General features: G+C 34.2%; 5 protein-coding genes, 1 long non-coding RNA gene and 2 pseudogenes across 6 annotated transcripts in view; 2 read left to right on the top strand and 6 right to left on the bottom strand.

Moving 5' to 3' along the window:
• The window catches only part of LOC146168291 (fructose-1,6-bisphosphatase isozyme 2-like), a 10,382-nt gene extending 7,440 nt beyond the window's left edge, over positions 1-2,942 (bottom strand). The window contains exon 1 of the mRNA XM_083390842.1: positions 2,729-2,942. Within this exon, the coding sequence (XP_083246968.1) occupies positions 2,729-2,901 (173 nt within the window). The 5' untranslated portion in view covers positions 2,902-2,942. The remainder of the gene's footprint in view (positions 1-2,728) is intronic.
• A 4-nt stretch (positions 2,943-2,946) lies between these two features.
• On the bottom strand, positions 2,947-4,085 carry LOC146168290 (tRNA N(3)-cytidine methyltransferase METTL2-like). The gene has a single exon (XM_083390843.1). The coding sequence runs from the start codon at positions 3,987-3,989 to the stop codon at positions 3,006-3,008; it is 984 nt and encodes a 327-aa protein (XP_083246969.1). The 5' UTR covers positions 3,990-4,085; the 3' UTR covers positions 2,947-3,005.
• An 8,965-nt stretch (positions 4,086-13,050) lies between these two features.
• LOC146168289 (uncharacterized) lies at positions 13,051-14,304 on the bottom strand (annotated as a pseudogene).
• LOC146168288 (uncharacterized) lies at positions 14,304-16,013 on the bottom strand (annotated as a pseudogene).
• A 1,965-nt stretch (positions 16,014-17,978) lies between these two features.
• Positions 17,979-19,802, bottom strand: LOC146168287 (uncharacterized). The gene is made up of 4 exons (XR_014500433.1): positions 19,704-19,802; positions 19,512-19,587; positions 19,133-19,232; positions 17,979-18,476 (listed from the first exon to the last, which is right to left on the bottom strand). It is a non-coding gene; the product is annotated as an uncharacterized LOC146168287 (long non-coding RNA).
• Positions 19,803-41,944: 22,142 nt separating this feature from the next.
• Positions 41,945-44,914, top strand: LOC146168286 (RAC-beta serine/threonine-protein kinase-like). Its single transcript, XM_083391941.1, has 2 exons — positions 41,945-42,143; positions 44,449-44,914. Exons 1-2 carry the CDS (start codon positions 42,009-42,011, stop codon positions 44,665-44,667), a joined length of 354 nt encoding a protein of 117 aa, XP_083248067.1. The 5' UTR covers positions 41,945-42,008; the 3' UTR covers positions 44,668-44,914.
• LOC146168285 (UPF0669 protein v1g209471-like) lies at positions 44,699-46,340 on the top strand. Its single transcript, XM_083391930.1, has one exon. The coding sequence runs from the start codon at positions 45,182-45,184 to the stop codon at positions 45,794-45,796; it is 615 nt and encodes a 204-aa protein (XP_083248056.1). The 5' UTR covers positions 44,699-45,181; the 3' UTR covers positions 45,797-46,340.
• On the bottom strand, positions 45,792-68,281 carry LOC146168284 (tRNA (32-2'-O)-methyltransferase regulator THADA-like). The gene is made up of 18 exons (XM_083391919.1): positions 68,077-68,281; positions 67,824-67,908; positions 62,570-62,754; positions 62,266-62,379; positions 62,008-62,148; positions 61,720-61,918; positions 61,306-61,433; positions 60,382-61,212; positions 60,093-60,311; positions 58,250-60,032; positions 53,944-54,245; positions 53,141-53,740; positions 52,905-53,066; positions 52,721-52,827; positions 49,504-49,591; positions 48,250-48,355; positions 47,669-47,787; positions 45,792-47,611 (listed from the first exon to the last, which is right to left on the bottom strand). The coding sequence occupies exons 1-18, from the start codon at positions 68,149-68,151 to the stop codon at positions 47,552-47,554; spliced, it is 5,304 nt and encodes a 1,767-aa protein (XP_083248045.1). The 5' UTR covers positions 68,152-68,281; the 3' UTR covers positions 45,792-47,551.
• Positions 68,282-72,089: the final 3,808 nt, after the last annotated feature.

The following is a 72,089-nucleotide window of genomic DNA, read 5'->3' as shown; positions in this document are numbered from 1 at the left end:
CAAATCAAATCCGCATTGGCAATTGTGATGTAATACATGTTTTGCGGTAAATTACTTATCCATGCTGTGTATGTTTTTTTATCTCACGCAGAATCAAATGTCCACAGGAAATCCAAAACTTTTGACAGCGGTTCTTAACCAGGGGTACGCGTACCCTTAAAAGCCATTAGTAAATAATTGATTGATTGTTTGTTTGTTGTAAATATTGTTGAACTCAAGACTGTTTTTAATGCATGCATTCAACACGTAAGTAATAAATACCGTGAGTTAAATTCCTATTAATACAATTTTATTTACTTCCGTTGACTATAGTAGACAGGGGATACAAGAACAAATTCATGAAAGCTTAAAGGGTACGAAAGCTAAAAATGTTAAAAACACTGCTAAAGAGTTTAGAAAAGTGCTAAACACTGTAAGGATTGTTTGACAATAATTCATGAAACCAAAATGCATTTTAGGGATGCATATTTTTAACACAACCGCATTTTTTCCATGATTTCTGTGCAGGTACAACTGTGGGGTCAATGACCCTACAAATTGACAAATTCATCTTGATAATTGCAAATGTGCAAATAGTTCGCGATTCTTGATTGTATGGTAAAGGCATGACATATTCTAAATTGGTAAATTGACCGCTCTGTTGCCAAATCCTTGAACGTGTTCAAACTCGTTGCAGTTGAACATTTCAGACTTCAACCGGGAACAGAAAGTTGTGAGAATATTTGTTTCATGACGTCGCGCTTCGTAACGTCGTCTCTAAAATTTTCACCACTCACCGCTATACAAAAACACTAATCTGCCGCGGGCCCCTGCTAACCCAGCCTTAAAATATTCTTGCGCAATACAAAAAATATTTATGCAGTACAAAATTTTCTTAAAAGGGAATACTAGCTCCGCCTTTCCTCGCAATAATAAATCTATGAGTAAAGTACGGCATATATGTGTCTATGCATATAATTTCTGACATTATTTCTGCTTAAATTACAAAAAAATTAAAAAAAGTGTGTTTTTTCACAGCACACTAGGTTTGTTAAGATTTTAACATTTTTTAAAAATTTAGCTAATCAAACTTTTTACTGTGGTTTGGAGCTTATAAATCGGATTGACAAATAAAATTATTGAAATGGGGTCATGATTTCGTATCGCCAAACGCGCTCAAAGTTTAGCAGGCAAATGATCAGGATTTGGGAATTCCCCTTTTGTGAAAACTTAATGAAGTGACTCTATTGTAAACAAATGATGACAAACAGTAAAATGTTCTATAAAATGTAAACTTTTTCGTATTATATATTTGTCTGGATATAGTCGCCACTGTTCTTGTACGACTTGTCTAGTGCGCTGCTGTGATCATTACTGATGTATACCAAGTAAATAGCGTTTGTTTAACTTGACCATTCTCTTAGCTGCATAATTATTAACAACCTTGACAGTATTTACAAAGTTTGGTACAACTTCAAGCCTCAGCCAGTTACAATGAACGTCCAGAGAGGAAAAAACAAACCAGAACTCTTGGAAAAAAATCTTTAATTTTGGTGCTTTCTGTTACTTGCGAATGCATCACCGGCAACCCAAGCAAAATTTACTTTGGTTTGCCCGAAATTTTTCATGCCAATGCCGCTTTTCTTCTCTTCGTCCATAGTAGTGTATCTTACAAAAATATTACTGGCTGGTGGGTATACTGTTAGTTTGGCTTATTCCATTACAGAAGGTCGCTGAGTTAAAGAAAAGTAAGACAGATCAGAGGTGTCTGATGTGGCCTCAGAGAGAGACGGGGTGTCTCTCTTGAACAGAGAAAGTACAAAATGATATAAACAAAACAAGAAGAGGGCAACATATTGAATATACAAGAATATCGTTTGGCAGATAGAGTTACCTCAAAACATAGGTACAAAGTCACTACAGTAGGGTATGAACCAATACAAAACAATGAAAATAGAAAACACTACAGTTCTTCATTGGTGTACCAATGAATCAATAAAGCAACCTCTGCAACCTGGTTGTCCTATTTTGAATACTCTTTCAAGGTTTGTGAAAACTTCATGTCATTTATTGGAGCAAAACCAAATACTTGTTTTAATCAAGCTAGACATTTTTCGTATAATTTAATTAGAAACGAGAGTGTTAAATATCAAAAGCTATAGACAAAAAAATAAAATATATACACAGGCGTTGACCTGGGTGTGCAGAGTGTTTTAGATGCCCTTGATTTTTGGCAACGCTATCAAAACGCCCTGGAATAAGTGGTACTTGCATTTAGTGTACAAATCCACTTCTAAAAAATCTATATTACAATACCCCACCAGTTGCACAGTTTGGTATACTTAAATATTGTACGAAACGCTTTGCGTGAATCTTGTTAATGCATCTGGTAAGTACCATTTTGAAGGGAAAAAAGTTGGCCATCAATTAACTTTCAGATGTTTTTGTTTTGTACGAACTGTTAAGGTTAAAGAAATATTTTCCCTTATCAGTATGAACAAAAACGTGCCCAAATCATTTTTTAAGTTGTGTACGAAACAAAAGTGCCCCATATTTTTTTATAAGAATATGTAAAAAAAATGACAAAATCATTTTTTTGGAGAAACGTCTAAATTAAAGCATACAAGGAAGGGTCTTACTTTTTATTCGCATGTTTGTAACAACCATAAATTTACCAAGCTCCCCAACTACTTTACACTTGCAATCACATTTAATGTGACAACAGGATAATTAAAATATGTTGACTTACAAACGCATTATACCAGCCCTTCTAACATTTGTAGCAATGGTCTTGATTGCCGTACAGATGGCATTCAGCAGCTGTGTAAGTTCACCAGTTGCTGATCCACACTGCCTTCCCCTTTCTGTTATAAATCTAGTCAATGTGCAAAGGTCATCTTGATTCAACGTATCAACCGACATAGCAAAGGCAATTTGTAATAAATACAATTTTTTTTACCATTCGTCCTAAAAAACACAAAAATATTATTAAAAATACATATATATAATTAATTAAAATAAAGACACTATTTTGGTTTATAAAATTTGGCCTGAATCCAGACTCTATACATTTTAAGCTGCCTTGCCCTGTTGACTTGTAGTCTTCGATCTATAATATTTTGTTTTTCAATGAAACCATTTGAAGTGAAAATTTCCCTTACTTCTGACTGTGTAAAGAAATACACCAATGTACCATCACCTCTTGAATAAAAATTTTTTGATATTAATCGATTTTTTTTAAACCGTAATTGTGCCATGTCATACCGACCATAATCACGAAATAAAATAATTCCACCAGGCTTCAAAAGTCGAGAAATTCGTTTGATTGTAGCTTTCATTTTGTCGAACTCCAGTGCAGATAAAACAAAAATCATAACTATAACATCAAGGCTATTTTGAGGCAAAGGAAATTGTTGTTCTTTACTTATATCATGAACAAATACATGACAACGAAGGGGGTCATAGTCTCTGTAGTTTAACACAACATCAACAGCAGATTTTGAATAATCACAACCATAAACAAACAAGTCTTTCGATTGATTTACTTGAAGCAGTGGAAATATTGTGTTCCCAGCCCCACAGCCAACTTCTAGCACTTTAAATTGCTTACTTTCTCCAGGAAATGCCTTGACTAATGATTGATTCAAATCTGTATCTTCATCATTTTTTAATCCATCAAGTTGACTTGAGTTTCCACAGGAAGTCGCATTGGTAAATTCCAGTAATTCTGGAAATTCTGTAAATAGCCAATGACGGTCTTTGAAAAACTTATTATCATGTTTATCATAAAAAGTGTCCCAATTTGATGCGGCATTAATTAAAAGTTCATGTCTTCTTTCCTCTGAAACAGGATGCGCTGAATGACTTTCAGTAATCTGTTTTGCTTCATTTTCCTGTTCTGCAGTCCATTCTACACTGTCCCAAGCATTGTGAGAAAATACATTAGCTTCTTCTGTCAGAAAACGAGATCCAAATGCTGGTCGTTTGTCCTTGTCCATTTTTATCAACATAAATATATCAATTACCTTTAAAATAAAACAATGTATTGATATAAATGCATTATATTTGAATATTATATTTTATTAGACATAGGCGCCGAACAGGGGTGTGTGGAGCATTTTTAAATCCTGAAGGTTTTTGGTGGGCATATGCACGCCCTGGAATTTTATCAACTCCATATTCCATTCAACATAAAACTATGACCATGAATTTAGTGTTGTTTGGTTTTCTAAATTTTCGTACTCATTTTAAAACTGTAATTGGTTTAGCGACTGTTGCCAGATTCCCTGTAAGAAAAAGCTTTTTTTAATATTAAAGGCCTTTTTTCATTTTTCGGCTGATTGAGCATGCAGTATTTCAAAGATATGACACTAAAACGCTATGTTATAAAAAACTGAAAGTAATTCAACAAAAAAAATACAATTGTACACTAAAATATTCGCACTCACTACGCTCGCATGTCATGCCATGATGTAGAAATTAACAGCTTCTTTCACATTTTTAGAATATTTTCAGCAAAATTTAGTTAAATGCTATGGCAATAGTCATATATGTCATTTTATTGCAAGAACGAACATGCTCTTAATAATAAATTTCAAAGCCAAAAAGGTCGAGTAGATCGACAGCATCTTGATTGAGACGTTTCGATACGAACTTGTATCATCTTCAATTAGTGTGTCACATGTCTCTAACATGCTCTTGCTTTACCAAACAAAAATTTGTCTTGACAAAATTACAAATGATGCAACTATTACAAATGAACTTAACACTTTTTTTTTAATTAATTGGTCATTGGAATACTAGTAAAACTTCTATACCACTATTAGAGATGCATAATTCATAATTTTAATACACCGTTAAGTTTTTAGTTTTACGCGGTTAGCACTGCTATCTGTCAAGCAGTCAAATACTATGGTGCAAAGAATACTATATTTTCCGAAATTAGTTTGAATGCAGCTAAAAAGTGCCCTAATTTGTTTTATTAAAGTTACATACAAACACAAAAGTGATCAAATTAGTTCAATTCAGCTACATACACCTAAAAAAAGTGAATAAAATTAATATTTTCGGGCTTATGTAAAAAATAAAGAGTGTCAAAATTAATTTTATTCAAGCGACATGCAAAGAAAAGTGCACAAATTAGTTTTATTAGAACTACTAATGCATAAAAAGTGCCTAAATAAGTTTAATTTAATTAGCACACAAATAAAAAGAGTCATAATTTACATTTATTCCGCCTTTGTTTGAGCAAAAAAGAGATCACATAAGTTTTATTCAACTTCATGGAAATAAAAAGTGCCTAAATTAGTTTAATTTAATTAGCGCACAAATAAAAAGAGTCTCAATTTACATTTATTCCGCCTTTGTATGAGCAAAAAAGAGATCACATAAGTTTTATTCAACTTCATGGAAATAAAAAGTGACAGAATTTTATGTGAGCTATGTGCGAATAAAAAATACGGGAATGGCTTTCAAAAAAGACACAATAAAGATAATTATTGGCTTCCTACAACCTTGACAAATAGATTTTCACTTTTTTTTGTCTTATCCCTCATTGCAGTTTTTAAATGTTCTTCTGGGTTTACTTTTTAAATTTTTATTTTGCAATATTTCGGAATTCATTAACACAGAAGTACCTTACCTAACTATATTTTAATATTTGTTTGGCCGTTGGCAACGTTTTTATAATTTGCAAGTTAGGTAAATTTCCATAATTCTTATGACTTTAAAAAAGTAATAATTTGCAGCTCATTTTGATTGGGAGAACTTGTACACTCAAAAAAAAAATCACTGATACCAGTACCAATACGTATCTGTTGCGCAGCAATATTATATATGACTATGGACATTCTACTGGCAGCCTGCAAACATAGACTAACTGAATCGTGTTATCAAAGATTTTTTTCATGTAAGAAAGGCCAGGCTAGAACAACTAGCATGCAGCAAGGTTTGAACTCACAACCTCGGCCATCTCGTGGCTGTTGCCCTGCTCTAACAACTGAGCTACACAAGCTCAGCAAGCTGAGAAACAATCATGACACCAATGCTTTTGGCCTATTGTTAGCACAAAACCTGGATATTATTAGCCTAAAGCACTCTGAATATTAGCCCAAGTTGACCTTAAGGCAAACCAGGACATGGCATGCTAATGTCCTACCACATAACTAAATTAAAAGTAAGCACTATAAATGTTTTACCCTACCAATAGGCAGTTAGGCACTTATCCAAACTTGACACTTGAACATATATACAAATTATGGGAAACCAGTAGAATTATAATTATAACCCAGGAGATTTGAATTTAAATACTTTCGAATAAAAACCTAAGAATTCAATAAACTACTTAATACATTTCTAATAGTGTTATAGAAGTTTTACTTTAATTTTATTTGTAATATTTAGTACAATAAACCAATAATACCATTATGACATTATATCTGTAATTTAAATGCTCTTGGCCCTATTTTATACAACGTTAGGATGAAAAATATAAATAAATTAACACTACAATACATAATCAATCTTCCATATAAAAGAAAGAGATGAAAACCAAAGGGTAAAGTTTTACAATTGATACCAGAGTAGGATAGTGTTTGTAACTTTTAGTATGTTGTTAATACTGCAACTGATCATAAAAAATGTATTAGTCCTAAGACAAGCTAAACTGTTAAAGCATACCAAGTCTATAAAAGTGTGAGAATCATTCTGTACTGCTTGGTACCAATAAAAAACTTATTAGGTGACAAAGCTTAAATATAAAACAAAATCAATATTATTATTAATAATACTTGCCCTGATGCCACTCCATCCTAAATACTTAGACCAAACCATACTTTCAAAATTATGCATGGTCTTACGAATAAAACATGCGGTAAAGAGGATATGAATATAAAGTGATGCACTGAATTTAAAGTCTGGGTAAATCAATGGTAAACTGTCGCGAGGTGGTCTAATAAGAAGTGTGACAGGGTAGTCCAAAGGTATTTCTAAAACATAAAAAACTGTTATGAAAATTATTGCGAAGCATTGTTTTTAATTCAAACAATTATCCATTTAAACAAAATAAAGACACATTTTAATAGGCATGATTTTTAAGACTGAAAGTCTGCACATATGCATATTTTAGTTAATAACAGCAGTTATTAACAGAGTTCACTTACAAATCTAAAAGCAGTTTAGGTCCTTTTCGCACAAAAATAAGTGTACAGTCCCATCATACGACACAATGCACTCTTAAAATTAAACCAGTTTTGTTTTGTATGTGTCCCGGTGTTAAGCCAATCTATTCAGCCCAAAGGCGCTATACATACTATGGCATGTTGCGTTGTGTGGCTTGTAACCTCGATAAACAACTGGACTATATTTCGAGCAATATGCAAACCTCTGCTATGCTTTATACATCACATATTCTTTCAAATTGATAATTTCAGCCAATTTAACCAAATAAATGCTAGTTTTTGCGCGCTTCACGCATTTAAACTGGTTAAAAAAAATAGCTTAACAGTGCCAGAGTAAATAAAGCAGATATGTGCACCCGCAGGTTGTTCTTTCACACCACCCTTATGAATTTGCTACTGTCACCAAAACAAAATTGGGCTTTTGGCATAGCTCTTGGGTCAATATTTCTACTGTTAATTGGCTTGTTTATCGCCTAAACATGGTTTGGTATATGCATTTGTAAGGCGAAGACAACAACTTTAGGGATAAGACCATAAAAGGCCCTAAAATGCTAGTCATCTGAAGGCTAGCAAGATTCTGCCAGCCTGTACTAACATTTGCCCAATTTTCATATATAAGGGCGAAGTAGTCAATTTAGTGATTCCCAACTGTGGAAAGTATTGCAAGTGACCCGCGAGTTTTTTTTAACCTTTTATAAGTGCACCCCCCAAAAATCTAAACTGCACCCCAAATATGTGTGCGGCATACGTTTACAGTACAATGTATGAAATACAGAGTGCTTAGGAAAATCATAAAGTGCACCCGAGGTGCACTTTTATGACCTTTGTTGCACCTGGTCACCAAGATTTTTCGGCCGTGCACTAGGGTTCCTCTCCGGGAATGTTTCGACGGGAAATTTCCGGGATTTCCCGCGAATTAACAATCCCGAATCCCGGGAAATTTTTTTTATAATCCCGGGTATTCGGCAACCTAGCAAAACTTTAAAAACATTGCCGTTTTTGACTAATATAAAATATAAAATAGTACTGCTTGGTCAAGCATGTTAACGTCGTTGCCCGAGTTGTTTTATTTGCGCTTACCAGCGGAAAAAAAATTGAATTTATTCTAACAAAAAAAATGCGTCATGCATGCGCATGTATGCACAAATAAGGGTCCTGGACTCGTATTAGAGAAGGTCTGGCGTTCCTTCAGTTATCAACGTATAAATTAATAAAAAAAAACGGTCTTCAAATACCGCTTACCACAACGTTAGAATGCGGGTTAGCTTTGGGTGAGGGTGAGTCAAGCGTTATTATTAATAATAAACATAATAATACTTCCTCACCCAAACGCTAACCCGCACCTTAACCCAAACAATATGCGTTGTGGTATGCGGTATTTCTTTCTTTTGTTTTTTTTGCATAACTTTCCACGTACATAAGTGAAAGAACGCCCATAAATGAGCTTAATTAAATGTTTGGAGCTAAAATAAAAAAAATACAAACCTCAAAATGACGTAATTTTATGTATAATTTTTTTCGTCGGGATCCCGGGAAGTTTCATTTTTCAATCCCGTTTCCCGGGAGTGAAAAAATCCGGGCAAAAGAGGAACCCTACCGTGCACCCGCAAGATCTCGTTGAAATGTGCCATACTTTCCAGACTGGGTGATTCCCAGTGTGTGCATACCGCAATCATGTTGGCTTTAAAGAGTTACAAGGGGGCATTGCGAGTATGTTCTTGATTTAGGGCGGAAAGGGGAAAACCCCACTTCAGGGGACGTTTATAAAAAAATTCAGCTAACAAAGTAATTTAAATTGATTTCTAATAAACTCATTGAAATTATTCAAAACTCAAAAAATTAAATCTAATCCAGTCTGGAAAGTATGGCAGATCTCAAGGGTATAGACGGCCGAAAAAATTTGGCTAACTGGTGCAACAACGGTAAAAACTTTCCAGGCACACTTTACCATTTTGCTATGCATTCTGTATTGCAAAAAATTCACTGCTAACGTATTCCACACAAGCGTTATACATATTTGGGGTATAGTTCAAATTTGCACTTTTAAAAGGTTAAAAAAATGCACTAATACTGACTTAATCTCTAACTCTTTTTTTTCGTATGCCTTTTGTCTGTTGACTGTATCCTACTTTTAAGCTGGTATACACTTGGGTATATATACCCGGTTTAAGAGCACTGGACCATATCCCAACGTGGGCGGTACCAAACTCCATAGAAATAACAGGTTACGCAGCTAACTCGCTAGATTTGTTATAGCGACATGGACGCCATGTTGTTCCCAAGCAGACTTTGACAACTAGATGACTCTAGTTTTCTAATTCAATGAATTAGAGCAAAATGTGGCTAATTCTAATTCTAAACTAATACATGAATTGCTTGTGTGCTAGTTCTAATCTAATTTGGATTTTACCAAAAATCCTACTTTGTCCAACGACAGTTTTAGTCATTTAGTGAAAACAAAGAATTTGAACTCAAACTCTTTGGTTGAAACGTAATTTTTTAATTTTATTAATCATATGCTATACCAAAATGCTTAAAAATTAGCACACATATAATTGACACATTTCCTATTAAAATACTTCTCGATTTAAACGTTATTGATTGTGAATAATAAAATGTAATTTTAGTTTAAATTCTAGTTCAAATTCGTTTTTTTAAGAATTCGGTAATTCTAATTCTAATCTACTTTGGAAAAACTGAAATGCTCTAATTTTAATTCTAATCTAATTTTAAAAAGCTAAAATAAATCTAGTTGTCCAAGTCTGTTCCCAAGAGACAATAGACGCTTAGGGCAAAAAACAGGAAAAAACGGGTTTCTTCCCACAGCCACAACATTGTTTTTATCGCTTATTTTGTGTGTTGTTTTTATGATTTGTCACAGAATGGAATTATATTGGCCTAAAATTTATTTTCGGGACATATCTTGTTTTTGCCCAAATTCTTTTATAGTTGGGTTTTTTTGGTTTGTTTCAGACAGTTTTTTGTCCAGAGTTTTATAGTAAAACTATTATTCGGAGAGACTTCAAATATCCAGACACGATGGAGGATTATATGTAAATGACGTTTTAAGGGTTTTGAAGTCTATTTACCTAGGGGCCTTCAGCTGGGGGCACAAATTGTAAACAAAATATGACGTCATCGTAAAATTGCATTTTGGCTCTGTACTCCTATATAGCGGACGCAATATTTCCCAAAAAGGATATGGTTAAAACGACACCGGTTATACAGAATGTCTCGCGTTAACACGCGACAAAGGGGCACAGTTAAATCAGCGAAACAGATTCCGCCAAAGGAGTACATTTTGCTTTGGAAACAGACACAAGTATGTCAATACTTCTTCCCTGTCATCGGATGTTATATGCAATTATGAAAACTGTCCATTATGTTTTCATAAGTCTTTAGATTTGTGTATTTTTATTTTTATCATTAACTAGATGAAACACCTGGCGTTGCCCAGGTTAAATAGAATATTTACCGGTTATTCGTAAGACTTCGTAAATGACATAAATAATGCAAACATATTTTTTTAAATGTCATAACAAATTAGCTTATGCCTAAACGTTTGAACTGAGTGTCACTAAATATAAATTCCAAAACAAGTGATGTTAAGTCGGTAAACTATAGCGCACAACACTTTTTTTTCGCGAACTCTGCTAAGTATTGCGTGGGTAAACACATTGTAAGAAGTCATTAGGCTTTGGCCTCAATCACTAACAAACGGCTTAAAAATAAAAATAATAAAACTTTCTCTTTTATTATGTAGATTGAAAATTGCATTGTAACATTTTGTGAATCGCATCGAGTGTGACGTAACACTGTGACGCAACACATTGTAAACAGACAGTGAACATTTCAACAGTTTTCCACCAGTGAGGTTTGAACCAAGGCTGTCACTCGTAGGGATATTACCCTACGGTAGGGTATTTTCGCGTAAAGTAGGGAGTAGGGAATACCTACGGGATAAATTGTACTTTGTAGCGAAAAGTAGGGTATTTTGGTAAAAAAAAATTATGGCGATCAGACACTTGCAATGGAGTTAATTACCAAGTAGGCCTACTATTAAATTATACAACTTGTTATTTGTTTTAAATTTAAGATTTTCCCATTTTTTAGGACGACTTATTTAAAATTGCATCATACAGGTTAATGATATTATGCGTTTTTACCCTTTTTAAATAGCAACGGTGACGCCCGTCTGAAATCCTACCACTAGGAATATTATTTGGGTTAGGGTGCGGGTTAGCGTATTAAAATTTAACACATCCTCACCCAAACACTAAGCGCCATAACAGCAATTTGAGAATATAATCCAGCCCAACTGGAACCCCGTTTCAACTTGGGTGAACTTGGCGTGCTGAGATTGTTTTTGGGCTTCATGTTTTTTTGTATAAATTTACTCCTATCTAAATGTTGTAGCAAATATCCGTCATTCCGCATCATTTTTACTGTTTTTGTCTATTTCTTATTTGTTGAAACAGGCTATTTGCCCGGCTCGCCTGTTTACCGAACTTCGCACTACTGTAGCCGGATCTGCAAAATTGCCTCACGATTTATTGCTAAAGTCGTTTACAGTAGTGCAAATTTTAAAGTTCGTTTACGACGTACTGTACACGGCTTTAGCAATGAAACTTATGTAATTTTGCAGATCCAGTTACAGTCCGGTAGTGCGAATTTTGAAGTTCGATAAACGGATGGGAAAACTTCGGCACTGGTCTGAATCTTACCACAACGAGATAATATTGTGCAGAAGAAGGCACTAGCCGTTTACCGAACTTTAATTTCGAACTTTGGGGACCGGCTCATTTTTCTAAAAATAGAACATTAAAAAAATAACTTCAAATTTGAAGTACGGCAACAGGTTGCCAAGCAAATTGCCTCTTCCTATTTTGTTTTTTAGCCTACTTACGTCAATAGAGTCGTTATAGAGCCCCTAGATCAACCCGCCATAGCGTACCTGGGCGAAGTTGGCGCGCTGGATTGGTTTTGGGTAATATCTCCAAAAGTTGTGACGATACAAAGTTGAAATTTCTACACAATCCTTATATTGCTTACATCTTTCCAGCAATCACACTTTTAACGATATGAATATTAATATTCAGCTATATTAACACCTAATTTTCAAACTTTCTCGCTAATTTTTACACGAAATAAACTACAAGACATACTCTTCAAAATGAGCCATAGCTTGTAGTCAATATCAATCGGGCCTTGCTTTAATATGCGATCAAAAATTTCATAACTGCTCAAATTCGACACATGGCCTATCGATTTCAAATGCCCCAAATACCATCTAATATTCACGTTAGAGATCTAAAATTTTCACACACGCCTTATAATAGCTTCAGCAATCCAGCAATCACACTTTTAGAAAAAAATATTAAAAAAATATTAATATTCATTTTTATGAACATTAATATTCAGATATATTAACACCCAATTTTCAAACTTTCTCGCTAATTTTTTCACGAAATAAACTACAAGACATACTCTTCAAAATGAGCCATCGCTTGTAGTCAATATCAATCGGGCCTTGCTTTAATATGCGATCAAAAATTTCATAAATGCTTAAATTCGACATATGGCTTTTCGATTTCAAATGCCCCAAATACCATCTAATATTCATGTTAGAGATCTAAAATTCATAGGGTCTGTTTGTTTCCCTTCATTTACCAAAAGGTACTTACGACTCTTGCCGGAATCAGATCGATGATTACCTCTAGTTTCCTAGAGAACGACTGACTCAACTCGTGAAGGCCAGACCATGAGAGTCATTAAATAACATGATTTGTTTATTTACAATTTGAAATCCAAATTAAATTATTTCAAAAATTTGTTTTTATTAATATAAATTCGATAAAAACAAAAACAAAACAAAAACAAAATACAGAAGCGATTAGTTACCTTTTTTACATTTATCGCAAAACCAGATAACCTCGTCATTTGCTACATTTGCGGGAACGCTATCAACCACACAGGCTGGATGATACCACTCCTTACAAGAGCAGCATTCCACACTAAAATCTTTATTGGCTCTATGAGCTAAACGACAGTTACAATATACCGCGATTGTCAATTTCATTCTGTTGCGCTTTGTATGATTTTTGTTCCGTACAATGTCACTTGCTCATATAGTTTCGTTTTTAAGCCACTTTGCTACCATGCTGCGTAATCTTTTCTCAACAAAGCTAACTTCCTCCGGCCGAATTCCCAAACAAAGAGCTGCAGCGAATGCGATCGCGAATGGGCCACAGTTCCCAGACTCGGACTGTGTTTGAACCTTCGGAAAAATGACCTCGATTGTTTTGTCCGGCAGGAAATTAGTCTGGATAAATTAAACTTATCTTTATCAGTATACGCACGAGATAAAGCACTATCATAAATGAGCAATGTTTGTTCGTTCGTTGAAAACATGTTGGAGTCTGTAACCCAATGATTGCCGTGGACCTGGATAATTTGTACAAATGTACCTTTTGGTGTATGTACTGGAGAATTATCAGACGAAAACGCCAAACAACTTTGCAAACCAGATACCTGAGGAAATTGTTTAGACAATACGCACATTGACGCGTCTATATGCGAGTCCGATAACCATTTACCTTTTTCTGTTATTTCTGCGAAATCTGTTTTACTTAACATAAAGCTTGAAATAAATTTAGTTGCACAACAGCGTCGCGCTAAACAATTTTTAGTCATTTTACACAAACAATCATTCAGCGTGTTAAGTTCGCATTCCAATGTTTTTTTTTGATTTTTTGCAGCTACGGAGCTGGTTTGAAGGCGCCTGCATATATTTACCAATGCTAGTATCTGGGGTTGCCACTCGCGATCGCTTTCCCCATTTTTCTTCTGGGTCTGATGACTCAGTATTCGTTCTTTTGCGCTTTTCGCCTACCCTGACACCGTCCTTGTATTCACGAACAAGGCCAACATGACAATCGGCGTAAACCTGTGCAAACTCGTGTAAACCATTAAATTTCCTTCCCTGACACCTTGTTCTTTTCAACTCTTGCTGGCTTTTTTCCATGATGACCTGCGTGCGATTATCTTTGGTAAACGTTTGTTCCGGCCTCTTATGAATTTTAACATACGGTTCTGAATATTGTTTGTAAAAAACGTTTTTGCCGTGCCTTCCAAGATCCCCAATCATTATACCTGACCATAGCGCAATATTTGGTAGCGTATATTTAACAAACTTTTCTAGCAACTCGGGACTGAAAAAATCGTTGGTTATTTCACCACTTGACAGAATATTGTTTTTTGCATTTTTAATGACGCTTGTAAAAATATCTAAAAAAGGATTTAGTTCAAAATCAATAATTAGGTTGTCGTCTTTTTGCATCTCTTCCATATCGACATCCGATACAGTTTCATCAAAAGTGATTTGACGTCCAGTTTTTTGCCGTAAAAATCGCCAACTGCTTTCCGCGTTAATTGCATTTCGCGTCAAGAATAAAATAGCCATGTGGTGAATAATTTCGGTTATTTCTTCCGTGGTACCAGCGCAAGTAATTAAACCCATAATATACATTACTTCACGCCTGCGCTTGCTTACCATACCTGCAAACTTTTTCATATTTTTCATGGTATGACTTCCGCATAAAAGTAAAAAAGGTTTTAACAAAGTAATTTCGTTCGCTTTACCTGTCACTACTTGAAAACATCGAGATAAATACGTTTCCAAGCTCTCTTGAAAAATTTCAGCCAACACGGACTGAATTAATGCGACACTACCATCGCAAATTAAAAGGCGAGCGCGCGATTTTCCACAAATTAGATTTTCGTCACTTTTAAAAGAAGCAATAAAAGTTTTAATCGATGAAGAGTTGTGGGAGTTGGTAATATAAGTACCAACTGCTAATGGCGCTCTTCCCTTACACGGATGACGAACTACAATTTCATAAACATAAAACGGTTTCGAATTGTTTGTTTACAACATAATACTGCCAGTAGCGTCAATGTAGGCAGCATCGAAGCGAGTTCTATCGTGATAAATTCTTAAAGTGTCCTCAGACCACAACATAACTGAGCGCGGCTCACCTGACCATTTACGTAAAACGCCTGGGAGTTTTTCTCCGACTCCAATCTCTTGCTGATTTGAAAACATTTTTTGCAACGCCCCAATCTCGCTTTTATCTAAAACCTGGATTTTTCGCGCTTCTTGCCTTGCTTTTTTTAAAACCCCAACATTCGGTGCATCGTCCCCATTACCCGACTCGAAAACATCCTCGGCGAGAGTTTGGAGGTTCTCAAGATACTTGCGCCGGGGTTAACGTTTTCCAATTTCGCCTTAAGTTCGTTTCTGCGAGATCCTTTTAAGTAACACCCTGATGTGTCGTCTGCGTGATGCTTAATAATCCCGCTGTAATTAACGTGGAAACACTTGGTCGTTTTATCGTAAACTTTTATTTCAACAAGTCGACTGCAAGCATTAAATTTGCATTTACCGGAACAGGAAAAAACGATATTTGATCTATCCGATTTATTCCAACGATGACATTTAAAAACAAACGAGCAATATCCGTTAGATTGTTTTAAATATTTTCTGATTATATCGCTCCAGTTCTTGTTTTTAATATAACGTCCTTGGACAGAACTACAAATTAAATCCCAATCTTGGGGGGTTAAGACAAAATCTGCGGAATCGCTGAGCGGCTTCGTGGGCATCCAGTAATCGACCTCATCATTTACGCCGTCGACGCAGGTGGATAACTTTACGTCCGGTTTTTGCATGGTAAGCCTCGCGGGTTCGTTGGCAATTATATTGCCGCTGGGATTAGTAGAAACTGGCGAATCCTCAAGCGCAGTATCGTCAGTGTTTTGGAGCTCAGTAATATTTGGTTCTGCGTTAGACAACATTACACTTTTATCTTGGAAACATTGACTATAATCCTCGGGTGTTACATTAGTTTTCCACAAATACTTAATACGCGCAACTTGCTTTTTTATATCTTTTTTTGAAAATTTTGAACCGAATAAAAATGAAATTACGGCTTTCCAACAAGCTGTGGAACTTGGGTTAAACGAGTTAATTGAGCTAATGGCCCTGTGATAGCTTTTTCAGCATCTCCTAACAAACGAACACTACTAACCTTTTTCTTCAGTTGACTGGTAGTTGGATACTTAGCTTCTGTCGCCCGCCCAACGGTCTTTACAACTGCCGTCCTTCCGACGGTCTTCGCCTCGGGAGCCTTAGCTCCTGCCGCTCGCCCAACGGTCTTTACAACTGCCGTCCTTCCGACGGTCTTCGCCTCGGAAGCCTTAGCTCCTGCCGCTCGCCCAACGGTCTTTACAACTGCCGTCCTTCCGACGGTCTTCGCCTCGGGAGCTTTAGCTCCTGCCGTCCGCCCAACGGTCTTTACAACTGCCGTCCTTCCGACGGTCTTCGCCTCGGAAGCCTTAGCTCCTGCCGCAATTATAAAACGAGTTCAGTCTTTGATTGTAATGCCACAAATTTTGTGTGGTCTTGGAAATTTCGTTAAGCCCCAACAGGTGTAACGACGAAACCTGGTGGATATCAGACCCTGTAACACACAAGTCCTAATGAAACAGAACCTATCTAACGAGTTAAGCCTGTGTTCTTGTTTCAAAAGAACTAAATGAGTTTGCCGCAATCTTACAAGTGGAATATGCACTAAATGCTTTATAAATGTACAGAGCAAAATATTTTCACTTTTAGCAAAAACACACACTTCAAAGAAACATTACAATCTACATTACCAGGATTAACATTTAAAACGCAAAGGCCTGGCATAACTTATATCAAAAGTCGAATATTAGACAAGATTATTTATAAGTGTGTAGTAAAACTTTAACTTTGTGCACAACATTTTGGACTATAATTTCTATAGCCATAATAGGTTTAAAGGAAAAAGTTGTGGAGGCTGTCTCCCGCTAATAAGTGACAAAGGGGCATCTATTGCAGCGAAACAGATTACGTCAAAGCGTTGTATTTTGCTTTAAAACGCCAGAAGCCAGTATGCCAAACAAATAAAGACAACACTAAACGTCTCCCTGGCCATCGGATGTTATACGCATTTATGAAAACATCGGAATCTATAACGTCACCTTGAAATTGTGTGCGCAATCTAAATTTTTATCTGAATAAACAAAAACGGAATACGGTAAGAAACAGTCAGACTAAAATCTCACCGTTTTAAGAAGGAAATGTAATTATCGAAACTCCGTAAAATATTTCGACTTCAATGGTAAAAACAATCATCTATTTATACAATGAAGATGATAAAATAATTTTATATTTAAAAGTAAACAAAACAAAATCTGTCGTGGAATACCAGTTACTAGGGTAACCATATTTTGACATAATCTCTGATAAACCATATGAAGGTTTAAATGTGTATCTTTCATTCAATGCGTCGCGTATTCTTTTAAATTAATATTTTGTCTATTTAACGAAATATAGACACCTATTTCGCGCTTAGTGCGATCGCTTTGTGGGAGTGAGTAAAAAATGGAGTTATGGGCTATTCTTTTCTTTCCATGTGTTAGGTGTGGCTCTTTGCGGTTAACCAAGTAACAATTGCGCTTCTTGGTAACTGATTGTTTGGCCACACCTGGTTGGTAACTGATTTGTTTTGGCCACACCAGTACCATGTTCATTGTTCGTATTTAAAAAACGGATTTTGTTAATTGCGCCTCAAATAGTTTTGATGGACTACACTGTCATTCGATTAAACACCAAAATTAAACACCTGAAAGGGGCGAAATGTCAGCACGTTTAAAATTAAACATGTTTAAATTCCAGGTGTTTAGACTTTTGCCGTTTATTCTGCCAGGTGTTTAATGCTAGCATTCAGTGTTTCCAAACAAATTTCACAATATATTATGAGGTATACAATTTTATTATACCAAACAAAACGAGTAATAATATAAATATCGCATGTTTAATACAATGCAGGTGTTTATAAAAACAAAAATGCATGCGTATGTGATAAAAAGAAAAACACAGAAAAAGAAGATATTTTACAAATTTGAAAACCTTTTTTTAATATTTATAATTGCTATATTTGGCAAATTTTCAAGGTGGGGCCTTTCGTACATTGTTTAAAAACATATTAAAACACAGAGCAACAGGATGATGGATGACTTAAATCCCGTGTATATTATTAACAGCTTCGAATATCAATGAAATATAATTTAACAATTTTTTCAACAAGTGTTGTTCTTCCACAAATTTATAATGTCCATTCCATCCACTAATATACCAATGCAGAAAAGCTGCTGTGCCGTACACTCCAAAGGTTTTCCCAATAAAGGCCTCGAAGAGCTTTTCTTTTTAGAAGACGAGTTGAGCATGGCTGCCTAAGAAATAAAATTTAGATCAATATAATACACTGCAGTGATTAAATTATACACTATCACTGAACAACTCTTTATTCATTTGCTCATAGTAAATTTTGTCAAGTTATCCACAACCACTACATGTCATGTCATAAAAATATGTTTTAGTTTGTCACCAATCACTACAAAAGCATATTATTATGACATGTACTAGGTTTGGTGGCTATGTATACTCTTTGAGCATGGCGTTAGAAAATGTATTATTTGTGTTACACTGTAACCTAAAGACAGCGCAATGATTACAAAACAAGTTCATTTTTATTGTATTAATATCTTCATGACCCACTAAAATTCAAAAAAAAGGTTCACCCTACTATGAAAACCCAATTAAATCATTAAATAATTTGAGATAAAAAGTAAATATGTGAGCCAGAATATTGTATTGGCCATTATGTTTTATTTAAAATAATTGCTTAAACTAGTGATACACATATATTCTAGTGATACACAATCTGACCCGAAAAAGTCGCCCATTACTGGGACATGCAGACCAAACATTATACACAAGTTATGGAACACAACACATAAATTAAATATCTATTCAATTATATGTATTTACCACAAATTTTAAAGCTCTATAGATGAACTTGAGAATAAGAAAATTTGAGTTTGTTTACCGTGTGTATCAAGTTTAGTAGATTTATACTCTTTTGTTGTTTTCCACTTGAACTTTGTCACAGACTTTTATTTTACCATCTTACACTGCAGTTAAAATTCCTGTAAATAAATAAAAACATTAATTATGTAAACTATATATACCGTTTTATTAAAGCGTCAGTAGCACATCAAAAGTACTACAGATTAAATTTTAGATTTAAAGCTTCAATGTAAGATTTAAACAATGGAAATAATAAATTAAAACTAAAACACATATTAAAGTACTTCAGAAATTTTACAGAGATACAAAAAATTAATTTTCTGGCTGCTACTAACAAAATAAAAGCCAAATGGGAATAAACTATATTAATGTAAAACATGTAAGTAAAATTTACTTACATTTTTAACCTAATCTCCTGTGAACCAAGTTTTTTTGAAGTTGAAAAGAGCAAATGGTTTGCTGTCATTGATTGCCCTAAAACAAAGCAGTGTAATCTAAATACCTTTAATAATAATGATTTAATAACAGCATACTTGATTGTTTAACAGAAAAATTAAAGTTCTACTTCAGACAAGAAATAGCTTACAAACCTGTTTCGTTGAATATTTTCATGTCTACATGTGTATGGCACCAAACTAAAGTCTTTCACAACTTTCATTGCTTTTGGATTTATTAATGAAATACCTAAAATTCTGAAACAAAAATCCAATTTCAGACATTTCGTTTTCGCTTGGAAAACTTCTTTTTAACATAAATATCACACTCTAGACCTGCCCGTCTTCAAGCGTCTTGCACAGCTAATAAAACATTATCACTACACATTTATCAAAAAGCAAATTAATATAAATAATATATATATAAATCACCACTATACACATTAGTATTCGTTTAAAATCAATCTAAGTAACTCGAAAGCCAAAGTACGCAAAACCGTCTTTAATTGTAATGTATAACTTTATTGGTTAAAAGCCAAACTTCTTTTCAACATTTTGAATTCCCGCGTTGGTCAAAGTCACAGACCAGTGGATATGCTTTGTTGATGTTCATCGGACCGAATCAATTTCAAATAATTTCAATCCTGAGTTGATCTATTGAATGTACTATATATATACAATATGATAAAAACTTGTTTTATAACAAAACAAATTTTACTATAAATAGTTAAAATATATCGTCAAACATTTAATAAATAATTCTTACTATTCGTCATACGTTGAACAATATAAGCTTGAAAAATATATAAGCTTCACGGCGATACAGCTTTGCCCTAGAAAAAATCCTTTCCAAAGATTGCTTTCGTCACGCGTATGTTATTGCTGGCGCAATTTAAGTAGGTCATGGCGGCCCAAGATCGCACAGCTTCGCTTTTTTACTTTGGTGGTACAAAGTTATTCGCAAGCTACATAATGAAATCAAATATTGGATTTAATGGCACGTCAAGAACACAAACCCGTATTTTCATGATTGTCATTATATTTAAAAATAAAATGACGCCTAATAAGCCGTACAGATGTTAAGTGAAACCATGAATTAAGTCATTTCGTTTATTGTGATCTGTTAAGATTATACATGCAAACTTGTATAGTTAAATATTTGACGAAATCGTACATAAGACAACTGCACATTAGTGCTTAAAAATACCAATACCCTCATCAACATAAATGGCTTGAGCTCTTACTTTACAAGAATGTATCGAATTTAACATGTCTAATAATTGACGTGTTAAAATATGAAGTGTTTAATCGTAAACATGTTTAAATTCGTCAATTGTGCTTAAAATCACCCAATAATCGTTGTTAAACACGTCAAAATATCAGGTGTTTAACATAAAATCGTTCAGGTGTTTATAATTTAAACACCAAAACTAAAATTAAACACGAAGGTGTTTAAATTAGGTGTTTAAGTGTTTAGATTTTAAACGTGTATAGACCGTTTTGGTGTTCAAATTTAAACACCGTTCTGACAGTGTATAATCTGGTACTCATAAAGTTAAATTTAAACTTAACATATTCGGCCTTCATCTTTAAAATTTATGTTTATTATGTTAGTTGGGATAATAGGTTCAAAATTGTGGGCGGGTTCCATTTTTTCGCTATAAAATAGTGGGACGTTAAGTTATTTGAAGCTCTCTACGCCTACCTAGGGACAGTAATATCTAGCGATATATCTCCCTTTTTGAGGGTTCACCAATATGCTATTTATGTAAATCAAAAATGCTAGTAAACCCTCAAAATAATACTACGAATCCCCTGTTTGATTTTAGGGGTAAACATCACAACAATCGGGTGGTTTTATGGAAGATTAATACAAAAAGTTGATTAGCCTAATAAGAATGCTGTTGGTTGTAAAAATTATCAATAAGGTTGTAGATTTTGTGGTTTAGGCCCAAGGGTTGGGGATGCATTGTTGGAAGAGTGTTAGAAAAAATTGAATATTTTAAAAATATTGTCGTGTTAATGAATATTTACTTCCTGGTAGAGAATGTTTTTTGTTTCGTTTATCTATGGTTTCGGGGCATTAAACATATTTTTTAATTGATTGTAGGTTTTTTTATTAATAGGGGAAAATGAATTGTTTTTTTATTTGGTTTGAGGGGAAGGGGGAAGAGAGGATCAAAACAAAAAGCGTTTTTTTGTGGAAAAATATTTGCATCTACGTCAGAAGTAAAAGCAGAAAATTTTTTTTGCTTGCAGAAACAAGTCAAGGAAAAGTTTTGGGATGTGTATATGTCCATTTAAAGTTCTTTAGCATCTGTCAAGTCATAGGTGAAGGCAAGAATTTTTTCGGTTCATATCTATTTTTGCTTGCAGAAACAAGCCAAGAGAAAGTACAACTTAGTAAAACGAATAAACCAAAGTGTAATATATAGTATTACAAAAATTAACATGGGAAATAACCCTATTTATAATGACTCAATTATTGAACCACTCATAGTAATAAGGCCCTGAAAAATACCCCCTGACAAAATATACAACAACCGCAACCCCGTCTAGTTTATAATAAAATTAAAGTTTTTTGTCTAAGCACAAAATTACAACGCAATCTTTACAAAATAAAGTCCATTTTTCACAACACTTCCCAGTGTAACTCAGGGTGGCCCAAGGATGACAACATCGCGGGCCAGATAAATAAGTAGGCTATATGCATACCAGGAACAAATCAACGATTTTCGTTTGGTCAGGGAATGAAAAGATTAAAAATGACGTCACAGAGCATCGTCAAAGACATATAAGCTCTACTAGAAACTTTCTGCTATCGTCGAACTTGTGCGCAAATGAAATCGACCGTTAAGAGACTGGGAAAAAAGGTGTGTGCGAAGCGCGAAAAATTTGCCTATTTAGGGAAAGGCGGGGCAAAACGGACCCCTTAAGGAATAAATGCAATATTTCGAGTTTAACAAAATATGTTGGATGAGTAGGGTATCAACTGAAAGGTATTACTTAAAGTTACTCCTATGCTAAAAAAAACAACTAAAAGAAGCATAACTTCTGAATAAATTACCGGGGCAAAACGGACCCCACTAATAAATTATAATTTAATTGCTTTGTTGTGTGGATATGCCGAATCAAGGATTTGTGTTTAAGGGGAGCATAACATTTTTCAGAGATATTGTCACAAGGTACCGGTACGTCACAAAGTGACGTCATAATTTAAGTAATGGTATACATGGCGCCTTAGGTTAAAAATATTTTACAAAAGTAGGCCGAAACACACAAGAAAACCACTATAGCACTATACTAAGTAGCATTGCAACTATATATAAGTTACATGGTTGTAAATAGGCCGTACGTAAACTGCCTTATATTCTCTAAATGTATACCAACAAGTCTTAAAACAAATAGCAATCGAGTATAAAATAATGATATATTATTTATTTTTATTACAGCTCCAAAATGTCTTACTGGAAGACTATCACTAAATCAAACGGTGCAGTTTTAAGTTCAATTATGCGCTAGTAATAACGGATTAACTTGTGAGGGGTCCGTTTTGCCCCAACACTATCTATTTCATGAAAACATGTTTTATTTAAAATCTTTCAACTTAAAAAGCCAACTGTTTCGGATTAATAAACAGACCCCTATCTACAAATTATTTAGCAAAAAGTAACTTTTGTCTAAGTTTAGTAACAAATTTTCGTTAACGAGAAAACTGAGGGGTCCGTTTTGCCCCGCTTTCCCCCTAACAAAACTTTCAACTAAGAAGATTGCATTTTATAAGTGAGGGACTAGAATGTTCACAAAAAGGTTTCAACCATAGATTAATTTGGCTGAAATTTCATGTTGGAAAGGGCCAGGGCGTTAGCCTAAAAGCACAGTGAAACCTGTAAAACAACACTTTCTAGGAGCGCGATATATACTTTAAAGTGGCAAAAAGTATAAAAATACGGAAAAAAACGCAAATATAACTTAAGTTCGCAAAACAGACATTTTACAAAGTTCCATTTAGGCCACAGTGCGACTTCTCTCGAACAAACAAAAAATTAGGCGTTCTTTGCCACCCCCTGGATCCTAACTTGGTGAGAGATAGGAAACTGTTAATTATGTGTTGTTTTGTTGGATAATTTTCTTTTAAAAATCGATCTGATACAATCAGAAGACACCTTGAAAATCGTATAGCGGGCAGTCCGGTAACAGCATGATTTTAAATATTTTCATTATACTGTGGAAAACAGTGGTATATCAGATATTCGTGTAGCCATTGATCACACCTTGCTAACGATACCACACACGAGGCCATGCGTCAAGATTCTTTGCATCGTGTGTGGCATCGTTAGGAAGGTTTGATCAATGACTACACGAATTTTTTTCGATGTAAAATCGTCAATAACCGATATTAACATTTATAACCGACCGCGGTAACTTTTAAACGGCTGTAGTTGCACAATTCAAGAACATGACACTTCTAAAAAACGCATAGTGTCACACAAAGAAAAAATATAAAAAAATATTAGTGCTGCAAATAAATGATTTTTATCATTTAATATGCGCAATATCGCGAATTTTCATCCCAGCAACCTCTGACCATAATAGGCCGCAAATATTATTTACTTAACAAGAGACCGAAAATTCGTGTAGATCAAACCTCCAACGATTCCGCATATGATGCGAAGAATATTGCGTTTAAATCGTCGATAACAGAATATCCAACAAAGTTCGCGGTGATTTTAAAGGCCTAGCTGTAGCTTGACCAATTCAAATTGGAAACAAAAAGCTCGGTATTTTGTTTACCTTTGGCCAGGATCAGATTTTAAGACCCCAGAAAGTGGAGAAAAAAATTAAGTTACAAAACGTGGCGTATGTTTTGTATTAAAAAAAGACAGAAAACCCCAGTACTAGATGTCTATTATCACATATCACAAAATATTAAGAAATGCAACTTCTGGATAGTGAAGATTTTCAAAATGGCTGCCAAGATGGCCGCCAAACCCACTTCAAATATATAAAAATCGTTCAAGTCTGACGAAGGCTCAATCTAGTATTCCAGAACCTTGCCCCATCTGCAAAGAACACATAAATAATGGCAGTGAAATGTATACAATAGGTCTTAAAGGTGCTAATTGGGTCAATGTCGGAAGTACTCAAAGAGGTGATCGCATCTTGGTTGAGGCTGGAGTTAAGGTGCACACAGATTGCCGTAAACGCTACACAAACCCATAGCAAATTGATAGAAAATCCTCCAATCAGTCATACTAGAAATGCAGGTCTGTTTAATGACAAGACTGATAGCGTTTTCTATGGAGTTATACTATCCAGTCAGAAAGTTCAGACTACAACAATCGGTTGTTCACTTTACTTCAGACACCGATTTCACTGAAAAAAACGAGCAGCTTCAGACAAGGATGGATTAATTTCTCTTATTTGTGGTCAGCTGAGGATTAGAGGCTGCAATGTGAACAACGCACCAGTTGATGTAGATGTTGACAACGTCAAGACGGCAGTGGACAGCTCTCATCGACATAGTACGACTTTAATAATAGTAACCTGGGAACACTGCGCAACAATACATTGTTCAAGAACATTACAACAGCCAAGTCCCTTGTTTACTCTAAACGTTTGCCACTTTATCCTCTACCAAATTCCACTGCTTTAGAGTTTTCTACCAGATTAAGGTCTGGATTGAAACTGACGATGATATGGATGCTCTATACTTGGGATGGAAAGTAAACAATAATCAGATGGTTCCAATCATGACGGCCATGAAAGCTGCTCCAGATAACCTTGTGCCTGCTTAGATTACCCAAATATATATAGAAATTTACTGTTTTATTAATAACCAATTGTTATTGTTCATTTTTAAGTGTTTTGGCAGCCATCTTGGATTGCCATATTCAGATAATAATTAATTTAACAATTCTGAGAATGATCTCATTGACTTCACAGGGTATAAAAACCTAGATATAGACACCAATACTACATGTTTTGGTAATATGATAACTGAGTTATGGCCAATTTACTGTAATTTTAATGGTTTGGCGGCCATATTGAAAGCCACCTTGAAAATAACCACTTTCCGGAAGTTGGATTTCTTAAAATTTTAAATATAATAATACTGACACCCAATACTAATCAAATCAGTTAAAAAGGCTTTTGTTGCAATTTTCGGGGGGTAAGGGTAAAATATGTTATAAATTCCCCTACCTAGGCCGGGATTTCGTTCATATTTTAAAGGCGAAAAATATTCGAGCGAAGCGCAAAAATTATATAAACATAAGTTTGTTAAAGTTTCGCTGGGGAGAGAGCACATTGCGGAGGCCGCTTTTTGTCTGTAAATATGCCAAAAAATTCGCGTGGAACATACCTACAAGAAAGACAGAAGAGATTCGAGCGAAACGCGAAAACTATTTTCATTTTTATCTATAAAACAGGCTAAAATAGGGTTTGGCGGGGTCATGACTAGATGCGTCCCTGGAAAGATTGTGACAATAAACTAAACATGTAGAAACTCGCCTTTGTTTTCGCTTAGCTTATGTATTTTAAGAAAAATAATCCGAGGGGCGGATTAAGTTGCTTGGTGGGCGGGATCCGGCCCTTGCTGCCGTATGCTGGCCAGATCTGGTTTAAGTTGACCAAAATTTCATTTTCATTGTGCGATGAGACTCGCGGCGCAATCGGGCTAATCCGATTTCAACAAAACGCACTAAGACATTTCGGACACCTCTTATTTAAAGCAAGTATGTTTCAGCAAAATGTGTGGCCGTTGGTCCAATTGGTGTTTATATGCAGTTCCATATTTGATCAACAAACTATTTAATCTTACAGTATAAAAAGGAATAAACATACTACTGATTAAACGTTACTAACTAAAACTGACTAAAATAAGAACTCTTTTCGAAAGCGAAAGCAAAATGATTTAAAGGTAATATACATGGCCGTCTGTGTCATAACAATGAATAGCATTAACTCAACGCACAAATTACGTCGTGTGTAAAAAGCTATTTAGGCTACTAAACAGAACAAAAATTTGAACTATTATAGCATATCCTTATGTAAAGATGTGGAACGGGTAATCTACTAAGGGAAAGTTTCATTCCTTAGAATCATCTTACAGTGGGCTTTTGTGTGCCAAATCTCTAAACCAATCTAAGAAGTTAAACTCTGTGTGGTTTGAAACAAATCTCACCCATTATGAGACCCATATTATGGGTGTGATAACCCATTGAACACATCTTGTCTAGAAAACGTTTTATTTTGGTGTACATTTGGAAAACTCGTCTTTGACTTAAATTTGACGTCTTAGAAACGTCTTGACACGTTTCTAGAAATACAAGAAAATTAGAAATATTGTGTGGTGTTAAAAAGACTTCTACAAGTTGTATTATAATCGGTTTGTAAAAAACGTTTTTTGAAAAACCATTAAAAAACGAACATGTTAAACTTAAATAAATATGTTTTTATAATGCGCCATAAAAAGGTCTAATAATCGTTAAAAAAACGACCTTTTTAAAACCTTTTGTTAGAAACCACTCCAAAACGTATTTTCTTAACGGAAATTAAAAGGTTTTTGCATGCTGTTTGAAAAACGTTTTTTTTAACAGATTGTCATATTGAACTAAAAACGGTTTAATATTTGTTTAAAATCGACCTATATAAAACGCTTTTATTAAAACAATTATAAAACATGTATTCCTACCGGTAATAAGAGGTTTTCACCTTGAGTTGAAAAATCGTTGTTTAAACGTTTCGAACACAAACTTTTTAAAACGTTTTACATACGGTACAACGCCAACAACAGGTTATTGGGAAATTTCTTTAACGAATAAAAATCTATATAATAAATGAAAAACAGGGGTGTAAAACATGCGGCCCTCAAGACCAATCTTTGCGGTCCGCGACACCATTTTCGGCAAGATCTAATATTGTCTTCCACGTTCTGTTTAAGGTTTGTATGCTACAGCGGAAAGCCCGTGAAGGCAAATCAACACATCAAAAATCGTAGTGTAGTTTTTTTTTCTTTTAAAAAAAACATCATATGTTGCTCCTTTAAGATACAAAAATGTAAAGTTTTGTCACGCCATGTGATTTGCTATGACGTAATTTCGAACTTTTTGAACGTTGAAAAAGTGAGTGGCGGTAAACGGGATAAGCTTTGTTCAAAAAAAGACTTTAACGACAACAAATTTAAGGTATAAGGTTATTAATATCGTGTTAGTTTTAACTATTAATTTTTAATCTGGTGGATTACGTTTTGCCGCGGTTGATGTAATCTTGGATTTACCAATCAAAGTAGATGCTGCCGAAAAACAACTGTTGGTAAGTTGCAAGAGTCTTTCATTCAACAGGACTCAAAACCAAAACGTGCACATTGTGCGCACAATGTGCACTTGCGATATGTGCACGGTTCGGTGCACATTCCAAGGTGCACATTGTGCGCACATTGTGCACTTGTGATATGTACGCAAACCGAAATGTGCACATTGTGCGCACAATGTGCACTTGCGACATGTGACGATTAAGTGCACATTGTGCACTATCGCTCAATGTGCAACTTACAATGTATCAGTGAACGTTATACCGAAAAATAAATAACTTCATATTAAACGATTTTTCCGATGATGTTTTTGTATGGAAAAGATCAAGTAATACATGTTATCTTTCGTGCCATTCTTTTTATTATGATATATTTTTTATTTGAGTTCCACTTTTATGGATTTTCGATTATATGGGTTAAATTTACCAAACAAATAAGTTAACAACTGGAGGTAACTAAACCTGAAAATTTAGCCTTAAAACCCGTAAAAGTATTTTTAAACGTTCATAATTTTTAACTACTCTGCTTATGTGGGCATGGTTATGACGTCATTGGGTATCGAATTGTGATACTTTTTGTTCACGATATTGGTTATCGGAAAAAATGTCACGTTTTGGGCACCCCTAACCAATTGCATGTTAATAGGACATTTTAAACGTAAGGCAACACTTCTTGTATTTAAAGATCTATGTTTGACCATTTTTAATCTAATTCAACTGCACTATTGCATTTTAATTTTGTTAACTTAGAAAAAAATTGGTTAGAATTAGTTGAACATTGAATAGCGATACGTCTGCTTAGATTGTTTGTGTTTGTTTTTAAATGATCAATGAATCCTAAAAATAGCTTTCGTAATTAGTGGCTCTATCGACCTCGTAATTAGTGGCTCTATCGAATTTAAAAAACTTCAACACAAAAGTTTATTTTATAAAACCAGAAAATTGAAGGCGTCACGGCACACATATAGAACAAAAGCAATTAGGGAACAAAACAATACTCACTTCAGGGCGAAATACCAATCGTAAGATATAAAGTTGGAAATGGTTGAATAGAAAAATTTTAAACGGAAAACTGCAGCAGCAATATTTGCGAAATACTTTAAGCAAGATTATAAACGAAATACTATCGATAGGTAGGTAATATGAAAATGCGACAGAAACAAATGAAATATAACCTCAAATGACAAAGGAAAATGAAATTATAGTAAAGTAAATAAAAAATGAATAAAAAAGGAAAGGCTATCGAAATAAAAAAAATTAAAAATCCATACCCTAAAGAAAAGTTAAAGACGACCGTAAAAAAATGCTACAGAAACATAAAAAATATATAATGTTAGATTACAGAGAACAAAATAATTACTGAAAATAAAAAGTAAAGGCATAGGCCTACATTTATGCAACATCCAAAAAGGTAAGGAATGCTGAACTGTTACCGAATCACCGTTTTTTGTAAAATTTTAAGGACCAGAACCGGAACTGAACGGAATAATTTGAAAGAACATAAACCTTAACCGAACCCCAACCTGTAAACAAAAGCGGTTCACTCCAGCATGACGTCACAACTTGTATTTTACAGAGTAAAGTTAACGCCATGTTCGTAATTTTATGACAAAAATATGAATATTGATTAAATAAAACGTTGATTTTTCATTTTTTCTATATATTATCAATCAGTTGCTGTTTTTTTAATACGTCACGTAACTTAGCTTAAATGACTTCACAATTCAAAAATTATTCTTGCCTCTAACCAACGAAATTGCAAACCGTGCTCAAAATGCGTCCGATTCTCTCGGTATCAACCCGACTAATGACAATGCAACACAACGCCATCCAAAACGCAACCGCACACAAAATTGTCAGCAGCGCTAGAAAAACTGAGACTTCGGAATTCACACAAAGTCCTGTCCCTGAGGGAAAACCAAGACGGTGGGTAGCTGACCCGAACGGCGATTCCCGCGGACAAACGCATTAGTCCGGAACAAAGGGTCTATAATAATTAAATTTGTGACAATCTGTCTATCTTCTGGTAAGTAAGAAAAGTACAAATCCTACATCTGCCTGTCTGTCTGTTTTTAAGTTCGATAATAATAATCGGCTGCCGGACAAATAGCGCCTTACCATCACACGCGGTGGAAAAAGTGATCACGGAAAACAGAGTGTGCAACTTTTTAGCCACCTTTGCCGCACCGGCACATTAATAACACATCAAATTCAAGTGAGGTGCACATTGGATGCAGATTTAGTGTACATTTGGCGCAAATATCGCAAGTGCACAATGTGTACCTTCAAATGTGCACTGAACCGTGCACATATCGCAAGTGCACATTGTGCGCACATTAACAAGTGCACATTGTGCACATTTTGGTTCGTGCACATATGACAAGTGCACATTGTGCGCACAATGTGCACCTTCGATCGAATGCGGTGCACATATAGCAAGTGCACATTGTGCGCACAATGTGCACATTTTGGTTTTGAGCCCGTCTCCTTTCATTGGCTTTTGCATTTTTTGTTTTTAATTTTAGTCCTATATGGCTTAGTAAAGAGTGCACAACCCACCTAACACTACTTGCATTCCACATGTCCAGAATCGCTGAGCTAAAGAATTAAACTAGATTTTAACTTGGTATAATATGACACTGTAGCCTATGGAGCATTGCTTAAATGTAAGTAAATTATCTAGCTATTCTAAAATGTTAATATTCCTCAGACTTGTCAGGCATAACCAAAAACAGTCATTTAAAATAAGAAAATGACTGAATTTTAGTAACACAGAAAATTCTAAAGAATATTTGTTCTGTTTAAACCATTGCTGTCATTTACTTGCAAGAATGAGGCGACGTGTGTTTAATTACCTTGTAGTTTGTTATTCTAGAACAGTGTGGTCAAAACCCAGGCCCTTTATGTATTATGGCCGGCCTAGCATTGTTGAATTATTGTGATGCATACCGTTAAGTAAAATGTGTATGAACAAACGAACAGCAAGCATGTTTTTATAGTAAGATTCTGTTTTGGTGGTAACTATTAAATAGGCCGGGAGAATCCAATTTAAATAAAACATTTCCAATTTAATAAAAATGTTTGCCAAGGGTGTCATTCACACAGCGCAACATACCATAGTATGCCTCCAGCTTTTTGAGGTGCCCCTTGATCAGCCCATGTGAATTTCATACTTGTTTAATGTCTATTTATCTGTACAAACAACTATCGTGATTTCTTATTTAAGTCGATGTTGGAGTAATTAAGCCTTGACAGCCAAAACTGTCATACTGCTATCAAACAAACCGGTCTCCTATCACTCATTGAGGTCAGATCTAGGGGGAGGTGAGAAGGCATAATTATATGGGCCGAAAATTTATTTTCGGGACATATCTTGTTTTTGCCGTTATTATATGGGCGGAAAATTTATTTTCGGGACATATCTTGTTTTTGCCGCTATTCTTTTTTGGTTTCCTATGGTATGTTTCAGACCGATTTATGTCCGAAGCTTTATAGAAAAAGTATACATCGTAGAACCTTCAAATTTTCAGACATGGCGTAGAGTGGTATGTAGGTGCTTTGTAAAAGAGGCTGCACCCCCAGGGGCCTTTGCTTGGGGGGTAAAAACCTGAAATATTGCGTTTTAGCACTTTGTAGCTAACGAATGCCATCTAGCAGCAGAAAAACTTTTATACAGAATTCGTTCATATTCGCTTGCTTTGTCCAGCTTGTGAAGTGACGAAGCGACTCACCGTCTGCTGCGCTTTATTGTCCCGTGCGTGAGACTTTCAGTGTGCGAAGTGGCACGTCCTAAACTGGGCTCGTGCGACTTGCATTTTAAAACGAGGCTTCTCTTTAGTAAAATTACTTAATGCTGTTAAGAAACAACTTATTTTACCGCCGCAAATTTAAATGCGAAATCTGGTGGCAACTCTAATCCAACATATCAACACCAGGCCTACACAACTTAAAATTGTGTGTTGATATGTTGGATTGGAGTAACATACTATACAGGTGCAAATAGCAAATATTCTCCAAATACGATTTTTCCAATATTCTCCAAATCGTATTTCATCGTATTGTCGCGGTAATACACAAAGAGGTAAGGCCGTGAATAAAGTTTCACCCACCATACAATTAACGGAAGGAAGCATTGCGAGTAGAGATGTTCAAAGCAGAATATCGGCGACTCATTTATAATGCTTGCTTTCAATGCGGCGTTAGTTTTTTTTCGGGCGACCAATTACTTCGCGATAATCTTCGCCTAATAATTAAGTGTCAATAGGGTGTATTTACCGCCGCAAGTTTAAATGCGAAATCTTAAGGCAGTGTACGCCTCTCTGTTAGCACCTGTCGTGCATCTTGCTCCAACCAGCATACTACCAACATCAGGCCTAAACATCTAGCAAAACTTTCGATTTAATAGTTTGCGTGTTGAGAACATAATAGTGTTTTTCATATTGTTTAAAACTACAGATTTAAAGCCTGTTTTAACAGTGATTGCTCGGCCCAAGCCATGGTAAAAAATTACCGAGTAAAAGTTTGCAAAAGTATAGCAAACCATAGGCGTTAAACCATTTTTAGTCTTTAAGAGATTAATAATATTTGCTTTTCAAACACGTAAGCTGGTCAAAATTTAATAAAATGACCATACGCATTATCTACGTAAATTCTATTTATCAAATATATGTTTCGATCATACCCCAAAATCTACGCCATATTTGAACCCCTTTTGCATCAAAGGCATATTTTAAGTGGGGAAGTTTTCGGCCCATATCTGTTTTTGCTTGCAGAAACAAGTTGAGGAAAATAAAAAACAAAATATACAATATAAAGTACACAATACAAAATATTAAAAAAAATAAATAAAAAAAATAAAAAAATAAAAATAAAGTAAAAATTGAAAATAAACACTAAGCCCTGAAAATATACCCTCTGACAAAATATACAACAACCGCACCCCCGTCTAGTTATATGGGCCGAAAATTTATTTTCGGGACATATCTTGTTTTTGCCGCTATTCTTTTTTGGTTTCCTATGGTTTCCTATGGTATGTTTCAGACCGATTTTTGTCCGAAGCTTTATAGAAAAAGTAGACATCGTAGAACCTTCAAATTTTCAGACATGGCGTAGAGTGGTATGTAGGTGCTTTGTAAAAGTTTATGAGGCTGCACCCCCAGGGGCCTTTGCTTGGGGAGTAAAAACCTGAAACATTGCGTTTTAGCACTTTGTAGATAACGACTGCCATCTAGCAGCAGAAAAACTTTCATACAGAATTCGTTCATATTCGCTTGCTTTGTCCAGCTTGTGAAGTGACGAAGCGACTTACCGCCTGCTGCGCTTTATTGTCCCGCGCGTGAGACTTCATTGTGCGAAGTGGCACGTCCTAAACTGGGCTCGTGCGACTTGCATTTTAAAACAAGGCTTCTCTTTAGTAAAATTACTTAATGCTGTTAAGAAACAACTTATTTTACCGCCGCAAATTTAAATGCGAAATCTGGTGGCAACCCTAATCCAACATATCAACACCAGGCCTACACAACTTAAAATTGTGTATTGATATGTTGGATTGGAGTAACATACTATACAGGTGCAAATAGCAAATATTCTCCAAATACGATTTTTCCAATATTCTCCAAATCGTATTTCATCGTATTGTCGCGGTTATACACAAAGAGGTAAGGCCGTGAATAAAATTTCACCCACCGTACAATTAACGGAGGGAAGCATTGCGAGTAGAGATGTTCAAAGCAGAATATCGGCGACTCATTTATAATGCTTGCTTTCAATGCGGCGTTAGTTTTTTTTTTTGGGCGACCAATTACTTCGCGATAATCTTCGCCTAATAATTAAGTGTCAATAGGGTGTATTTACCGCAGCAAGTTTAAATGCGAAATCTTAAGGCAGTCTACGCCTCTCTGTTAGCACCTGTCGTGCATCTTGCTCCAAATAGCATACTACCAACATCAGGCCTAAACATCTAGCAAAACTTTCGATTTAATAGTTTGCGTATTGAGAACATAATAGTGTTTTTCATATTGTTTAAAACTACAGATTTAAAGCCTGTTTTAACAGTGATTGCTCGGCCCAAGCCATGGTAAAAAATTACCGAGTTAAAGTTTGCAAAATTATAGCAAACCATAGGCGTTAAACCATTTTTAGTCTTTAAGAGAATAATAATATTTGCTTTTCAAACACGAAAGCTGGTCAAAATTTAATAAAATGACCATACGCATTATCTACGTAAATTCTATTTATCAAATATATGTTTCGATCATTCCCCAAATTCTACGCAATATTTGAACCCCTTTCGCATCAAAGGCATAAGTTAAGTGGGGAGTTTTTCGACCCATATCTGTTTTTGCTTGCAGAAACAAGTTAAGGAAAATAAAAAACAAAATATATAATATAAAGTACACAATACAAAATATTAAAAAAAAAATAAATAAAATAAAACAAAAAAAATAAAATAAAGTAAAAATTGAAAATATACCCCCTGACAAAATATACAACAACCGCATCCCCGTCTAGTTCTTTTTTGGTTTCCTATGGTATGTTTCAGACCGAGTTTTGTCCGAAGCTTTATGGAAAAAGTAGACATCGTAGAACCTTCAAATTTTCAGACATGGCGTAGAGTGGTATGTAGGTGCTTTGTAAAAGTTTATGAGGCTGCACCCACAGGGGCCTTTGCTTGGGGGGTAAAAACCTGAAATATTGCGTTTTAGCACTTTCTAGCTAACGACTGCCATCTAGCAGCAGAAAAACTTTCATACAGAATTCGTTCATATTCGCTTGCTTTGTCCAGCTTGTGAAGTGACGAAGCGACTCACCGCCTACTGCGCTTTATTGTTCCGCGCGTGAGACTTTTATTGTGCGAAGTGGCACGTCCGAAACTGGGCTCGTGCGACTTGCATTTTAAAACGAGGCTTCTCTTTAGTAAAATTACTTAATGCTTTTAAGAAACAACTTATTTTACCGCCGCAAATTTAAATGCGAAATCTGGTGGTAACTCTAATCCAACATATCAACACCAGGCCTGCACAACTTAAAATTGTGTATAAACTGTTGCTACCAGGCATGGTAATGTAAATCAAAAAACAGTTCCTCTGGTACGTGCAACTGTTAACCAACGTTTAACGTTCAATAATAGCACGAGAATCAGACTACAGGAAAAGATTATTTTTGGAATCGTGGAATATTTATAAGAAGGGTAACACCATGAACGTCAAAACTGACGTGATGCTTTCTGCATGCTACAAGCACCTGCTGAAGGCCTAGAGGCAGTCTCTAATTATTTTCTTATCGTTTTGTTGCTCGCGTTTATTTCTGCTTTTTTTCCTTTCCATTTATTGTACGAGCGTTCAGTGTCAATCACCCTGACGAAGGCGGCTTGTATAGGTTGCCGAAACGTTGGTTAACAATTACACTTACCAGAGGAGCTGTTTTTTGATTTATATTAAAATTGTGTGTTGATTTGTTGGATTGGAGTAACATACTATACAGGTGCAAATAGCAAATATTCTCCAAATACGATTTTTTCAAATTGTATTTCATCGTATTGTCGCGGTAATACAAAAATAGGTAAGGCCGTGAATAAAGTTTCACCCACCGTACAATTAAAGCAGGGAAGCATTTCGAGTAGGGATGTTCAAGGCAGAATATCGGCGACACATTTATAATGAAAAGCTTCGTCTAATAATCAAGTGTCAATAGGGTGTATTTACCGCCGCAAATTTAAATGCGAAATCTTAAGGCATTGTACTCCTCTCTGTTAGCACCTGTTGTGCATGTTGCTCCAACCAACATACCAATATCAGGCCTAAACAACTAGCAAAACTTTCGATTTAATAGTTTGCGTATTAGGCACATAATAGTGTGTTTCATATTGTTTGAAACTACAGATTTAAAGTCTGTTTTAACAGTGATTGCTCGGACCAAGCCATGGTAAAAATTTACCGAGTAAAAGTTTGCAAAAGTATTGCAAACCATAGGCGTTAAACCATTTTAAGTCTTTAGGAGAATGATAATATTTACTTTTCAAACACGTAAGCTGGCCAAAATGTAATAAAATGGCCATACACATTATCTACGTAAATTCTATTTATAAAATATATGTTTCGATCATTCCCCAAGTACTACGCCATATTTGAACCCCTTTCGCATCAAAGTGGGGAAGTTTTCGGCCCATATCTGTTTTTGCTTGCAGAAACAAGTTAAGGAAAATGAAAAACAAAATATGAAATATATAATATAAAATACACAATACAAAATACAAAATATTAAAAAATAAAAAGTATAAAATAAAAAATAAAAAATAAAAAATAAAAATTTTAAAATGAATATGAAAAAAAATAAATTGAAAAAAAAAATAAAAAAATAAAATCAATTTAAAAAAAAAATTAAAACAAAATAAAAATAAACAAATAAACACTAAGCCCTGAAAATATACCCCCCGACAAAATATACAACAACCGCACCCCCGTCTAGTCTTTTTTGGTTTCCTATGGTATGTTTCAGACCGATTTTGTCCGAAGCTTTATAGAAAAAGTATACATCGTAGAACCTTCAAATTTTCAGACATGGCGTAGAGTGGTATGTAGGTGCTTTGTAGAAGTTTATGAGGCTGCACCCCCAGGGGTCTTTGCTTGGGGGGCAAAAACCTGAAATATTGCGTTTTAGCTCTTTCTAGCTAACGACTGCCATCTAGCAGCAGGAAAACTTTCATACAGAATTCGTTCATATTCGCTTGCTTTGTCCAGCTTGTGAAGTGACGAAGCGCCTGCTGTGCTTTATTGTCCCGCGCGCGTGAGACTTTCATTGTGCGAAATGGCTCGTCCAACACTGGGCTCGTGCGACTCGCATTTTAAAAAGAGGCTTCTCTTTAGTAAAATTACTTAATGCTCTTAAGAAACAACTTATTTTACCGCCGCAAATTTAAATGCGAAATCTGGTGGCAACTCTAATCCAACATATCAACACCAGGCCTACACAACTTAAAATTGTGTGTTGATATGTTGGATTGGAGTAACATACCATACAAGTGCGAATAGCAAATATTCTCCAAATACGATCTTTTCAAATATTCTCCAAATCGTATTTCATCGTATTGTCGCGGTAATACACAAAGAGGTAAGGCCATGAATAAAGTTTCACCCACCGTACAATTAACGGAGGGAAGCATTGCGAGTAGAGATGTTCAAAGCAGAATATCGGCGACTCATTTATAATGCTTGCTTTCAATGCGGCGTTAGCTTTTTTTCGGGAGACCAATAACTTCGCGACAAGCTTGATTATTCGAATTAAGATATACTGACGATGCCTTAGTTGGCGAAATATATATATATCTTTTTAAGATCTGGTTAATGTGTCTGACCTGAATTGCTAGCTTTGCTAGATTATTTTGCTGTAATAATAAATTGGTATTTTGTTGTTTTCCAACAAACTGTCCACTGATAGTGATTAAGCCAATGAACTAACAACGTTTCCCCGTTTCTCCCTGGCGTGTCTGTAAAAATCATTTGAATGGCCCACGTAACCATCTAGGCTAGGCTAGTGTTACAATGTTATGAAGAAATTTAAACGTAATAAAACCGAGAACCAAATGTATCCGACTCCAACTTGGAATGATGCCAAAATAACTCACCCCCAGATCCAGCCATTTTAGCGAATTTTACATTACCTATAAGGCTGAATTAGCAAAGTCTCTATAGAAATCACAAGTTGCGCAGCTAACTCGCTCTTAGTTATAGCGACATGGACGCCATCTTGTTTCCCAAATGACAATAGAGTCAGACGCTTATGGCGGAAAAGCAAAAAATCGCAATTTATTAACGATTTTGACCAATTAAAAACATTTGTATGAGTGGCAATAATTAATACTAGTCAAACTAAAATTTTAGATCAAAATAAATATAATTTGCCTAAAAATGGCCGAAATATAGTCGATATTAGCGTGTCGTGTCAGGATCATGATTTGTCGTCATCAATACCTTGGTTAACCACGTACACACAAATATGAGAAACTAATGTAAAGTGTAATGAAAATAAAGAACATTTTTGATTGGTGCTATTGGTTGAACAAGAATTTAAATTTTTAAGTAACTGTTCCTATTTAAAGCCTGCATTAAGAAGACCTAATACATTAAAAGGCAGTGCTGTCCATTGGAATAGATTTAATTATTGGTTTGTTAATGGGTGAGAGCTTCGTGTGTGTTGTAAGCAAACTTTTATTTTTCATCTTTTTACAGCGGGATTAAAAAATCAATGGATTTACAACTTGATAATAGTGTGATAGAAACGGTATTTTTTATATGAAATTTCTCTAAAAAAGAAACAATTTTGAAAACTGAATTTATGGACGACATATCTCTGAAGGTTAATCGCACAGTGTCTTCTGTTTCTAGTCAACCTTTGCAGCATATTTTTCTGTCTAACAAGACTTATTTAGTTATTGGCATAAGCTTGCTTCAAAGTGTAAACAAAGTGGAATTTGCACAGCATAACACTCCTAAATTGCAAAGGGTGTGACCAAAGCAAGCATTAAGTAATGGAACAAATATACCCTATCACTAGGAAACAATTTATCAACTGAGGTCTGAGTGCAATGTTAATTTCTACCTCACCAAAGTTTGCCCTCCACCAAGTTTGTTTGTGTTGCATTTTGTTTTTATTATTTATTTTTTGCATTGTTTTTTCTTTTTAACAGTCTTTGGTAAGTGCTTTTATATTGGCAAGTTTTAATCTTTAACTAAAATAAATTACAAAATCACAATAATTGCAAACATTTGTTATAATTTCACATAAACACACAATTTTATTAAAAATGAATTTTCAAGAATGTAAATGTAGCTTAAAAACATTGTTGAACAATTTTTTGTTAAATTATACCTTCCTTTAAAAAATCCTCTTGATGCAGTAAAGATATCTTGCAAATCTTAGAGCAGGGAGTCCGGTAACAGCAGGATTTTAAATATTTTTACTATTCTGTTAAAAACAGGGGTACATCTGCTGTAAGACAATGTGCTAAGTTTTATTTTAAACATATTCAAATATTTTGTTGTTACGATTCATAGGAAAAAACTACAAAAATAATTGGCCATTTTAATTTTCTGATGATTGCATTATTTTCATGATTAATTTTCCAACTCATTTAAGTAATTTCTTAGCCGGGTAAATAACCAAAACTGTACATATTGGCTATTAGCCTGGCACACTGGAGTAGGCATACACTATAATCCTGCCACAGTTATGCAATTAACGCACAAAATTTGGGTTAAGGTGTGAGTTAGCGTTTGGGTGTAGGTGGGTCAAATATTATTTATTTAATTATAATACTTGACCCACCCTAACCCAAAGAATGTTTCTTGTGGTAGGATTCCAGACCAATGCCCCACTTGTAATTATATATGCATTTACCTACTTAGTAATTCGGGTAAATAGCGTCTTACCTAACTAAAATGCCTAAACCTATAGTTGCTATTTTTTCGATCGAACGCCAATCTAACCAAATTAATGCGATCATATAACACACAAATCTAACATATTTTAACTTAATTCGGTGATATTGGGTCGTTAGAATTTACAAAATTGCCCAAAAAAATTAAAAACGACGATTTTCTATTTTGCTCCCATCAGAGAAATCAGGGAGTCGAACCGTTTGACTTTTCCGGTTCAGGTTCGGGTTCAAGAATTTTTTCGGAATCCGGTTCGACCATCGCTATTTCAAAACCGGTTCATAAAGCTCCGGTTCAGATACAATATAGTTTGCGTTAAATCTCAAAATATGGGTCGATAAATGTAGAGAATAATCTTTGAATTGTAAGTCATTTAATCTAAGTTACGTGATGTATTAAAAAAAACAGCAACTCATTATTGAAATATCTAAAAAATCAACGATTTTTTCATTCAATATTCATATTTTTTCATAAAATTTCGAATATGGCGTAACTGGACTCTATAAAATAGAAGTTGTGACGTCATGCAGGAGCGAACCGCTTTTATTTACAGGTTCGGGTTCGATTAAGGTTCAGGTACTTTCAAATTATTCGGTTCAGTTCCGGTTCGCTCCTTAAAATCTTATTAAAACCGGTTCGGATTCGGTAAAAAAATTGACCCAAAACCGGTTCATAAAGTCCCGGTTCGACTCCCTGTTATAAATTGAGGCAATTTGGGAAACATTTGAGCGCGCATGAATCTGAGTTGCACAACTTGTATAATTTCTATGAACTTTGGTTATTAGATGTCGGCATGTCGCCCTGCACTTTGTCTCATATCTATCAAATAAGTAGTTTTCAAAGAAAAATAGCCTTTAATCTGTAGTATTGCATATGACTCACACAAACATAAAGCAGGATTATTTGTTGCTGTATTTCCAAATTGATTGCTCGATCTGGTCGGAAACTTTCAATTGGTCGCACTATTCAGTAGAATCTTTCTTTTAAATGTACCGTATGTGAATAATATTGACCTTGTAATCTTGTGTGCATTGTGATATGATACCTCGTAAATATATTTTAACTAATTTACATTGTTGCGATTATAACATTTTAAAAAAGCACCCAGGAACTCCCCCCGTTTTTTTTTAAATATAAAATAACACCATTTTTGTAATTTATTGTTGTAATAACCTAATATTTTGTTTGAATTAGCTTTTCTTAAATCATAAATAATCGAAAAATTATATTTGTGGTAAACGGCTTTTTAAAACTCTAAGACAATTACAAGAACTTATTTCGCCGAAATAACAATCTCGGAAGAAACCGTACCTTTTTATTATTTTTTATGTGACTTGTTCGTACGATATCAAAAAAGTACTCATAGAAAATGTAATAATTTTTACGTTTGCTTATTTTGTATTTAAGATAGTTTTATTATATCATGACCTGACTGCATTCTATAATTTGTGGCCGCCAAAGATTCACGCCAAAAATTTTTTCGGGTAAGTTCACTAGTTATTCCACGCCAAATGACGTCACTGGCGTGGTTTTTGGCTAGCATTCCACGCCAAAGATCTCCGGCGGGAAGGCAGTGGAATGCAATCAGGTATCATGAGACAAGGGTGAATGAAATCTGGAGATAGATGCTGGTGGTGAACAAAACTAAAAAAGTTTTGGAAGCACTGATATAAACAAGGCTTTTGAAAAAAACTTCTTTAATCCGTACCGGATCTGGGGGTGGGAGGAAAAGATCTCCAAGAGGTGTCTAAAAACGTATCGTTTTGTAGCTTCAATTATCTGTTTATACCTGACAAGACATGTATGTTATCTTATCATTATTGATAGTTTGTTTGGTGCTTGTGTAGAATCTTGGCGTTGAAACCATTAAAAAGCAGCGCATAATATTTGGATTAGGATGTCTATTATCGTTTGGGTGAGAGTGGATCAAGTATTATTATTTAATAATATTGCTTAACCTAACCCGCACCCTAACCCAAATATTGTTTGTTGTGTTAGGATTCTACACCAGTGCTGTTTATTTCCCAGTTTTCCTGTGAGAATCCGGCCACGGTAACCTATTTTGATATTTAAATGAAAAAGCAGAAACCGCAATATTAAACCTATCAGAATGTAGGAACAAGCACAGACCGTAAACGGGAAAAACGTGGCGACTTTTCAAAGTTGACAAATATATCTTCCGATTTAGAAAATTATACTCAAATGAAGTTGCTTTTATATAGATTTATATTGTAGTCTAGTATGGATGATGGAAAAATCCTAATTGGGAAAACAACAGTGGGGATCATCAGTAAAAATAGTAGCCTAATGTGTTAATTCAATTTTTGCTTGACAACTAAAGGTATTGCGTACAGAATATCTTCCAGCAACCGCATAAAAGCTATTGAATCTTCTAGTTGTTTTGCGATTCCACCACAAAACATTTACGTCAGAACACAGTGAATACTATTCACTACATTGTAGAAAGTACACTTCCACAATTGAGTATAGTTATTCTAAAATCTGAAACAGTAAATAACAAAACATCCCCCCACCCCTATAAAGAATTTTTTTGGATCCGTCCTGGTTTTTAATTTGGTTTATCACAACTTGAAGTATTTCCTTCTGCAACTAAATACAAAAATTATTATTGCAATTTAAATCATAAATGTGTTTCTGTTAATTACTAGTGATTTTTCTTTGGTTTAGGGTAAATGTTGTAAATCGTTTTAAAAACATGTCATTTGATGTAAATGATATTAACATAACGAAATCCGGTTGGTTAGAAAAGCGATGCAAGTATACTAAAAAGTGGAAACACATGTGGTTTTCGTTAAGGTCGTCTCAACTTATGTATGGATTGAGTGAACAGGTGGGATAAAAACTTTGGATAACATTTTCTTTGCCTACTTGAACATTACGTATTTCTGTAATTCAAACAAAAAATACATCGTTTTTGAGGGTTAAAGGTATTATCAGAGGTGGCCAAACAGTCTACATGCAGCTCTTCAACCTGTTTTGTGCAGCTCTTACGTTCTGGTTGTATTTCAATTTTTTAATGTTTCGTGTAATTTCTCATCTAGTGTGCTTAATTTTTTTTCAATTTAAACTACTTAAATCTAAATTTGTTTTGCAATTTATGCGAGACTTATTTCAGTTTTAAATACATTTGTCTTTTTAAGGGACTTTTGTGGCCCTACCATTATATGGATTTATGCTTGCTGTTAGTTGCATATTTGCATACAAGACTTATTTCATGGTCAATAGATTTTAGAAACTTTAACAGCATGATGGCATTTATTTAGGAAGTCGTGCAGCATGGATCACAGAGTTTACCTAATAACATGTGCTGGATCATGTTGCATCTATTTATCAATTTTCTGTAAGCAGAACTATGGTAAAAGCTTGTGGCCTTGTACATCTTTTAACATTCAAGATTAAGCCAACTCTTGTATTCTTATATAGTTAAGTTAGAGTGGAGATAATGTACTCAGTTTATGCACAGGACCCTCCCTATGTGCGATCAGCCTGCCAGCTAAAATACTTTTCTACCAGTATATATTTAATGCAGACAGAAACAGCAAACAAATGCTAGCAACTGTATTGTTTGTGTTTTGCCTTTACAAAGTAATTGACTTCAAATGACAGCCGGTGTTTTTCAAATTTATATGGCCTTATCATAGCCAGGATGGTGTGAAAGCAGTGTCGGTATAGCAAAAAAGGAGAAGGTGGCAAAAAAGACAAGACAAGGCTGACAAGCCAGATCAATATTAAATAAGACAGAATTTATGTTTTATACAAGCTTAGTTTTTGTACTGTGTAAACCATATTTACACTGCTTCCACTGCTTTAAACTCCTGCCACTGATTTTGCTTTTAGTTCTGTTGTGTTTTTTACTTTATTATTAGTTGTGACTTGTCACCAACCAGTTTTCATACTTTTGAGACTAAAGATGCCATTATTGGTGAAAAGTAACTTTATTTAAAAAGGACTGATCTCAAGTTTTAAAGAATAGTTTGAAAAATACTTGCTTTCATTTGAGGATATTGTTACTATTTAAGGACTGGCAAAATCTTTGTGGTATAAATACGAGTTTGCTATTGTCTATTCCAAGGGTTCCTATTGTTTTTGAGCTGCACTCACTTTAAGACACAATTTCACTAAAACAAAAATAGGTTTTCGCAATTTGCCAAAAAAATATTGATGATGTTACTGGAACTGAATACAAGAAAAGAGCCAGAAGCAAAATTGGGGGCCTGAGACAAATAGCTTGTAAAGGGTTTTAACTTATTACACCAATGTGGTCAGATAAAATAAAAGGATCATGCAATTAAACATGTAATGTAAGAACTAGGGATGTTCAAAGTAGAATCCCAAGGTATTCTAGAATAATGGGTTTCGAACCTAGAATAACGAATCCAGAATAGCGAATCCTAGTATATTTTTATTTAATTATTTAACCTCATGTGTTTGGGGAAGAGATTAATCTTAAATTATTTAAATTATGACGTCACTTTGTGACGTACCTTGTGACAATATCTCTGAAAAATTTTTGTGCGCCCCTTAAACACAAATCCTTGATTTAGCAATTTTATTAGTGGGGTCCATTAACAAAGGGTAATTTATTCAGAAGGTATGCTTGTTTTAGTTGTTTTTTTTAGCATAGGAGTAACTTTAAGTAATACCTCTTAGTTGATACCCTACTCATCCAACATTATTTTGTGAAACTCGAAATATTGCATTTTTTCCTTATGGGGTCCGTTTTGCCCCGCCTTCCCCTAAATAGGCAAATTTTTTCGCCAGTCTCTTAACGGTTGTTTTCATTTGCGCACAAGTTCAACAATACCAGAAAGTTTCTAGAGCTTATATATCTTTGACGATGCTCTGTGACATCATTTTTAAACTTTTCATGCCCCGACCAAACGAAAATCGTTGATTTATTCCTGGCATGCATGTAGCCTACTTATTTATGTTGCCCGCGTTGTTGTCATCCTTGGACCACCCTGGTTTAGTAAAAGGCACAAACTTTTTTTTAGATAAATCATTTGTTTGAAAAACAGAAATAAAAAATGTGAGTTGGTGTATGTTTTTTATGTTCAATTTACAATTATTATACTATTTCTGATCCTGGCCACATATATAAGTACCTCTTCAAGCTTAACTGTTTTTATTTGCAGGGCCCCTTTAAGTTAATACCACTACATGGGACAGTTATAGAAGAATATAAAATAAAGGGACTAAGAAATGTCTTCAGATTACGACCACCCAAAAGCAACAGAGACTATATTATTCAAGCGCCAAATCAGTTTGAAGAAGAAAGATGGATGCAGGCAATATGCTTTGCGAAAGTCGGGGCAAATGTAAATGAATCCTCTTCAATGTGTGCCATGCAATAGAAAGTAGACATATTAAATTTTCTTTTATTTGTTTACTATTATTGTTCTTGAATCCAGGTAAATGAGTATGATGTGCAATTAACAAGACATTTTTGTCTGGGTTTTTATTTGTGCCTTAAGTGAGAATGTGATATATGTATTTGTCAAAAAATATTATCAAGTTTTAAAACACTTCTTTTTGTAATAGGAAACATTTGCGCAATGTTATTTTTATTAGATAACATAATATAAGGTGCAAGTTTTCTTATTTTTATTCGTAGTTTCAGTGTTTGTTATATTTATTTTTGTTTTATTTGGTATTATTTTTTACAAACACTTGTTTGTGTTGAATATTTAACATGCTATTTTAAATTTAGCAAAGTCAATTTTATAAGAAAATGTACATTTTAAGACTTGTTGTATGTAGATGCCTACACTTATAGGTTTTACAGATGTTTAAGCAAGAGTGTAAGTTAACAATAGGAATTGTGTATCTCTTTGTTGATTAACTGTTATTACTTTTTATCTGTCTTGAATGTTTATTAGAAAATACAGTAGTAAGCTGTTATGTAGCTTAAGTATGTTTAAGGTTTTGACACTGTTAATAACATTTGAACTCTTCCTTCTTGGACAATGTCAAGATGATGCTAGCACAAAGTTAGTTCATGTGCAGACATTCCATGGTGAAATTGGTGCTTCTAATTTCACATACTACAAACTTACACTAAATGGACATGTGGTTGTTTGCTTAAATTCATATGTAGGGGATGCGGATCTTTACTTGTCTACTGAAACTCTGAAGCCAACATGGGAAGACTACACAATGAAGTCAGACACTTGTCTCGAAGACACTGTGATAGTGCATAGTTTTTATCAACGACCAGTTGGTATTGGAGTATATGGCTACATAAACAATGAAATTTCAAAGTTTCAATTAAGTGTTTATATTGATGAAGGCAAAGCTAACTACTATCCAGAAGCAGAAGACCAAGGAAAAAGCACAACAGATTTTAAACTTTTTGGCAGCAAAACTCAAGAATTTTTTAATGATCAAAGGACTTTACCTCAAGATGAGGAAGAATCACTGCTTTGGAACTTTTTTGTTGGTTTTCTTAAATTTCTATTTGATATTTTAGTCAATGTAGCTTGAGCATATTCACGAGGGTCATGTGTTTTTGTTGCTCAAGTTATAAGGAAACTAACTTTCATTATAGGGGGTCTGCGATTAAAATATGGACAAAGCTTTTAGCTTGAATATTTTTCTACAGACCATTTTACATGTGCCCATTCCACTTGTTCTTGCAAAACGCCTAAAATTTTGGCATTGTCATTTGACAAGACATCGGCTAACAATTATTGTTATCTGTAATTAATTTTTTTATCCTGCACACTGCAATAAACTTTTAGTTAAACTTTCTTCAGTAAAATAAAACAGCTGTGCTGTGCCATGTAGTTTATCTAGTGAAGAATATCTTTCTGTTAACTATTTTTACATAAAATGGGTTAGTCACAGCTTGACCAACTTTTAATGAAATGTGATTCAGGTTGGAAAGGCCATTGATACACGCACCAACAAAGCATATTAGTGCAGACAAAAAGGTTTGATTTAGTGTTGCCAATTGTGTACTGTCCTTTTTATTCTGGTGTTTAATTGTAAAATTCTTTCTACATATGGAATAAATTAAACTATTATATTTGCTGATGTGTCGATCATAACAATTAGAAAAAGGTGACAGAGAAAAACACGGTCGACCCAGGACAGGTGCAAGAGACAAAAGATAGCGTTTAGTCTACAACATATGACCTAAATGGATTAAAAAATAGCCGCTTTGGACAGTGAGTTTTTTTAAAAAGGGGGGGTCCCGAATTTTCAACTTGGGGAATTCCCCGACGGGACGTTAATGACGTCATAAAATAGTGACGGATATTACGTCATAAAATAGCAAATGTGATGACGTAATAAATAATACCGCTTAGTGTGCAATCTTTAACCAAGTAAACCGAAAACAAGACCGTGAAATATATGTGTGATTGATTTTGGTAGATCCATGTACGGGACTACGCTAAATTACAAGCACGTCTTTCGCCACCTGCAATACTAAACGAAGATCATTTTCCCGGGTGTTATTGGACCAGTACAACATAAAAAAATGTAAACAAAACGGACGTATAAAAGTCATTCGCGCGAAGCGCGAAAATTTTTCGCACTTACGTAGTTAAAATAGTCGAAAAGTATATGAAATGGCACACTGCGAGAAACATCAGCACCGCCTAACTCAACGTTATAAGCGAGAAAAAGGCGGAGACCGCTTGATTTATTGTTGTTAATTGTCGAACACACACTTCCTAATCAGCCAACTTGAACGAATAAGGAAATGCGAGAGAAAAAAATATCCTGCGTTTACGGTCGACCAAACAAAAGACGAAAAAGGCGTTTTGTGTTTGATTTTGGTTTCGGACAGTTTAAGACGCGTGACTCAATTACATTTAAAAACACGCAGCTTCGGACGGTGAGTTTAAACGCTGACAAAAACGAACAAAAAACGATATTGTCACTTACAAAAGGATACGCCACTGAGTGTAACAAACACACCTCAATTAGCTAAACAATTTAGAAATTGCGGAACCCCTGGACTGTACTAGCGAAACCCTGGTTGAAAACCACTGTAGAAGACGATTTGAGGAAAAAAGTTAAAAGTAGGTGCATGTCCGATACTTGACTTTACATTGCGATACCAATATTTTGGACAAAAAGTATTGCGATCTGATACCAAATGACGTCATTCAGCAAAGGAAAATGGGTGGTAAAAACTGGATTATCACATCCTTGCATATATAGGCTATGTCAATCAAAGTATGACACCTGCATCAATTCGTTTTTATTCTAGGATGTGTTTTGAAAATATTAGGAAGGTATGACAACTTCAATTTCTTCAACAAGCTTCTTCACTACAAAACACTTCACCTAGAAATTTAATATTAATTGTGTTTTTGTTTACCTTCATTTTAAAAAACAACTCACCTTTCTAAATGTGCTTATTTGTTCCTTAAGCTCTAGAGTCTTGTTGCATTTAGTAAATAAACAAATCAATTTTATAAAAGTTAGAATACAGAAAACACTCTCAAGCCAAACTTTAGTTTCTAAAAAAAATATCACAGTAGGTGTTGTAAGTGTCCTCAGCAAATTGAACAATAAATTTACCATGGTGCAACAAATTACCTATATTTAGCCAAGGGCTAACATATGTTCTTACCTAATAATTCCGACTAGAAAAATTACAAATCAAGGCAATTTTTTTAAGAAACACACTACCACAAAAAATGAATGAAATTTAACATTAAGTCTAAATATTAGAAACAAGAAGTTTATCAAATTTTTTTTTTACAAATAAACTACCAAAATGGATATAGGGGCATATCCAGCATAACAAACTTGTTATTACTTGGTTGAGGGTTAAATTAAAAATACTAATTTCATATTACCACATTATCATATTTTTCATATACTGATTTTACTTTCTATAACTAGAATTAAATGAAGTTTAAAAGGAGAGAAAATGTGGGTTAACAAGCTTCCAGTATAGAATTAGATACTATATTTACCCCCATAAATCTTTTCTGTTTGCAATTGTTTTAAACTTTGAGTAGCCTTATTAAGATTTGTGTCAATCCATGCACAAGAGTCCAATATCAAATTTTCAAGCAGGTCCTAAAATAAAAATAAAATATTTTGGGATAATATTACAAAATAAGTATCTTTTAACTGTAGGTACATTGAGATATTGTAGATTTACTGTATGGTATGTAAAAGCAGTTACAATTAATCACCTATTTAAATGCACCCACTTAAGGTAACACCTTTCCCAGTAATAAAGTCCATCTTAATATTTTTTAACCAATATATGCTATAATATATATACTTGTTGTAAAATTTTTCAGACAACTGACAGTTCTGTAAAGTACACTTTGGGGCTTTTAGTATCACTTTTTCTTTGCTCTGTTGAATTAGGTTAGAGGTTCTGTAGCAGTGGTGCGTGGGAGAAACTCCCCACTAGGGGGCTTCCCTACTTAAATAAACTAATTTTTTTCAGTTTTACACAAGTAACTGCAAAAAACTTTTACGCTTTCTCATGATTCAGACCTTTGGCAACCATTTCCATTAAATTAGACTATAAACTCCTTTATTTCAAGTAATACACAAATGTTTGTTATGTGCCTAATGTCACTTGAAAATTTGTGCAAACTTCACTAAATCAATTGTAATTTTTTGCGTGCTTTCAAATCTAAATGGAAGTTTGCAAAAAAACTTGCTTAGAAACAGCTTATCTTTCGCAGATTTTCTTTTGTATCCTCTTATGTATTGCTTAAATAATGTTATAAAAAAAATTTGCCTTTAGCGAAACTCTTAGGGCACCATTTGTTTGTCACCAGAAGCCTGACAAAATTCTGCTAGCCTGGCCTTCAGGAAGTCCCATCCTCTGTAGTAAGACACTTTGATACCACTATACCTGTTCAACACTTCAAGGTGCTAATTGATATGTGCTAAACGTTTTACTCAAGATTACATCAATTCACTCAACCTTTCATGTTTAATTTAAAGTATATATAGTGGAAAAAAGGTAGGATTTTATTCATAGTTAACTTAATAAAAATAATACAGCTTTAAATTTATGTACACAAATGGGTGGTGTATTTTAATACCAAATTTTTTCTTAAAAACAATTGTTACAGACACAAACAAAACTTTTTAGGTGCCTAAATGTTTCATATTATTGTAAACTGCTTTAAGGTTAATTTTGAAAACTTCCTTGTACGTAGCTTACAACTGAAATAAAAATAACCTTTTAAATAATTCACCTTGATGTAAGGTTCAAACATCTGTGCAATGTAAATGGGTTCAAAAAACGGATTGAAAGGCTCCTGGTCAAACAAGTTTGATCCAGCCCTAGAAAATAAGTCTACATTAATGATTTTATACTTTTTAAATGACTGGATAAAACACCCAGTTTTGCTTAGGATAAATTGGGTAGTTAAATGTTAATATACAGAAATTTATTTAAAAAAACTTGACATAATAATATTTGCAAAATATTTTAGAAAAACAAAGATTATGTGGACTATAATTTGTGATATTGTCAGAGCGTCAAAGATTTTTGCACCTGAGTTAAAACATGCATAACACATAGTTAGGGAAGGGAGCATGTCCTTGTGTCCCCCTGAATCTGCCTCTGCTAGGCGGGTATTTACAATGTGAAAAAGTACTATTCTTCACAAACCTAACATTTCTCATTGCAAACAATAAAATCTTAATTTAATAGTTATTAGAGTCTATTCTAAATTGAGACTCAAATTAAAAAAAGGCCTGTTAAATCGCCTGTTGGATATAAAAAATGGACGTGAGGGTCATACAATGTAACCCATTGTTGTTTCTAGAGTGATTAAATTAAGAACATACATTGGGTATCTGGCCTTTTTCAGAAGATGTTTCTTTGGTATTGCTGGAGTGTAGACTTGCTTAACTGTGCTTAATCAGATAAAAGTATAGAAGTAAATGAAACCACAAAGTAAAAGTGCAGGGTTTGGGTTGAGTTAGCTTTTACGTTCAAGTGGTGTCAAAGTTCTTATTATTATATTATTCCCAGTTTTGCAAGTACAAAGGGCGATTTTAACCCGGCTTTTTTAGATTGACTGTGCACCGTAACACGCTCCAATAATGAAAAATATGAAGTGACTTTGTGTTAACTGCTGTACATACTGTTCCGCCAATAGAAAACTGAACTACAGATTAACAAATTGAGGTTTATGATTTACCAGTTTTAACTGAAAAGTGTTAACTTCCGCACATTTAGTTTTATTTTAGGGAAAGTGACCAATTAATTTTGATATTTTAAAATGAATTCAAGGCCAAGCAGGTAAAATGTAATGTTTTGAGATAAATACAAAAGTTTTGCACAAGTTAAGAGCCGCTATTTACAAATAAAAAATCCAGTAGTGTTTCTCGAACATTTTTAAAGCACTCTAATACTAAACGTTGAGTACAGTAGCAAAGCTTAATTTAAAAATGTATAAGACATTAGTATCAGTAAGTTAGAATATACTTAAAATAATCCGAAATTTTACTCAGAACTATCTGAAAAAATGTAACTATATAAAACCACTGCACTTGGTGACTAAAGGTCAAACAGAGACTAATGGTTTGAGAAACAATGCCCTAAAGCAGGGTTTCACAAACTTTCTAGCTCTTCAACCAGATTTAAGAAAGTTAATAGAACGGTGTAGCCCATACATGTAAATAATTTTATACATGTAAAAATAAACAAATAAATGTCAATTAAGATGCCCTACTACAAATAAGTGGAATAATAAGTGGAATCCGCAAGCTTCTGATAATCGCCATTTTCAGCGTCTAGAATACACAAAACGTAAAATTTTAAACCCCAGACCCCCTAGGTGATTTGGGTTACTGATCATGTGACACAGTGCCGTATCCAGGGGGCCCCTTTTTGTGAGTGTTATTATCGTTTTTTTTTTTTTGTTAGGTTTTAACAACCCGCCGAAGCTGCAATGTTTTAATGTAATTGGGTCACGCATGCGTCTTAAGCTAATGCTTAATCAAAATCTATTATTATCAAATTTGACAATTAACAACGCCAAGTCAAACCGCATTTCTTTTTTCGCGCTAAAAACATTGAAGTTAGGCGCAGTTAATGTTCTTCGCTGTTCGCTATCTGCTCTAATATTCGATATTGGTTAACAACGGATTTTTTGCAACTGAAGCAGATTCTTAAAAAGTGGTATAATGATGGCTGTCATGCGCGTTTCAAAGTCGCCAGTATTAAGTTATGATAGTTAACGCAAAATTATTCTCTATAAGCGTATTCTAAGACCATGTGTTATTTTCCATCAACCGCAGCTTGTATTTTAGCTGACTTGGCATAATAACACCCAGGAGAAAATATTTTCGTTCAGTAACTGCAGAGAGCGAAAGCGTGCCTGTAATTTAATGCTAGTCCCAAACATGGAACTCAGGAATACGCGCTGCTGATAGTAAATCTATCACATATACATATTTTGCGGTCTTGGTTTAGTTTTACACCTGGCAGGAGTGTCAACGCACCTGTTCGCTTTTGCTTGACGTTAGTTGTTTCTCATTAGAAAGTTTTATGACTAATAGAAAATAGGGGAATTCCCTAAGTTGAAAATTCGGGACACCCCCCCTTTGAAACGGTCACGCTACGCGCCTGGACGTGTTTGATGTTTGTTAAATAAGTTATCCATTTGTGGACTGATGACAAAACAATGCAGGACGACGAATATCCTCAATAGTTTTTAAATAATATTAGCATTTGGACATAATAATCCTTAATCTTGAGAATGCGGCTACTAACTAATATAATATGTTGTGCTGAAGGGCAACAGTTCTTTAAAAGCTAGGTTAGAAATGGTTGAGTACTCAATTCTTGCTTTTACTTAAAAATTACATAAATTCTGTTTTAAAATTTCCAGTTGCAAGCTTCTGTGACTTTATAACAAATTTTTCTTGGGCTTAAAATGACATTGTCTGGATAAAGGGTAGTAAATCATCTGTTGCAGTAAACATATTTCCAAAATACCAATTTTTGTTTTATTTATTTTATATTATAAGCATTTATTTGAATGCTCCAACTTTGACTTCAAACTTAAAAATATTGCATTTTATATTAAGAGATGAAGAGATGTGTTCAACACACATACAGTAGTAGCTGTGCCAACCTATTGTTTCTTTAGGCTGAATTGCTTCAAATTTTCAGTATGGATTGCTTTATTTTGTTACCAGACAAAACGCAGGTGGACTTCGTACATTATTGTCCTTATTGTTGGAGGAATTATTTTGTTACCAGTTAGAATTAAACTGTTAAATACTCTATTTACCCTTGGCAACGCCACTTGTTTCATCTAGTTTTATTGCCCCAAGAATAATAATGTGCAATAAGATAAATGACATTATTCTTAGGACTGATTGGTGATAAAAGTGTACTCTGAATAAAAATCGGTTAATAATAAATTTCTGTCCTGTTTTAAACATGCAACCCACCTGTCAGCTGAGTTATTAGAAATGCATGCTTCAGTTATGAAATCACACAAAATATCCAAAATACAAAATTGTGGACCAAATCTTGAAACAGCATCTTTCAAAATATACTGAAATTTCATAACATATATCTTGATTATAACACTAAAAACCCTCAAACTTTCTAAAAATATATTTTGGTTCTTACCTGTATTGAAATATTGTTGCAAAACGAAGCGCTCTGACTGCCAGACATTTTAGAAGCAAACAAACAGGCTTCCTTGCGGATATTATGTTGCTCATCATTTAAAAGATATATTGCAGTTACATAAACATTACTTGCAATATGCATACACTCTTGTTGATACTCCTAGGTAATAAAATTATTTGCTACAATATTTTTGAACAAACAGGTAAAGTATGTAACCAAACAAAGAAACTTACCTCAGAAAATGCATTCAAATATATATATTTAATATAATTTAAAACATTTAATCCAGTTATAGCAAGGGCAGAAGCTGATGATAGTCTTAGTGGTTCAGAAGCTCTGAATTTGGAAGTGTGCTTTACAATTTCTTGAGACCACATCTTTATTCTTTTTAACTGGTGTGTTATTTGTGCATCATATTCCATTTGAGGAATTGTTGTGGCAAGCATTACTGAAATCGCTTTTATTGTCAAACATTTAGTAGATAGGCTTAATGTTCTTGAAAGTAATTCAGTAACCCACAAAAGTATTTCATATTCAAAACGAATTAGTATGTCTGTGGTGGAACACACTGTGATAAAGAACTCTAGCAATATATTGTTGCAAGTGTTTGTTTTGATAAGTGCAAAAATATTTGTTGCCATGCTGCTTGCCATTGTAGTGGTTACACCACAAGGACGGGAACAGTATTTCTGTAACCAACATTTAAGGAAATTTTCTTTGCTTAAATATGTTGCACTAGTTTTCCAAAGTATACTGTTATCAGATATTGCAAAATCAGATTTATAATCAAAAAAAAGTTTCAAGACTTTTTCCACAAATATTTCAGCAGCTGCCTGAAAGATAAAAAAAGTATTTTAATATATTCCGGAAATATGAAAGCAATTGAGTGTTTTTTATCAAGAAACTATTGTTTTTGTTATTTTAAATTCTGTAATTCAAGCTAATTTAAATTTTCTGTCATGTTTCCTATGTAAATATGCAAACAACATTTGCATTGTGTTTTAAGATTGATTGGCATACCATGTCACATATTTACCTGTTTATAAAATTCTGGCTCTATTTGTTCCATCATTAACTGAAGTTCACCAATAAGTTTGCTGAAGTACAAATCATATGTTTTCACCAAACTGCTTTTACTGATTTGAACGACAACAGCAATATATGTTGCAGCTGTCAATAGACAGGGATTATTAAAAGCGATCCAACCCCTTTGCATACAACAGAGAAATAGTGGTGCGAGTTCAGAAATGTTTTGCTGTTGATCCTTAAATCCGCATATCCCAATAATAACTTCAAGCCAGCCATGAAGCGAATTCTGTTTAACACTTTGTTGAGTTTCTAAATATCAGAATAGAGTTAATTTACATATATAAAATTAACTTTTTGGTACAACAAATTAGGGTTGGCAAGCCTGTCAATTGACCACACTTTATTTAACCGGTCAAATACTCATATTGGATTCAAAAGTTTTTTAAAGGTTGTTTTGTAATTTAAGTTTTTAACAATCTTCATTGTAACTTTTTTAAAGAAATAAAATAGAAAATCGTAGGGTTTACCTGATGCAAACACATGTTCTGTGGTAATAACTTAGTGTTTGTAATAGCAAAGTAGATTTATTTTGTTTAGTTTAGAATAAATGCATGTATATGATAAATCGCAACACTGGTTGGGGTATACCACAATCTCAGGCTACTTAGAAATTTAGAAGAACCAAATCCTTTGTCTTCAGTGCACCCTGGCGATGATTTAGAGAATTCAGATAGTGACAAAAGTTGTGATGAGAAGAAAACATATTTTTTACTGATGCATTTACTTGTTGTTAAATTTCGTTAACAAATTTGTTGGTTTAACTTGGTGGTTGTAGTAAAGATAAAAGTTACTACAATACTGCTATAGTATTGCTTGCAAGATGGGTATGGTTTTGCAAAAATTCTTATTGATAGTCAAAAAATAATTGTTTTTGTATTACAAACCATTGTACTTAAGCCAAAACGTTCTTATACTTACTTAAAGGTAAAAGGTTTATTTTGATAATGTGTATAGTATTTGACCAATATTTGACCTATTTGATGAGTATTTGACCGGGATTTTATTTTTATGCCCAACCCTACAACAAATACATACCACTGTTTTTTATAATATTATGTCTATACAGATATTTTAGAAATCCCAAGTTAAGGTTGTTCGTTTGTTATTCACTAGACTAGACACTGAATAGACAACTGATCTGAAAATTTAACATGCAAAATAACCCTGAACTTTTGGTTTAACTGTTTCAATCTATTAACAATATTGATACACCATGGTGGTGGATCTCAACCTTTTTTGCAGTGACAAATACAAAATTTAAAGCTTTAAGACCAAAAATAAGGAAACCATATTACTTTGTTCACTAAGCAAACACATTTGTTTCTCAAAAAAAAAAGAGCAAAAATTGAACATTGAGTTTTGCAATAATTCTAATTTAATACTTTACATTACTGGTTTTCAAACTTTTTTGTGGCACACTAATAAACTAAAGCAAACATCTACAGAAGGATCTGGCATACAGTTTGAGAAGAACTGCTTTATACTTTCGATGTTGTGTCAGCCTTGAAAACTCTAAATCCCTTCTCACATTAGAGATTACTTGTAAGTATTTTATCATAAAAAACGGTGATGGTTTACTGGATTGTAACCAAATGATGGCAAATTGTATTGTAAAATGTTATTTTTTATCATATTAATAACAAATGCGCGTAAACAACACAAAGAAGCATTGTAAATTATCTAAAACAGCGCTTGATGGATGAGTCAGGTCCTATACTGCAAAAAGATGAATGTGGATGAAACAGATGGGCTACGAACAAGATTTTGTAAACCAGGTGCAGCGCATATGAGATTTTGGTTACACTTTAGCTTAAGACGTGTGACCTAATTACGTTAAAAACATTGTCTTTTGGGATGTTGAGTAAAACCCTTACTAAAACGAACAAAAACAATAACATCACTAACCAAAAGGGGGGTCAACCTGAAGTTAGCGATTGCACACTAAGAGGTAATTATTTTTTGTAACACGTCATTAAAATCACTAATTTAGGACGTCATACCTGTCACTATTTTATGATGTCAATATTCATTAACATCAGCAGGAAAATTTGAGAATTCCCTAAGATTGAATTCCATCCCTCCCCCAATTTTTTTTTGTGATTTTCTGCATGTATTTGAGATCCTCTTTTACCCGGCCTGCCACAACAGTTTTTGTTTCTCATGTAGCCGGCTGTAATAAATAATTCCCCACACCTGCTTTAGCCTATCCTTCAAGGATTTATCTTAAATTTTGATTGTTTAATAAAAGATAATTTGAGTAAAGCTTTGACTTTTGGGAATAATTTACCTGAATAATTGCAAAACATACTATTTTAAAAAATTGTGAATTTTTTTAAGCAGACCTGGGCAACATAAGGCCCGGCGGCCAGATCCCGCCCGCCAAACGATTTAATCTGGGTCGCTTCTTACAATACATACACTAAGCGAAAATAAGGGCGAGTTTTTTTATGTATGGTTGTATTGTATCAGACACACGGCTGTATCTAGAAAATCAAAAAGTGAAAGGGGTCCCAAATTTTCAACTTCCCCTATTTTCCGTCTGACGTTAATGAATAATCATGTCATAAAATAGTGACGGGTATGACAGCATAAAAGAAAAATAATAAGACACAGCCAGTTAAAGTCCAGCAAAAGAAAACACGTGCATCAAAACCGCTTAGTGTGCAATTGTTAACTTTAGACGAAAACTAAGCCAAAACCAGGAAATATGTGTGATTGATTTTGGTAGAATCGTGTTTCGACTATCAGCATCGCAGTTTCCTAAGTTCAATGTACAGGACTACGCTAAAAATTAAGTAAGTGACATTATCGTTTTTGTTGGTTTTTGTCAGAGTTTTACTCACCGTTCAAAGATGCATGTTTTTAAATGTAATTGGGTCACGCATCTTAAGCTAATGCGACACCAAAATCAAACGCAAAACGCCGTTTTTCGTCTTTTGTTTGGTCGACCGTAAACGTTGGATAGTTTTTCTCTTTCGTCTTTCGTTATTTGTTCGGGTTGGCTAATCAGCAAGTGTGTGTTCGACAATTAATAATATAAATCCAGCGATTTCTGCATTTTTCTCTCTGAAAATCGAGTTAGACGGTGCAGATGTTTCTCGCTGTTTGTTATCTGCGTTAATATCAGATGTTGGTGTAAGACTGGGGTCGGCAACCTACTGTAATTCATCGGGCCCGTCGCCCCTTTGACAACCTATAAACGAGTTCATTTCAAATACTTTTTGACTATTTTAACTACATAAGTGTGCGAATGATCTTACTACGTCCGGTTTGTTAACGTTTTGATGCTGTATTTTGAACTAGATCAGCGCTTCTTTAATGTTGCGCCATGAAAAGCTGCTAAGTGCGTCGCGGACAAACCGAAAACGTATTCAAAAATATTTGACATATATTTTTTAACATTTTTCATTTTCGGCAATGTAATAAAAACTTGCAAGAAATTTAAAAAAAATGCCAATATACCAAAAAAAAATCGCGCTTGATTCGCTCTCCAGGTGCGCCTAAACCTAAAACGGTTTCCAAACGCTGAACTAGATTAACTAACCATTAAAGTTATACAGTTTCTTTGAAGTAGTTTTATATGTCGCGCTAATCGAAAAACACCCAGGAAAAACGGTTTAGCCTAGTCCCGAACGTGGATCTACCAAAATCAATCACACATATTTCACGGTCTTGTTTTAGTTTTTCGCCTAAAGTTAATGATTGCACACTAAGCGGTTTCGCAGCTGGCGCCTGGCAGGATTGTCGATAACGCACGTGTTTGCCGTCTAAATGTTCACTTTTGTTGAACGTTAATTGGCTGTTTCGGATGATTTTTTTCGTGTTTATGACGTCATTACCATCGCTATTTTATGACGTCATTAACTTCAGACGAAAAAACAATGGGGAATTCCCTAAGTTGAAAATTCAGAACCCCCCTTTTTGAATTTCTTGATACGCCCCTGAACACCAGTATATAAAATAATGTACATTTTTATCTGTGCTCAATGCATAACGAACCCCTCTAAGTCTAATTAAAGTTTACATTTTAAAACAAATATTGTCATAATTTTTTTAAATCGATTTAAATTGCATATTTGCGCACAACTCCTAACGTAATAACAGAGTATGACATTATATTGCAGATATTTAGGATTCTATTTTTGACCCGGCCCGCCACAATATTTTAGGTTTCTCATTCGACTCGCTGTTAAAAAAATAACCCAACCCTGATTTAAAGGCTAAATACATTAGGTATTTACATGAATTCTTACCCAAGGTAGTGTTATCAGTAGGTAGGTTCTCCATAAAATTGCACGCCATATCTACAATTTGGAAGAGTGAATGCAAGTTGAGTATGGCCTTTACAGAGGTTATTCTTGTCAGGTAGCATGGTGATTGAACTAAAATTTTTAAACATTTAGATAACCTTAAAATTTTATTAATTTTAAATGTTTCTTGTTTGTTGTAAAGCTTTGAAATAATGGATAGGATTGGATAAACTCCAGGATTGACTTTGATACACTTTTTTGACTCACAAGTTATTTCAGTGCAGTGCTTTTCTAAAACTTCTAGCATAAAATTTAAAAGTTCAGGGTACCATGAAAAAAATTCTGTGACAGACAAAGAGTTGCATGACATGGTAAAATGTTTTTCCTCAATGTGTTTTTGGCCCAACATTTTGTTTGCCACAACACTTAACAATTGAGTGCCTGCATTTCGCACTGCCCAATCATGATTTAGACAAGAAATTCCAAGCTTGAATGTTGTAACTGCATATGGAGTTACACATAAACGAAGAGTTGTGTTTTGAAATAAATGTTTCAAAATGTACAAAGCATGTACTCCAAGTAACTCTGCCCCATTTGCATCACTCTCTTCGGCATTCAGTAAAGTTTCTACACATGTAATCATAGTATGAAATGTTTTAGCTATCAGTTGCGGTTGTCTTTTGGATATTACACTTGCAGATAAAATTGCCTCAGTAATAAACGGCAGTCCAGCGGATCTTCTTGTAATAGTGCTGCAACAAACTACTGATTCACCAACATTTCTTGATGTAAATAAGTCAAAAACAGTATCAATAAGCTGAATTGCAACTGTTTGCATATTTATAATATTTGATGCAAATAAATGAATACATACCAAGGTTAAACAATCTGAACAGCTTTCCACTATACCTTGGTGCCTGCAAAATGTTAAAATAGATACAAATAATTGGCAAATTTGTTGAAGCATTGTAACAACAAAGTTAGGAGGAATAGAATGAAACATTTTTATGCAGAGCATCGCAACGGAAGAAAGAGCTTTGCAGGAATTCTTCATGCAGAGCCAGCTACAAGAAAGGATAACATCGTAATCCTTAGTAAGAAAGAGATCTTTGTTCAAATCGCTTTGACTATGAGCACTGCTCCTAGATATCAATTTAAAAATTCTTGAATGAATTTCCTTAAAATCAGCAGAGGCAATGTAAGTGTCATCCTTAACACAACTAAAAATCCTGATCAAAGTAAAGTGCACAATGGTGCAAATATCAGTTACAATGCTAGAAAGCAAAGCACAAAGTTTGGCATGTGTGACATTATTAATATGGCACTGGTTAATGCAGTTGGAAATTACATCACTACACTTTGACAGAGCTAGTAACCAGCCAAACAGTGGATAGGAAAAGGAAGCTTGCAAATAATTTTCTTGCAGTTCTTTGAAGTGTTTGTAAATGTTTTTCATAACAACCTTATTGAGGTAAGAGATTATATTTTGTAATTTATGGTTTTCTTTATCATCTTGAGCCTGTGACTTAACAAAAAATGAAATTTTAAAGATCAGTTGGATAATTGTTGCACCACTTTCTGCATCTTGTGATTTTGGACTTTCTAATAAATGTATGGCATCATCATGCATTTCAGGTAAATGAATTTTAAGAACATTTTTTGGGAAATAATCCAAAAGAATCGAAACTGCCATTTCTCTTATCTCAGGAACAACATCTTTTAGCATCCTTACAAAAATAGCAGCATCTGAGGAATTTACCAAAGTTGCCTTAATTTCCTTCAGTAACTGCAAAAGAAAAAACAAATTCATTTATCTGAATAAATTAGTTTCCCAAACAATACTAACCATAAGAACTTTTTCAAGTTCAGAATGAGGAAGAATGGATTTGGTGTTTTTTGACTGAATAGGCAGCAATGAATGCAACAATATTTTATATATGCTTAAGGCGGTGTGTCTGCGTTGGTAAGATCCGATTTGCCTGAGATAAGTCTTGCACTGGTCAATTAACCATCGTAGGAAACTCATGCAGTCTTCACAGTATTCATTTAGGTTATTTTGCTGAACCTAAAAGTAAGCATTTTTGGATTAGATTATTATCAAAATTTTGATTATAAAGTGGTGCTCAACAATTTACCTTTTTTAAAGATGAACTAAGAGTCGCTAAAATCCTTTGTGTAAAAATATTAATGCTAAACGAGAGTTCATTCCGAAAAGAAACTGAATCACAGTTCATATTTAGTGGGAGGTATTCTGTCACAAGAGAGAATTCTTCCTTACTGATGATTTCAGACGGCTTGTTGCCCTTACAAAGGAGAGACCAAGCATCAGATCGTGTGTTGTTATCAAAAGAGGTAATGCCTGATATAAATATTCTTTGGTCAAGTTGAGAAAATGAAACAATTGCATTAATTCTAGCACACTTCATAACTCCCAAAATAGCAGAAAGACATAAAACTTTTTTCTCTAAACTAAGGTTATCATACAACCAAGTATCATGAAGTTTTAACATGATTTCATTGTAAATATCGGAACCCAATATCAAACTGGGTGTCACCCAATAATGTAGAGCATTTATCACTATGTGATTAGATTTACACAGAAGTGCTTTCATAAGGCTTGGTGCAAAAAATTCCTGCCATAAGGACAATAACTTTTCATCCTTATGACTTGATAATACAGCTTGCATACAGGATTTGTATATTCTTGACACAATGGGCGCTAAATGGTTAATAGCAAGACATGGAAGAACTGTGCAAAAAAAGGAAGGATTCTCCTGAAGAAATAAGTTGTAACCCTGTTCTTTGATCAGCACTGATAGCACACTATATCTCCCCTTTACATATATTGAAGTTGATAAAGCATGATCCAAACAAATTTGAAGTAAACTACAATTAGAAGCAGATTCTTTGTCCACTTCCAACATAGAGTCCAAAATTAATAATACCTTGTCCAAGATTCCTTTGATCTACAAATAAAAGAAACAACCATATAACCATAACATATCACAGGCTAAAACTTTACATGTTATATTATTTTTGATATACTAATACTAACTAACAGGATTGTCCCAGTTTTCCCATATCATCTTTAAACTTTTGGCAATAATCAAATCTTTCTCCATATATTGTAAACACACATTTTCCAATAATAGTAGTGACCTGTAAGCTTTCCACCAAATCAACATTCCTAAATAAACAAACAAACTGTCCAGCTCAATTGGCACTTTTGTCGTATTCCATTACTTGGGAAGGGATTACTTCCAAGGGTTTGGAATTAGTGTTTTTGGCAACAAGAAAAAGTTTTTTTATAATAAAAATGAAATACTACTTCCATATTTTGTTGTGTGGGCTACATGAGACGATTGGCCCTTGATTTCTGCACAACTTTTGAGAAAAAAGTGTGCCAGTACACTTAGCAGAAACACTCCTGTAAATTTGTTTTTCTAGATTAATTTTATTAAAAGCATATTTACCTCTAAAGCCATGATATTGCAAAGTTTGGTTTTCATCTTTGCAAAACTTTAACAGCTTTTCAAAGGTAACTTGAAATACTTTTAAATTTAAAACCTGGTGAAATAAGATAGAGGGGTTGCAACAACTGATCACACCAATAATTATCCACAACTCTGATACTGGTGACAAACAAGTTTCCAAGAAAATATTAGGAAATATCTAAAAGTAAGAAAGTAATTGAAATATGGTTATGGTCAAACAGAATTACTATTATATTACTAAATATCTTATAATTATTTAACCCTTACCTCCACCAAATTTATGTCATCAGTACCTTCACCGTTCAATAACAAAATAAATGACTTAGCAGCAAGATGTGTATTTGGAAAGTAATCAAGTATGTATCCAATGACAGTCCCACCTAATTGAGCCAAATCATTTGGAGTTGACTAAAAATAAAGTGAGTAAATATGAAAAAATATTGGTAGCATAAACATGTTGAAGTAGCTATTAACCTTGAGTATACAGTATTATATATTATATATGGTTAAGTATTTTACCCATACTTTTTGGTCTATAACACTGACAAGGATTATTTTAATGATTTTAGTTAAAACCATTTTGAAATCATTTTTGTCCAATACCAATGCATGAATTGACACTTTGTAATGTTGCAAAATCTGCAATGGCAATATTATAATCTTTTAGGTTACAATATAAAGTATATATGTTTTAAAATACGCTACTTAACTTGTGAACAGCTTAATATACAAGCCACTATTAAACAAAAAAAAACTTAAAAAAAAACATTTATTTTCTTACTTGTATTTAACATTGCTTAAGTTAATGAAAAATATTTAAACTCATTACCTGTAAACATAACTTTATGTATGCATACGTTATATCATCAACATCCAACTCTGTTGTGTTTTTTTCCAAAAAATGAAGAATTTTGCAAAACAGAGTAGGTATATGACCAATTAATATATTTCTAAATTCAACTGTTTCAACAATAAGAGTAGACAAAAATGTTACATCCTCCTTTTTAATATAACCTGAAAAAAATGGAGAGATTAATCACATTAAGTGAATCAACCTCAAATACAATAAATTGATGCATGTAGTTAATGGTCATATTAAAAACTATCATTCTTGTTTAGAAAAAGTTGCTCTCTCACTGTTTATTAATTTTTCACTATGTGCGGCAGGCGCAAAAATTTTGCACATAGCTTTACGGAAGACCTTTAATTTATGTCTTGAATTTATTTTATTCTGTCCACATTAATATCAAGAATACCTAGGAACAGTATTGCTTTTTAGCCATCCATTATAATAACGTTGTAACCAGAACATTTGTGTTTGCTTGAGATAGAATTTTGGAACACACCTAACTTAACTATTGATAAAAGTTTCAAGATGCTAAAAAAAATTAAAAAAAACAAAAATATAGTTATTTTCAAATAAGATTAAGTGAAAATCTATTCACTAAGGGTGTTAAAGGATGGTAATTAGCTTTATGACCCTTTTTTGTGAATAAAAACTACATGTAGCTGAAATAAAATCAATTTGTCAATTTTTTTATTTGTAGTAGCTTGAATAAAACTAATTGAACACTTAAAAGTAGGGTAATTCAATTTAAACTTGCAAAAAAGTGATTGAGTGGGCTCCAGAAGACAACTAGATATTGAAATCTGTTTAATAACAATTAATTCAACTGTTTGCTTGCACACTCCAGGGAAACAAAAGCAAAAAATGCCTGTGGGAACACTGAGCTCTGTTTTCCTCATAGAAATTGGCATACTTGTATTGTGGTTGCACAAAAGAAAACAGAGTCATGCATATGTTACGGCAATTTACTAGAGAAAAAGGTAATTAGTCTATATGCAATGCAGCAATTAAGGTTATTTACAAAACAGTAAAAATGGCAGTTATAAAAGCATATCAGTTATCAAATTGTGTAAACCGCATATTGCTATGCTAAATATGCACCATCATATTCGCTGAACTTTTAAAGTTCCTGGGACCTTTTTGAATCTGTACAAATGCTTACTAAATACCAACCATAAAAACTGACTTTGCTCAAAGACTAGAGCTTTGTTTGTTAATCTATTTTCCCTTGAGGCATGCAAATAATGCGAGCAGAGAAAGCGCGATTTTTTAGATATATTGATAAATATGCTGTTTCTACCAGGCATAATGTACTAAAATAAAGCCTTTTTTTATCAACGCCAGTTAAAACTCCGAAAAATGTCGCTCTGTTCATTGTGTATTGGCCACCAAGGGTGATATTATCTACTATACAAAGTAGATAAAAAGTTTGTCGGGCGGTTGGTCGACAGTCCACACGTTCAAACGCGTTTTAGGGAAACGGAGACAGACAAAGCAACGTCGCTCCTACTACTCCCTCTTAAGCGAGTAGCGGGCGATTGGTTAAAATACATCGAAAGTGTGCTCCCAGACAGAAAAACTACTGTTTCTTTCTATGAGAGAAAATCCGCATCTCAAGGGAGTGCCGACGCAATCTGGTCACAGGTTAGCATTTTTATTTTCAAGGCGTTTTTTTTAGTAATTCTGGATCAATAAATGTCGCTGCATACATTATTGCAGTGTATAAAAAAACGGGTAAAACGAGTAATTTAATTTCAATCCTTATAAGTGACGACCAGCACTTTGGTGATTTACAATAGGCTACACGAAAAGGCAAAAAAACATAAAATGTTATGAAATTTACTGTTACCGAATGTATGCACTGTTCCAAGTAAAGACTTAAGTTTTCTAGCAGTATGTTTAACCATGCAAGATTTAGGCAGAGTTAAAAAAATATTGCGTTTGTTGTCCCAGTTTAAAGCAAATTTACTTATCAATTGAGGTTTTCTTTCAGTGGATGTCGAACAAATACTGCTACCACACGGGTCGTATACTAAACATGCTTTGATTAAACATCAGGAAACCTACACGGATATCGTACAACAAGCCTTCTCCAAGCAATGTTGTGATAGTGTTGAGGCCTAGGCCTAATGGCTTGACTACAATGTGTTTAACCACGCAATATTTTGCGGAGTTTTGCAAAATATTGCGTTTATTGCAGCAGTTTAACAGTAAACATTTGTTTTTATTTGCTTAAATATCACGCTATCAAACAAGTCTGAACAATTCCTGTTACAACCTAAACTTTTATGTTTGAGAGTTATTCTCAATTGACAAAATTCACAGGTTTTCGTTACTTAAACAGGGTTGGGATTAAGCACTCGCCCGCTCGCCAATGCGAGTGCAAATCGCTCCGGGCGAGTGCTGATTGACACCCACTCACCCGACTGGTGAATGGCTTTGGCGAGAAATTTGACTAGTTGGCATAGGACAACTTGTGTTGTGCCACATTAAAGAATAATATTAACTAGCGACACAAATAATAAGGTTAATCGAAGTAACAATCGAAGCCCGTAATTAGGACTTTTTGTCCTGTTTTTTTTAAATCGTTAAAAGGCAAACAATCAAAAATGTCATTGCTGCAGTGGTAAATAGTTATGAGGTTTATTGTTAAGCTTAAACGTTGTTAATTTTTAAATGTTTAACCCGGTCGTTGACGCCTTTGGAAAAGATTGGACTTGCGATGTACCCAGCGATAAAAATTTACTTTACTAGATTTATTGAATTGTTTGTATAAGAAATTATAAGCAATCGCTGTAGTTTTTGGTAACAATAAGTTCTAATAATATTTGTAAGCAGTGTTTTTTAGGATGAATTGATGGGCCGACACGGCCCACTGAACACTACAATATTTTGAAATATCGCCTACTTGTGCACTACAGCTGAGAATTAGCTATTAGTCTACGTAAACGTATGTGGTTGCAATCTCTTAAAGTTTATGTCGTGTAACCAAGCCAAATCTAAAAAAATAGCTGTCTGTAAATAGCAATTACTGTATGTTTAGATACAAATCAACAGTATGGCAGAATGCTGGCGACTTGGCGACTATGTCGGCCGAAGAATCAGCCAGAAAACCGAAGAAATTGGTGTAAAAAAAATTTAAGTAAAAAAAAAAAAATTTGAAAAAAAAGTATTTTTTTCTTTTTTTTTCGAAAAAAATTTTTTGAAAAGTTTTTTTAACACCCAATTTACAAAATACCTTGTGGTTGTTTCCAAACATATTTAATAACATTTATTTTTGAACAGCGGAATTATGTAATAACATAACACACTACAATTGGCAGAAATCAGCATATTAAGGATGTACCAGTCTATGCTTCTCCACCTAAGGCCTAGCCCTAAAGTATATTTTTGGTTGTTTAATTACGCAAATGCAAAAATTTTTCACGCTTCGCGCGTACTTTAGCCTGGTTTTGCAAGGTTTATGTGTCTTTGTTTTCAACAAATCTATCCCAAAGGTAATATGCATACTATGGGGCATGTTGCAATGTGACTGTGACAATTTCTATTAAATTTTATCATAAATATCATTATTTCGAGCAATATAGATTCAAAATTTATCCAAAGAATAATTTTTCGTGATTTTCAATCTGGTTTTGAGCAGCACGTTTTCACACAAATTTGCCTGAAAACAAATTATCTATGTACCACTTTTAAAGCAAGAAAAGCAGACATGTACGTACACCCCTAGGCCCCAGGTTGTACCTTCACATGTCCATTATGTATTAGTTAATGACTTAATGTCTAAAAATGTTCGCGCCTTCGGCGCTACGTTTTGTTGTCCAATTTACTTAATAGCCTTGTTTATCGCCAAAACTTGGCAAGGTTCAAACATTCCTTAGGCCAGGGATGTCCAACATTTTATTATAGTGGGCCGCAGAACCTATTACGTTTCAAGATTAAGTATTGCTCTTTAGAGTTATAACGGGCCTTTAGAATTATATATGTGTATATTTACCCATCCTATACTATTACTGCGCCCCTAAAAGCTGACTGGTACATTTTAATTAGGCTAATATTGAAGGTTTAAAATACTACTTGGGAGTAAAAATGACTAGCGGGCAGCACAAAAATTTTAGACGGGCCGCAATGTGGCCCGCGGGCCGCAGGTTGGACATCCCTGCCTTAGGCAAACACATCATTTAAGTTTAGGGGCGCAACCAAAAACCAAAGAATTTTCGCCAAAAATGCTTGTCACCAGAAGGCTGGCAAGATTCTGCCGTTTCTTAAACTTTGGACGGACAACTATCCCAGGGAGATTATTGAATTCCTTAGTTGATAAGGAGGACTTAAAAACCAATCAAAATTTTGCACATATTCGGTTTCCAGGAGGGTGTATCGACTGTGCCTGTGCGAGATCTAGTTTCTTGCCCTAAAGACCATGAAGTTCCATTTTCTAACAATTTGCTTACTTTTACAGCTAGGCCCAACAGTTCTTTATACAATAGATCATGGCTAAAAGTTACAGTCCATGGTGCGGATGATATACCTCTTACTTCCCCAACTCCTAAAGTTTCCCCACCTGTTTCTTCTACTGGTTTGCAAATAAGACATTTATTACAAATTCAGAAACCTATAAAACAGTTTGAGGAATAGGCTTTTTGAAAATAAACCACAATAATTGTTGAACGAAATAATTCTCTTTTAATTATTTACAATGGAAAAAGGTGGTGAACTTGTGTTTGGTATATAATGTTTATTTAAAACAAACGTAATCTAAAAAAAGTTCACCATAACTAGGTTGGTATTGGTGCCGATCCAATACCAAAACTATAGAGGTATGTATTTCAGTCATGATTTGCAATCCAACACTGAGATTTCTATATAAAAAAATGAACCTAATATAACTAAGCCTCCTATGCTAATAATTTATTTGTCTCGTAAGCATGAAATGAAAAGCTTTAAACATTTTAATTCCATCTGTTAACTGTCTTGATACTATTATAACTGTGTGAGATACTGTAAACTTTTTAATTTTATCTCTTGTAGCCTTATCAAGTAATATTCCCTTATATTACCCCACTATCTTGCCAACCATTAAGTCATAATGTAGGGGACTGGTGTCCATTGAATTTTGTCAGGCTAGTAAGCGAACTGCATTTTATAAGTATAAAGTAGTAGCTTTACATTTGGTTAAAATACTAATGCCAGTTTGCAAATGACTAAAGCAAATGAAAAAAATCTTAAAAAAACTTACATTGTGATTGTAAAAAGTCACTAATCTCTTCTTTAAATTTACTGCTCAACACCGGATTTGTTGTAAACGATAGAGCTTTTGCACTCTAAAACAAACAGAGTAAATATTTTTAAAAAACGTATAAAAAAAGGCTAAAAACCCTTGTTATTTATTATATATTTTTAACATTACATTATTAAATATTTAAAACAATAATATTTTTATGAATTTTGTTTATAGTATGAAAAACTTACAAACAATACAAAATCCTTACAGTTAAAACTTTTTTTCTTCCCTTTGTGTCACTTGAAGCAAATTCTGTTACGAGAGATTTAAATTTGTTTTCCATAATTGATGAAAGCTCGCAGTTAAATTTAGTGCAGAATATACAGTATAAACCAGGTTTATATTTTTATCAATTTTCGTGCAAACCTTATAGATATCACTGTAACCTCAGAAAGACTTAAAATGACCAGCATTATGCCTGATAAAAAATAAAAATTACTATAGAGGGATTTAAAAACTTTACCGGGGGACTAAAATTGTGTCTAAATGCGATGAGGTTAGTCAGAACATTTAATTCAAGCGATACATGAAAAACAAAGTAGATATGCCACGATAAGTAGTCTAAGGCATGTGATAAACAGCATATTATTTTAGAATATTTTTTTATAATGACTTGCAGCAAAAATACATATTATTTAGCCCTTTAAAATGTGACAAAGAAAACAGTTGTATCTTGTATTTGCTATCGAAAAGAATTATTAGTTGCTGAAACGATAGCAAACTATCAACTCAACTTCTAAAATAGATTTTCAGAAGTGACAGCATTTATCACAGAAATCTTACGACAAAAATTCTGCAGGCATTGATTTTAATGTGGCACAGTTTAGCAGTGTAGTAATGCCAGGTTGGAAAGTTAGGCCTGGATGGGGAATTAATCCCCGTACAGTTACTCTCTCAGTTTTGCGTAAAATGCACTCAGCCACAAAGGTCACTCAAACGAACAGTTTTCAGTATGGTAGGTCTCTTTCACATTAAGCCATGTGAATTTTAGAAATAATGTTTTCCAGCCACACAAATTTCAGCATAAAATTTAATTCCAGCTGCCCATAGTTAAGTCGAAATTTTAAAAAAATTCCCAAGATTCGGGATCATTATTTTGCAGGAAACCTCAGGAATTTCCCGTCAAAATATTCTCGGAAAGCAACCTTAGCTAACGCGGAAAAGTTTCCAAAAAACAAAACTGTCCTGTATCTGTAACTTAAAAATTGACCACCAACAAAATTGTACAGAGCGGGAATTTGTATTTGTCAGTATAGTAGAATGCTGACAACCAAATCCGTAGAATGAGCTAGAAAACCGAAGAAATTGGTGCAAAAAAAAGAAAGGTTAGCAAAAATGAAATTAATTTGTTTTAGTTTTAAATTTTTTTCAAAAGATACATTTCACATAAAAAACTTACATTACGCACTACAATTGGCAGAAGCTAATTTTGTTGTGCCATTCCGAAAAAAGTTATGGAAATGCGAAGCACGTTGCTTAGTGAGTGTTAGGCATATAGCTTGTTTATTATTTTAAAAAGTACTCAATTTTTATCATAGAATTGTTATGTATTTGCAGTTTTACTTTGATTTGGCAAGTACCTCTATATTGAGTTAAAAACGCAATCACGATAGTAGCCATTCCTGCTAAATAGACAGGTGCCATGACATTTGCAAGGGTATAACGAGAATATACCAGGCCATTCTTCTCCATCTTAGGCTTAAACTATATTTTTTGTTGTTTTATTCACGTATCTTGCGACCTTTGGCCTACTTTTTGTATGATTGTGTCTCTGTTTTAAGCATATCTATTTAGCTCAGCCCATAGCCACTAGGCATACTATGGAATGTTGCACTTGACTGTGTGACTCTAACCTCGGTAAACAATTTCCATTAAATTGAACTATAAATATCATTATTTCAAGCAATATTATATTAAAATTTTCATACCCCCACTTTGTATTTGTTTATGTCACAAAAAATCAACTGTGTGTTAACTAATCTACTAGTTAATAGCATTGTTTATTGCCTAAACATGGCAAGGTTGATCACATTCCTTGGGCTAACACATCATTTAAGTTTAGGGGCGCAACCAAAAAACCTGAACAAATTTTCCCCGAACGCCAAAAATGCTTGTCGCCAGAAGGTTGGCAAGATTCTGCCAGCCTGGTATTTGGGATTTAACATGTTTGTTGAACATGTTCACAAGAATTCTTTATTTAAAATCGTTCCAATGCATTTCGGTGCTGGTCCAGAATCCTACCACAAAGAACATTTATTTTGCGTGGCGTTTGTGTTTGGGTAGGTTAAGCCAGTTTTTCTTAATCAAGTGAATGGTTCACCTCAGGGTGAATAATTTTTTTGCAAGGCAAAAATCAACCAAAAAGGGGTGAATAAGGGTGAACCGTCAGAAATGGATGATAGCTTGCAAAACAACTTAAGTCATTTTGTGCTGTTATATATAGACGAGATAGTTTTATCATATCATGAGACAAGGGTGAATGAAATCTGGAGATATATGCTAGGGGTGAACACTGAACAAAACTATAAAAGTTTAAGAAGCACTGGGTTTAGCAATATTATTAAATATTAATACTTGACCCACAGTCACCCAAACACTCAAAATATTGTACGTTGCTTTAATAATTGTTTCAACGCTGTGGTAGGATTCTTAATTTCTATACTTCGTCCGGTATTCACGCATCATGCCAGCAACAAAACAGCTAATACTAAACAAAGTCATTTCTTGTTATATTCTGTTCACTCTGTGCCGGTAAAAACTTGCAACTATTCTATTGCAAAAGTTTGACGGCTTGTTTTTTTTTGCGCTTAGAGCTGTATTCACCTAAAGCGCAGTTATGCCAAATTTTTGAATATAGGCCTACAACAATCAATCTAGCGACATAAAAAAATGTCAAGGCACTTCGTTTAGTTTTGATAAACCACCAACTATAGCTGCTGAGCAACAAACATGTTCATCCATTGACATACATCAATAAGATTTGTCAAAAAAGTGCTCTAGTAAGTAAGAACAAGTAACCATAGTCCAGTTCCAGTGGTGGGATTCAGTCGGTTCGCACGGGTTCGATCAAACTGTCACCTAGAATTTTATCAGATCAACAAACCGGTCAGCATTACTGGTTACTTTCAATGGATTTTTGCATCTTATCTGATACAGCAGTTTTTACGATCCAAGTAGTTCACATGGGTTTTTTCAAAATGTGCAATGCTCAAGCATGTACATAAAATAGTGTTAATTTTTTTTTTAAGTAATGACTGCTGCTTTTTAGCGTGCTGTTAGCAGTGATGGGATTCAGCCTGGAACTTGGGTTTACATCCTGTTATTGCAACTACTTCAATTATTTGCCGAAAAACGTGACTTTTTGTAACAGAATCGGCTAATAAATATGACTTTTGTGATAGAACCGGCTGACAAAAAATATAAATACCATCACTAGCCAGTTCTATTAAAAAGTAAAACAAGTTCAAGTTAAAAGGAGACATTGAGTGGAATTGCTCCAAAGAATTGGTACAATAAAATTTCCTCAAAATCTCAAAAAATTGCTAGTAACTAGCCTATTTCCAACAGGATCGAAGAAGAGTGAAATAAACAATCTTAAATAAACCACTTAAAGGCTTTCTGGGTCGCCGAAAAAAAAAAGGTTGAGTAACACAGATTTAAAGCTTTTAGTATTATTAGTGCTACAATTATTCAGGGGTGGCCGACACGACTACTGGCCAGTCTGGAAAGTATGGCAAATTATGACGAGATCTTGCAGGTGCACGACAGAAAAAATCCGGTTGACAAGATGCAACAAAGGTTATAAAAGTGCACCTCGGGTGCGCTTTATGATTTTCCTAAGCAGTCTGTATTGCATACATTGCACTGTAAACGTATGACGCACGCATATTTGGGGTTCAGTTCAGATTTTTTTTTGGGTGCACTTTTAAAAGGTTGAAAAACACTCGCGGGTGCACTTGCCATACTTTCCACAGTTGTCTACTGGTCGATCACCACATTTCATCTGGTCGATTCCGTTGAATATGTGTTACGCCAGTACAGTAGCTGTCGCACACAAGTGGAATATTAAAATGACCAATTGTTGTCTGGACAAGCGTCACAAAGCGTTGTTAGACGTAAAAATCAACCGTTATTTCTGGTTTGGAATGCAATTAACACTCAAAATGATTAAAGTGTTTTGTGACTTTTTTACTTATATATATAGTAACTATATAGTATATC

The sequence above is a fragment of the Ascidiella aspersa genome, chromosome 1, assembly GCF_963924565.1.
Source record: "Ascidiella aspersa chromosome 1, kaAscAspe10.2, whole genome shotgun sequence".
Lineage (NCBI taxonomy): Eukaryota > Metazoa > Chordata > Ascidiacea > Phlebobranchia > Ascidiidae > Ascidiella > Ascidiella aspersa.
Note: the sequence above shows the minus strand (reverse complement) of the source record. Positions and strands in the feature narration are given on the sequence as shown.

Bases quoted from the DNA above. Each gene is read 5' to 3' on its own strand.
- LOC146168290 (XM_083390843.1), bottom strand. From the start codon at position 3,989: ATGTTGATAAAAATGGACAAGGACAAACGACCAGCATTTGGATCTCGT.
- LOC146168286 (XM_083391941.1), top strand. From the start codon at position 42,009: ATGTCATTTGATGTAAATGATATTAACATAACGAAATCCGGTTGGTTA. The intron at 42,144-44,448 runs GTGGGATAAAAA...TTTTATTTGCAG, and splicing joins TGTATGGATTGAGTGAACAG to GGCCCCTTTAAGTTAATACC.
- LOC146168285 (XM_083391930.1), top strand. From the start codon at position 45,182: ATGTTTATTAGAAAATACAGTAGTAAGCTGTTATGTAGCTTAAGTATG.
- LOC146168284 (XM_083391919.1), bottom strand. From the start codon at position 68,151: ATGGAAAACAAATTTAAATCTCTCGTAACAGAATTTGCTTCAAGTGAC. The intron at 62,380-62,569 runs GTAATGAGTTTA...TTGCCATTGCAG, and splicing joins ACATAAAGTTATGTTTACAG to ATTTTGCAACATTACAAAGT. The intron at 53,067-53,140 runs GTAAGTTTCTTT...TTTATTACCTAG, and splicing joins ATTTGAATGCATTTTCTGAG to GAGTATCAACAAGAGTGTAT.